Here is a 71,889-nt window from a genome sequence, read left to right as displayed (position 1 = left end):
TCAGGATAGTTTTATAAGTTACATGTTAATTAACAAAAGAGATTAAACGGATCAATTGTGAATTGACATCAGGCAAGAATGCACTCACTTTTTATAGAAGATTTTTTTTTAGTTATTCTACAACTCATATTTATACTAGGCTTGGCAGTTCCTCTTATAAGTGACACTTAAGGATACCATTTGAAAGACAAGATTAAAAATCTTTAATCATTGATTTAAGGAATTTGAGTAATACTGTTTGGCTTTCTACCAGGCATCTTAAATATTTAAGGGAGAATGTGTCAATATTTGGATTAAACAGAAGAAAGATGCAAGAAGACAGGTGCCCGGTTGGTTACTGACACAGCCCTCATTTCAGTAAAGAGATGAAGTCTGTTGCCAGCATAAAACTGTCCTGGTATCAAGCAGGAAGAAATTCAAGCAGCAAACAATTCAAGTTCATGTATGTTTATCCTCCTAAGGCTTCTTTGAATCTGCTAATATAAGTTACATAAAGTAAACTGATTATTGGAAGGAATGGGTTGCTTACAAGTTTAGGTTGTATCATATGATTCCAATACGTAAAGGAGATAGTGTAAGTGAAAATTTTTAAACAATAAAGCTACATATACCAAGGCATCACTCATGTTGATCTTTGATCCATGCGTGCCGAATTTCAGAATAGTTGAAATTTACAAGAAACCCGAGAAGGTATAAATGACTTGTGAAATATTTTCAGTTATTCCATTTCTGTTTTGCCATCACCTACTTTACGGAAGGTCACATCATTCAGTCACAGGTGTGGCCATTGGCGCCTGCCTAACAGACGGTGCGCCAGGCTGTTAAAGTTACCTGCAGGGGGCGCTCTGCTAGTCTCTCCCGCCACCTTTCTCAACATTTGCGTGAACTGGAATTTGTTGCCGTGGACTTCCTTTAAGAAAAGCAGTGCGGCAGGTGGATTCTCCTGTTCCCAGATCAGGTTCTCGTGTGACAGGGAAAAATAAGTAAAAAAAAGATAGATAAGGTTTTGACCTCCCCCACCCCCGACTCCCAAGAACAGAAGAATCAGTCCAGTAGGGTTAGCAGGGAAAGAATGCTAACAAGGGGAAACTTTTGCTTCCTTGACAAGTGGGGTGCCTGGCCAAGTAGCTGGGACTACACGCTAGTTCGTGGGGTGCCTGTAGTCCCAGCTACTTGGGAGGCTGAGGCAGAAGGATTGCTTGAGCCCAGGCATTCAAAGCCAGCCTGGGAAACATAGGGAGACCCCATCTCAAAACAAAATAAAACATACTTCTGTGTTATTTCTTTTGGCAAATCAAGTTAACCAGGATGGACTGGGGGTTTTTGTCTCCTTTGGATACTTCTGAATTCTCAGCGCATAGAACAGCACTTAGAAGACATGCAAATTTCATTGATTTTGGCAGAACGGAACTAAGACACGCCATGTGACTATTTTAAAAATAGAATTTTATCTTGGTCTGTGAAGTTGACTTATTGGTCCCAAGCTCACTCACTATAGATTCATCAGATGTCACAGCTATAAAGAAAAACTCCTAGGAAAAACAGATGCTGATACCATGTGCTGGTTAGGACCGTGGGCTTAGAGTGAATTGGGAATTTACCCTGATGGTGTGGCCCGAATGTTTCCCAACATGTTTCTCACCTGTAAAATGAAGGTAACGATAGTTCCTACTGCAGAGTATTGTTGTCAGAAGTGAATGAGAGAAAATGTGTGATTCCACTGTTGATGTACAGCCCAGATGAGAAAGTTGATCTTCTGTATAAAGATAGATTGTACAGCTGTGTGTGGTGGCACATGCCTGTAGTCCCAGAGGCACTGGAGGCTGAAGCAGGAGAATCACAGGTTCAAAGCCAGCTTCAGCAAAAGTGAGGTGCTAAGCAACTCAGTGAGACCCTGTCTCTAAATAAAATACAAAATAGGGCTGGGGATGTGGCTCAGTGGTAAAACACACGCTTACCATGAGAGAGACACGGGGCTGAATTCCTAGCATGAATTTTAAAAAAGAAGAAGAAGGAAGGAAGAAAGGAAGGAAGGAAATAACCCTTACAAGTAAATTCAGGTGAATATTCTCCAAAATCCAAGAGAGAAATAAAAACTAGCTTCAGCAACCACCCAGTGAGTGGCAGCCCCTGCAGCATAGGGCAGAAACCATGCTGGTTCCAGAACTACATGGCAAACAAAGTATTCAGAAGCCCCCACAGCCTTCTCCAAAATCATAGAACAGAAGAGCACTGGATCTACTCAGGCAAGACCTGCTGGCTTAGAACTTAGAAAATGTCTTTTCACGTCTGCGTAAATCCTGCTCAGAAGCCACACACCTCCTCTTGAGCCCTAGATGCACCAAAGGACTGGACATTTGTGATGTGAGGAAACGTAGGATATACCGATTAGGCTGTCTTGCAACACTTTAGAGCTCTTCTGTGGTAACACAGAGCAGTGTCTCAGTGTTTAGGTAAGATCACCCTATATGGGTGATCAAGCTACAAATTTCCACTCTAAAAACTAAGTCCTCTCTTGAGCTTCATTCTGTGCCTAGAATCCCCTACTCTCATCTAGAACATCTTCCCTGATGCCACTCCCAGTTCCCTGGAGTGCTTCCCTGAGGCATCCTTGATTCCCCAGAGGACAGGGAAAGTTTGATGCAGCTTCTCTGAGAATGAACTTCACAGAATTCCCCATCACTCAACAGCCCACAGACTACATTGACCGTAATGGGAATACTTTATTTAACATAGGTATTTGTAAATGTCCAAAATAGCTGTATCTGTATCTTTTTTTATTTGTCCTAATTAGTTATATGTGACAGCAGAATGCATTTTGACACATCATACAGAAATAGAGTATAACCTCTCATTCTTCTGGTTGTACATGATGTAGAATCACATCAGTCATGTAGTCATATATGCACAGAGGGTAATAATGTCCAATTCATTCTACTATTATCCCTCCTCCCTCCCTTCACGTCCCTCTGTGTAGTCCAAAATGCCACTATTCTCCCCTGCCCATTATGAATTAGCATCCGCATATCAGAGAAAACATTCTGCCTTTGGTTCTTTGGGATTGATTTATTTCACTTAGCATAATATTCTCCAGTTCCATTCATTTATAGGCAAATGTCATGATTTCATTCTTCTTGAAGGCTGAGTAATATTCCATTGTGTATATATACCACAATTTCTTCATCCATTCATCTGTCGAAGGGTACCTAGGTTGGTTCCATTGTTTAGCTATTGTGATGTATCTATATCTTTATTATACCATTGATCATTAGTTTCTAAAGGGCAAGTATCTAGTCAGAGTCATTCAAATTGAACAATAGGGAAACCCCAAGGAGCAAATCAGAGGGTTGTGGTTCCTTCTTTATTTTGGCATTCTACTTTGCCAGCATCTAGGGCCACAGAATGCCGCTGGCCTCTGGTCATTTGCTTCCCCTCCCTTCTTCCCTATTTCAAAACACACCTGTCATTTGTCCTAGAACCTCAAAGTTCTGCTCTCTGCTACATTTTTTAATAAGTTACATGATGATTAATATGTCTTACTAAGTTTTCCCATCCAGTTGATATGACAGCAGGACAATGACAGAAATTCTAGGTAACAGACCAAGGAAAGGCACTTTGGCTCTAGGAGCTTGCAGAGTTCCATGGTGTGGGCATCTGCCTACATTGCTTAAGTGTTAAAGGCAGACTTAGAAAGGAACCCACTATGAGCCAAGCACAGTGGCGCACGCCTGCAATCCCAGCCGCTCAGGAGGCTGAGGCAGGAGGATCATGAGTTCAAAGCCAGCCTCAGCAAAAGCGAGGCACAACACAACTCAGTGAGACTCTGTCTCTAAATAAAATACAAGATAGGACTGGGGATATGGCTCAGTGGTTAAGTGCCTCTGAGTTCAATCCCCAGTACCCCCCCAAAAAACGAACCCACCATGATACCCCCCAAAAAACAGAATCTTAATAGAAAATAACAGGGCAACAGCAATAATACTCATTTTCATACACACACTTCCTTTACTGTTCACAAAGCACTTTCACATGTATGACCTCATTTTGATAATGATGATACATACGCATGTTTGGAAACAGAACCTTGAAATCCAAGTGGCTTTAAACATGCTGCTCAGCAAGTTCTCATGTGAGACCTTTGAGGCAGTTGTATTTTTAAGGAAACTTTTGCATATTATGGGAAACTACTGTTTGTGGATTCATCATTCTACATCCTCTGGAGAAGCAGAAAGGGCCTGAAGCCAGTTCTTCACCTCTCTTTTCTGTAGCTCCATACCAGGGGCATCTCCACATCTCTGAGTGCCTGTGGGAGGGAAGAAGCAGCCACTTCTTCCTGCTAAGAAATCTGAGAGCAAGGCCAGCAGCATGTCAGGAAGCAGTGCTCCTCTGCAGAGGAGACCTTAAGGCTCTTTGACCCTCAAGGAACACATAAAGGGACACATCCTCCCTAGTTTCCTCCCCCACAACTTATTAGCCCATATAGGATGAGATGACAGAAGCGATTTGGGGAAGGAGTTGAGAATCCAGGAATAAAGGGGATTGATTTCACCAGGTATTGCCAACATCTTAAACCCAACCCAAGTGACAAAGTTCCAGCCAGGACCTGGACACCCTCACACAAACATAAACACCACAGGGGTGTGCCGCACCTCCAGGTGGCAGGGTGATTCCTGCCTTCTCCCTAGACATTTGCAACCACTGGATGCCAGTTGGCAGTGGGAGGCAGAGAGTGGAAAGGCAGGTCCATCAGATACCTAGACCTGGCCTGAGACGGAACACCCCAGGTGTGAGGCCAGAGGCCAGGTGGCTCTGCATGAAAGAAAAGTGGCAGTTTTTGTTTGTCTAGATCGTGCAGAGGGGAGGGTTGGCATATTCAGGATGCTGTGTCCCTAATCTTTTCATCAAAACTAAAACTCAACTCCTCAGTCTTTGAAGAAAGGTTGAGCTTTCAAACATCTTGTAGATATAACACATTCCAGCCACTGTTTATCAAAGAAATTTTACGCTTCCCAGAATCCCAGGAAATATAAAGGCTAATGAGATAAGGGGTCATAAAGGAATTGCAAGAGTATTGCTTGAAAAATCTTGGTTAGTGTTTCTAAGTCTCTTCCACACAATATGTGCAGTTCCATAGTCAGACTGGACTGGGAGATGTCTCAGATGGTTCCCCCTCGTAAAAATTCCCAGTGCCTGTGAGCATAGTCAAAGACTATTGCATGAATAGATGGGTGGATGGATATGATCAGGGGTGAGTGGTTGGATGGATGGATGGATGGATGGATGGATGGATGGATTGATGAAGGGCAGATGGGTGAATGGTAGGTAGAAGGATGACTGGATGGATAGATGGATGGATGGATGGATGGATGGATGGATGGATAGAAGGATGTACATATGTATGTATGGATGGATAGATGGATGGATGGATGAACGGATGGATGGATAGATGGATGGATGGATAAATGGATGGATGGGTGGATGGATGGATAAATGGTTGGATGGATGGTTGGATGGATGAATGGATGGATGGATAGATGGATGTATGGATGTATGGATGGACAGATGGATGGATGGATAAATGGTTGGATGGATGGATGGATAAATAGTTGGATGGATGAATGGCTGGATAAATGGATGGAAGGATGGATGGATGGATGGATGGATGGATGGATGGATGGATGGATAGATGGGTGGGTGAATGGGTAGATGGACAGGTGGGTGGGTGAATGTGTGAGTGGCTAAGTTAAATCGCTGGTCCACCTGAAATGTGGTGTGCATGTAGGTGTGCCCACCTGAAACCTCTAAGTTTACTTTATGAACTGTAAGCAATTTACAGATGCAGCCACCTTAGTTTAATGGCCAGCCTCAGATCATTTGTGGATTTATTTATTTTCCATATTTTTCTTGGTGCATTCTAATTGTACACCATTGTGGAATTCGTTGTTACATATCCATAAGTGCTTTTGGATATTTGTAAGAGCTTGTGTCTGTTTGAGTCCTGCAAGCTAACAAGATCAGAAGAGTTAAATTAAAAATTCAGAATCAGGGATACAGATATTTTTGGAAAAGTTACACGTTAGAAACTTCTTACAATAACCTTCGCTGGGGGATGATAACATCCTCCACCAACCTATATAGTTTCTGGCACATACTCAATATTAAATGTTTGTTGAAAGAATGAATTAGTGAATAAGTGAATTTCAAACCATCTCTCTGAGGTTGAATTTGCAGACACATGTACCAAGCTTTGGGTTAATCACTCTTTAATATTCTAATGCTTACTAGTTTCATGGCAAAGGTGTCATTAATGACAATTGCCCCTAACAGTTTGAAGAAACAGTCTCAGAAAGCCTGGAGTGTCGACTTTTCATTTTTATTAAATTCTATTTGTTCCCATCTCCATATGACTTTCAGAATCTGACTTATAAAACTTCTGACCTTATCTATTTCAAGGAATGCAGTAAAGTCACTGACTTCAGTCCCCACATTTAATCTAGATGTCTTAGAAGACCTGCAATATGAACCTCTGAACATGGTACCTAGGACTTCTGGATGGTTCCCTCAGGCACTAATCTGCTGATATCACAAAAGACATCAACAAAATGCATGAGCACCCAGGCCTTTCCTTTCCAGGGACAAGAACTGATGGAGATAAAAGTCAATGAAGTGAATAAAAATCAAAGCAGAGACAGGTGTGTTGGTGCACACCTGTAATCCCAGCAATTTGAGAGGCTGAGGCAGGAGGATCAGAATTCAAAGCCAGCCTCAGCAGATTGGTGAGGCATTTAGCAACTCAGCAAGACCTGTCTCTAAATAAAATACTAAAAAGGATTGGGATGTGGATCAGTAGTTAAGCACCCCTGGGTTCAATCCCCAGTAACAAAAAATAAAATCAAAGCAGAGAGGTGATGCTAAATGCATGAGTGTGTACTTCTTAGTTTCTCACAGAATGACCAATACCAGTTGTGTGGCTCTCCTCGGGATCGTCACTCACCCCTCACCCCTGCACTGTGCCAGGTCAGACACAGTCCGACACAGGGCCAAGATTCAACCTCTGAACATGCATACACAGCCCACACTCCCATCCTTTTCTGGATTTGCTCCCCAACTTGAGAACGTATTCCACACAATAATGTGAATGTCCCCAATGCCACTGAATTATACATATGAAAAAAGGCTAAAATGGTCAATTTTTTGTTATGTGTATTTTATCACAATAAAAAACGAAAAAAAAAATGTATTCATTACCAGTTGAAGAGCAAACCTAGCATCTATGACTTGTTAGAGGACAAGTTAACCTTTAGAATAATAATAATGACAATAATAGTTAACACTTACGGACCTCTCAGTAGAGTTCTCATTTACACATTCAATCCATTCAATCCATGTAATTACCTTATGGGTAATTATCCCCATTAAATAAATGAGGAAGCTGAGGCCTAGAGAGATGAATTCATTTGCCCAAGGTCACATAGTAGTAACAGTAGGTGTAGCCCCCAAACCCTAAAGATGTAGAGAAGTAAAAATGTGTGTAATTCAATTAAAATGAAGTTTAGAGCACAGTGGCGCATAACTGTAATCCCAGCAGCTCGGGAGGCTGAGGCAGGAGGATTGTGAGTTCAAAGCCAGCCTCATCAGCAACATCAAGGTGCCAAGCAACTCAGTGAGACCCTGTCTCTAAATAAAATACAAAATAGGTCTGGGGATGTGGCTCAGTGGTCAAGCACCCCTGAGTTCAATCCCCAGTACCAAAAACAAAACAAAACCAAAAAAAAAAAAAGGAAGTTTAAGGGCTGGAGATATAGCTTAGTGGTAAGGCACTTGCCTACCATGCACAAGGCCCTGGGTTTAATGTCCAGTACCACAAAAAAATAAAAATAAAAAATTGAAATACTTACACACTGTCAGTCTACAAAAGGTTCAGTGTCTCCCCTTGATATCAAGGAGTGCCTAAATCTACTGGAAACTCGCATCAATATTATGACCACAGCTTCTCAGCATTTCTGGAGCAATTACAGCAATTCAAAAACAGTTTATAAGAGACCGCTCCCTTCCAACCACACTGCAGAACATTTCCGCATAAACGCCTCGTGGGTTTCACATGGTGTCTAATGGGTGTTTTTAGCTGACTGGGCCCTTTTTCCCTCCCCTCTTCCCTCTCTGTGTTCCATGAAAATACCTGAGGCTGCCATTTCTGGGCCTCATTTATTGACTATTTCAAAGTCCAGTCGTTTCTCTGGAATTTTAACGACACAAGAATGATGTCCACCAGACAAACAGAGAAATAATAAGAAGCGCCCCGTGCGAGCAAATAAAAGCAAAGCTGAAATGGCCATCATTTCCCATCTCAGAGAGACAGTTATGACACTGGACAAACACTAATGCTGAGTCTGAATTCTGGCTCAATAACGTACAGCCTGCAGGGTTTACTTTCTTTTGCCTCCTCTGCAAAGCAGAAGCAGACGTCTTGCCACTGTACAAGTTGTTATGAGAATAAAAAGAAAAGCAGATATATGTTAAAGCTCTTCTTCAACGATAGAACAGTGCGTGAAGGGTTATAGGGATCCCTCCTTTGCAATTTGTATAAAAATAGCAAGTCGTGAATAAGCATCATCATATTTCAAATATAAAAACAGAAACTAGGTATGTTAGAAAGCACCCATTTAGCCAGGTACAGTGGCGCACACCTGTAAGCCCAGCGACTTGGGAGGTTAAGGCAGGAGGATCATGAGTTCAAAGCCAGCCTCAGCAATTTAGCAAGGCCCTAAGCAACTTAGCAAGACCCTGTCTCAAAATAAAACATAAAAGAGGTCGGGAATATGGTTCAGGGGTGAAGTACTCCAGTGTTCAATCCCTAGTACATAAAAAGAAATAAGAAAGAAGAAAGAAAGAAAGGAAGGGAGGGAGGGAGGGAGGGAGGAAGAATCCATCTGGGAAAAGGAAAACAAAGTTGGGGTTGGATTTCCTAAAAATCAAAGGGAGATCAGTAGAAAGGGACAAAAGTGTGGTGGCAGGGAGGAGAGGAGGAAGTGCTGGGGAGTGATGTTGGTCAAATTCTATTGCTATCTTGTGCGCATGTACGAATACATAACAACAAATCCCATCAGTATGTACAACTACAACGTGCCAATTAAAAAAAATGTGGAAAAAGAAAGAAAGAACCCATTTATAGAAGCATCTTACTCCACTAAATTAGTTTAGCAGCTCATGTGAAAGGCCCTTACAGACAGGATTTTGACTTCTCTCCGACTGGATGTGATGATTTGTCACTAAGGAAAGACCTCAGTTGGAGTTGCTAAGGGAGGTTAGGTATGCATCAGCAATATGCTAGGAGAAAGTCAAAAAAGGACAAATTCTGTACCTTTACTGATCCAAAGAGAATAGATAGTCCATCCCGCTGGCTGGGCCCAATACTTGGATTTTTCTAGTTCACCATCCATTTCCAAGCTACCAATATGAAAATGCTGATACTGTCAGGGTATTCCAGTCCCATCACCCAATGTCACTGAAGGATCATCCCAGGGGCGTTTGCACGTCACCTGATCCATGGCCCTGAATTTAACTTGGCAGGACCCAAGTGCTCCGTGAGGTTCTGTTCCAGGGTTCAGCACCTAATTCGAGCACTCACATCAGCATCAATATCTCCTGGACACTTTTCTGGAAACAAGGGTGAAAATTCAGCATCACCCTCTCCTTGTGAAGACCCACTTGTTAATGGTCTTCCCAGGAAGCCTCTCTCTTCCAGCACTGGCTTTACCTCCCCAGAACATCTATTCACATCTTCCTATTATTCACACCCTACAACAACATGACACGCTTGCCAAGTACCAACAGCAAATGTGTTCTCCGTGGCACATGTAAAGGCATGGCCTGTGCCTTGAGGGCTTGTGATGTAAGTAGCGCAAGAAATAATATTTAGACAAGTCATCAGATCAAGAGGCTGATAAGATTCAAATGCGTGCTGTCCTTCTCCTCCCCCCTCCTTTCAAAAGCAGATCTTTTGAAAGGAGTCAGAAGTGAAAAGAGGGGTCATTCATGAGACCCAGACAGGGGTGGGGAGAGAGTGAAGTTCAGGAGGAGTCCAGGGAGCAGCTCTGGGCTAAGGGAAGACCTGAGATGGAAAGCAGGAGAAACTGAGGACAGAAGCATAGAAGGAACGGAGGAGGACACTTCAAAGGGACTGAGAAGGCATTTCACAGAGCAGCCCCCAGGGAATGGCCTGGAAGCACTGTGCCTCTCCCTTGAAAGGGACAGAGGCAGAAGAGTGGCATTATGTCCCCCAAGTTCCTTTTTCAATGGCCACTGCTAAGAGCTCCATAAGGACACAATTTCAAAATATCTGCACACATGCAGGAATGTTCCTGGCCATATCGACAACAGAATGTCTAGAAACAACCAAAATGCCATCAAAGGCATGGGTTAGAACTACCTCTTCCCATTCCCACCTGCCTGAAACCCTGGCCTCAACCCTGGTAACCACCATTTTGCTCTTCATTTCTGAGTATTTAATTATTTTTTAAGATTCCACCTGTGTGATCATGCTCTATTTTTCTTTTTGCGTCCAGTTTATTTCACTTAGTGTCCTGTCTTCCAGGCTTATCCTTAATTTTTGCTTTCTTTCTTTCCTTCCTTCCTTTCTTCCTTCCTTCCTTCCTTCCTTCCTGTCTTTCAGCACTGGTGATTAAACCTAGGAGCATTCAACCTCTGACCTACATCTTCAGGCTGGCCTCAACTTTGTGATCCTCTTTTGCCATGGCCTCCCAAGATTACACAGTGCACACCATGCCTGACCTTTGTGCTTTTTTAAATAACAGAATCTCCTTCTTTTTTAACACTGAATAATATCCATTGTGAGGGTATGTGGGTATGTATAGTGCAACCTCTTTATGCATTCCTCTGTTGATGCACTCTTTGTTTCATTCCATATCTCAGCTATTGTAAATAATGCTGTGATGAACAGGGAGGGCAGATGTCTTTGAGAAATGGTGCTTTCATTTGTCTTGTCAAAGAGTACCAAGGAGCTGGGGTTGTGGCTCAGTGGTACAGTGCTCACCTAGCATGCGTGAGGTCCTGGGTTCTAAGGCCCTGGGTTCCATCCTCAGCACCACATAAAAATAAAATAAAGGTATTGTATCCACCTGCAACTAAAAAAAAACAAAATACTTTTTTTTTTTTAAAGTACCAAGTAGCAGTTATGTAGGATGAATAAGTCTAAGTGATTTGATGTACAAGCATGAAGATGATGGTACTGGTATTATATACTGGTAATTTTCCAATAGATAGATTTTAGGTGCTCTTACCACAAGAAAGAAAGAAAGAAAGAAAGAAAGAGAGAGAGAGAGAAAACAAGAGAAGGAAAGAGGGAGGGAGGGAAAGAAAGGTGACTGTGTGGGATGTTGGGTGTGCTAATTTGCTTGACTCTATTAATCACTTCAATATGTATGTATATCAAGATCAAAACATCATGTGATACACCTTAAGCATATACAAATAAAAAAGAGGAAAAGTTTGAAAAAGAAAAAGAACACATAATACCTTTCTCTAACTTTATATTTAATTTTGCCTACTTTCTCATCTCTACCAACATGTATCATATCCTAGCCAGTATTTACAATAAATATCATATTTTAATAGTATAAAGGCAGAAATTGATCAGTATGTTCAAGATGTCAACATGGTAAATATTATGCAGACACAGAAAAGGAGCAACATGAAGACAATGTATAAACATAAAGACACGATATCATAAGGTGAAAAAATCATAATATTAAATAGTATGTTACAACAAGTTTGCCCACAATGCCAAATAAATGGACATTTTTTAAGATACAAAAATATAAAAATTCTGCCATCACATTTGGATGGTAGTGTTATGGGTTGTTGTTGTTGTTGTTTTTAACTTTTTAGCATGATTTCTATATCCATGTTCTCCATTTAGAATGTCTTTAGCGCTCTGCCGGATTCATTAATAGAGACAGCCTTCCCGTGTTACTTAAGTGTCTCCACAGAGAAGAGGATGGGAGGAGAAGCTGTTTTCCTTTTTAAACGCCCACCAATAAGCCAGACTGCTTTAACACGGTCAGTCGAAGGGTGCTAATTAGTAACTTCTCACATCACCGATGAATAAGCCACCTGGGGGTGGGGGGAATGGATGGAGGGGGAACACAAGTCAGTTGGGGGGACCAGGAGTGAGTTATTGGCTTACAATAGGAACTGTGAAAACCCAAGACACTCAACAGCTCCTGAGACCATTTGCCTCAAATTCTGATAATCCATCTTGTCAGCAAAGGCCAAGGCACTGTGGCTTTACCAGATTTTCTCTTTATTTACATGAGACCTGAGCTTGGCTTTGTGAAGCCAAGCCTCACCACTCTGCTCTGTTATTTTCTTGGGTCGTTTGTTCCTTCAAACTCAGCACCATGGAAAAAAATAAGAAAGGCTTATTTAGGTACTTGGCAACAGCAGCACAACCCAATAAGAAAAATGACCTTTTAAAGAATGGCTTGGCAGGGCTGGGGACATAGCCCATTTGGTAGAGTGGCGCAAGGCCCTGGGTTCAATCCCCAATAGGGAGGAAAAAAAATGGCTTTGCAAAAAAAAAAAAAAAAAAAAAAAAAAAAAAAAAAAAAAAAGGAATGGCTTTGCCCTGTTAGTTTCTATCCCTGATCCTAAAATCCCCCATGTAAATGCCAACTGTGGAAGAGTCTCATAATTGCAAACACACAGTTAACGTGGTCCCTCTATTGAGAACAAGTAAAACATTATATATTCTGCTGACCTAGTTATTTACTATTTAAGCAGTGCAAGTGAGACCCTGGGGCTCAGAAGACCTTAAGATTTGGGAGGATGAATTCCCTCAGCCTTTGCCACAAAGCCGTGTGACCTTAGGCAAGTCACTTCACTTACGCAGTCTCCGTTTCTGTGTTATGCAGAGGATGAGGAACACCCAGCCTTGTCTCCCTATGCTATCAGCTGTGCATTTACCAGACACTGACTTGAGAATCAAAGGAGATAACAGAAATAACAAGTTAAAAAGAAAAAGAATAATAGATTTATTATCATATATTATCTGCATGGACATTAGATAGTATTATTTAAAAAAGGAAAAAGCAGATGCACAAGAGGGAGCGGAGGGTGCTACTGCCCAGGAACTGCCAGTGAGCACCCCACATTGCTATAAACCGAGGCCCAGGGCTGCCTGGTATTAGCAGAGCCCTTGAAAAAGCCATCGCAGGTCATGACCATCTGTTTAAAAACAAAGAGAGAAATGCAGCCCAGAGAGAAGCAAAGGAATAAAAAGAGCAGCGGGCGCTTCCAGGGCAGGCGGGCGGAGTGTGGCCTTGGCCTCCCGGCTCCTTGGACTGAGCAGGCACCAGAAAGGGCTCCACGCTTGCCCCGCCCTGCCGCCCATTCCAACCGGGCGGCCGCTGCCACAAATCCAGCACCTGAGTCACCCACCTGTCAGCACCCTGGGCTTCCCTTGGACTCCTCTCCCACAGGTGCTGCCAGATGATGAGCTCATGGCACTTAACAAACCCTTTCTTTCAAAAGCACCTTTTTTCCAAATGATTCAAAAAAGAGATCCTAACGGGAATTACCTTACCGGCTGCCCCATGCTTGGCAATGCCTGTGTGGTTCCCAATTCAGTTTTGAACAGACTTCATTTTTTGGAGCCATTTAGTTTCATAGCATATCTGAGCAGAAAGTCCAGAGTCCCCTTAGTCCCTGTCACCACACACGCAGCCTCCCCTGCTATCAATATCCCTACATCCCACACCAGAGCAGTGCTTTTGTGACATCCGATGAACCTACATTGACCCATCTTTCTGCTCAAACGCCACAGACTGCGTTAGAGTTCACTCTCACTTTTGTGTGTTCTTTGAAATTCAGTTTTCAAGGAAGGAAACAGGCAAGAGGGATCAGAAATTCACAAACATTAGGAGAGCAAGAATCCTATCCTCCCCAACCAGAACATTCTTTTCTCCATCTTTACTAAGATGCCCTTCTTAAACCATAAAGCTGGGGAGCATGATATACTAAGATGTGGGACAAGTTAAAAAAAAAAATCATCTAACTCAGTGCTTCTCAAACTTCCTCATGAATATAAGTCCCTAGAGAGTCCTGTTAAGTCCAGATTTGACTTTAATACGTCTGGACTAGGGACCGAGATGCTCCAGCAAGCTCTGAGGCAGTGCCTATACTGCTGGTCATACAAGCACACTTTGAGGAGGAGGATCTGCTTCCCAGGAGCAGCCCCAGGACAGGCAGCTTCCCAAGCAAGTGGATTTAGCCAAACTGTAGCTCAGCCACAACTGGATCCATGAAATGCAATGACCAAACCTACCTTGTCAGCTTCAGCAGGATAATGAATGCAAAGTTCAGGTCAGAACTGGCACTCAATGAGCTAAACAGTAACTATTATTGTTGTCTTCTTTGTTGCTATTATTGGCGTGATTGTTATATTTGATTATGGTCAGTTTCTCCCTCACCCATCTTTGTATAAAGAGCATATTACCGCCTGTAATCCCAGCTATTTGGGAGGCTGAGGTAGAAGGATTGCCAATTCCAGGCCAGCCTCAGCAAATTAGCAAGACCTCCATCTCAAAATAAAAAATTTAAAGGATGGGGATGTGATGTGGCTCAATGGTAAAGTGCCTCTGGGTTCGATCTCCAGTAACCTCCCCAACAAACACACACACACACACACACACACACACACACAAAAAAAATAGCATTTACCTACTTTTGACAAAAGTCTTACATTGTAAAAATTTCACATTTAGTCTCACCAAGAACACTTCATAAAACAAAGATAGCATATGAGTTCATAGAATCATCCAGAATTTTAAGTGCTATATATTCCAAAAACATTTCTTCCACTCTGGTTTTTGAAAGCAGTCAAGAGATAGGGTTCTCCCTCTGCCCTTGACTTTCTCCCTTGAGTCTCTGATGTGTACTTCAGCTTTCCTACCCAACCTCTCATGTGTTCACTTTACACAATTCTTGATTTGGACGGAGCCATAAGAGGTCCCAGTTCAAATCTCTCATTTTAATAAGAAGATTAAGACCCAGGAAGATTAGGTGATTTGCCCATGATGACAATATGTGTTCTTAAGTTTATATCACTTTTTTTTTTTTTTAAGAGATTTGCACATAACAAACTCACATCCAGGATAGAGTGGGGGAAATAATTCACAGTAGTGCATTGCTAAGTAATGTGCAAATATAAAGGTAACCTTCTGAACTAGTGGTTCTCAGAGTTTGGGGTTTCACACGTCAGGAAAAGAAAAAAAGTAGAGGGAGAAATTATAATTGGACCTGTACCCATCCTTTGACCTTTTCTAGAGAAATCCTTAGCCAGGGGCAATGGCACCCACCTGTAATTGCAGCTACTCAGGAGACTGAAGCAGGAGGATCACAAGTTCAAGGCCAGCCATGGCAACTTAGTGAGACTTTGTCTCAAAAATAAATAGATAAAATAAAATAAAAAAGGGCTGGGAATGTAGCTCAGTGGTAGGTAGAGCAACCTATGTTCAATCTTCAGTATGGCCGAAAAAAAAGAGAGAGAAAGAAAGAGAGAGAGGAGGGGAGACAACCTTTTTAAAATTACTATTTATTAGCATCATTATCTCATAAAAGGAAAGAATATTTTAATACCAAAAAAGGAGATAAACCCAGAATTCAGGACATTCTTATAATTTTAGGTTTGTTTCTTAAAAAAAAAAAAAAAAACTGTGTATCTGTATTTTTCTCATTTTATTACAAACTAGCAATCAGAAGTACTTACTGGTTCTAACCTATTTTGGGTTACAAGTGGCTTTGAGAATCTGATGTAATCAATGGAGTTCTCCCCAGAAAAATGCATATACCTATACACAAAAAATTCCACCAGTAAGTCTAACCAATTGCAGGTCCCAGGTTAAGGTCACCAGCTGTTACCTGATGACTTCACCTCCACCAGACTGACCAGTGACTTCAGTCTCTGGGCATTGTTAATGGTTCTGAGATCCTCTAACAGCTGTAGGGGACTTAGAACCAGGTCCTTCACTCAGGCCCTAGAGTTCGCAGGTCCCATGGCCCTAAAGTGACCTGCATGTCCATAAAGAGAAACAGGAAGAAGCTGCTTCTCTTCTTCCCAGATGCTGACCATCAAAAATACTGAAAGACAAAAAGGTTAGATAAAAGAAGAAGAGGAGGAGGAGAAGCGGGAGGAGGAAGAGGAGGAATCGGCCCCAAGTCCACAATTTCATCTGAATCCAGGAACAAAAAAAAAGTTCCACCCAGTGGTGTGGGATCATGGGAATGCTGGGCAATAAGGGGACAGGCCACTCTGACCCCAGAGCAAGGAAGACATTTCCTCTTGATCTCACACCATTACACCCAAGGCCCAGCTAAAGAGTCAGGGAAAAACAGGAGAGCTGAAAGTTGGCCCAAGTTCAGCCTAGCAGGTTACTTATAAGAATGTGGTGGAAGGTACCTAAAGACCCTGGCAGTGGTGCCCTGTGGGTTGGCTGGTACCTGCACTATGACATACATGGGTTGCCACCATCACAGCCTGGATTTCCACCATGGGCGAGGGTAAGATGGCATCCTGATCTTTAGCTGCAGGCATCCTGATCTTCAGCTCAGTTCTGCTCAGAAAGGTGGCTCAGTCCCATGTCTTAAGACAGTCCCAATCTACTCCTACCTGCACCCTCCAGCCACCCCAGCCGTGGGTGGGGTCGCCCACACAAAACACATGACATCATCTCACAATATCCTTCTGGAAAAGGCCAGATGAGGAAGAAGAACGAACTTTGTTGCAAGTTTCAACGCCTGCATATTAAAGGAAGGAAAAACCTCAGATAGAGCGCTAATTTCCAGAATCTATAAAGAACTCAAAAAACTCTACACGAAGAATACAAATAATCCAATCAACAAATGGGCTAAGGAAATGAACAGACACTTCACAGAAGAAGATGTACAAGTAATCAACAGATATATGAAAAAATGTTCAACATCCCTAGTAATAAGGGAAATGCAAATCAAAACTACCCTAAGATTTCATCTCACCCCAATTAGAATGGCGATTATCAAGAACACAAGCAACAATAGGTGTTGGCGAGGATGTGGTGAAAAAGGAACACTCATACATTGCTGGTGGGGTTGCAAATTAGTGCAGCCACTCTGGAAAGCAGTGTGGAGATTCCTCAGAAAGCTTGGAATGGAAACACCATTTGACCCAGCTATCCCACTCCTTGGTCTATACCCAAAGGACTTAAAATCAGCATACTACAGAGATACAGCCACATCAATGTTCATTGCTGCTCAATTCACCATAGCCAGATTGTGGAACCAACCTAGATGCCCTTCAGTTGATGAATGGATAAAGAAACTGTGGCATATTTAAACAATGGAATATTACTCCGCAATGAAGAATGATAAAATTATGGCATTTGTAGGCAAATGGTCGAAATTGGAGAATATCATGCTAAGTGAGATAAGCCAATCTCAAAAAACTAAAGGACGAATGATCTCGCTGATAAGCGGATGAGGACATATAATGGGGGTGGGAGGGGTTAGCATTAGGTTTAGGGTTAGGTTTAGAGTTAGGCTAAGGAGAGCAGTAAGAATGAAGGAAAGAAGGACTGTATAAAGGGAAAAGAGTGGGAGGGGTGGGGGGGAAGGGAAAAAAAAGAAACATCATTACCCTATGTAAACGTAAAAAAATTTAAAAAAAAATAAAAAAAAAAATAAAGGAAGGAAAAATCATTTTTGGCAACTGACCTATCCCTTCCCCGCCCCCACCCCTAAACTAGACACCTTATCTGTGCTGCAGAAGGGAGTCAGTTGCTCTGCCTTAAGCCTATAAAGATTCCTGGCCCTAATATCCACAGAAATTAAGAATAATGGGGTAGCCAAACATGTTATTAACAGGAAGAGGTCTCCCTGTGTGGATTTTCAATCCTTTTTTGTAGACGAAAGTGTGGGAAAGTCCTCCTGAGTGACCAGGTGGGTGGGAGGCTGATGGGAAGGCTTTGGAGAGGAAGGGAATCCCTCAAATCACCAAGACCAGTTGTTATCTGGAGGATGCCAAAGAGGTGATAATTAGACATATTTAAATGTAAATGTGTGGTGGATTCAGACATTTGGCAGTGCATTAAATAGCCACAGGTACCTGAAAACTGTCCCCCAGCCCCAGGAGGGGTCCAAAGACTTTGGTACTACTCTGTTGCTGAAACTGCACAGCTGGTATTTGTATTGTTATTATCTTTAAACTGTGTGTACGGGAGATACATATTGTTTTGTTTACATATTTCATTAAAATAAAAATATTCAGTTAAAAAACTCCTCCATTCCCATTGCCTCCTCTACTCAGGTCAGCAGGATGAGCCTTCCAGATCTGATTTGAAAGTACCTTGCTCTTTTGGTCTCTTCCTCTGTGCTTCTGTCCTTTGTTTGGCTTCCTGTTTCCTGACCCTGATGGAATGTGAGCAGAACCTCCAAGAAGAGAACCTGTGAGCGGCTCTTGTCTGCCAAAGACTCAACCTTCGTGTGTTCAGGAGCGATGCTGGCCACAGACTCTTTCCCTGCACTGCCCAAAGGAGAGAGCGTTCAAACGAGCAGAAGAGAGCAGTCCCTCCCTAGGGCCCACCCCAGAGGCCAGAGACAAAAAGTGGCTTTGCTCAGTGTAAAGAAACCATGGACAGGCAGCTAGCTACAGTCCCTTCTAGACCCTCCCGCACTAAAGGGTGACCAGGGAGCAGACTGAGAAATGAGTTCTCTTTCCTGTTTTCTCTCTCTCCCCCTCTCATCTCCTTCCCTTACCATATAAATGTCAGTCAGTCTTCAATAAGTTGCTTAGGCCTCAGGAGTGGGAAAGCATCCAGTGCAGGGAGAGACCCAGAGGGAGGTGAAGAAGGAGCCGGCCTTCCTGCTCTGGCAACAAGAGCGCGGTGCCCAAGCCCACTGGCCCTTGGATGAAATCAGCCCTGCTGAAACAGCTTTGCTGACTCCACAGGGAAGGGGAGTTGAGCCCAGTAGCCATGTTAGCTTGCAGCAGTAACCAATCCAGAAAAGAGGAACCAAGGGCACCTTACTCCCAACTGCAGGCACTTGGAGAGAGCCAATTCAAGTAACTTACAGAGGCTGAGTGTGGGGCACACACCTGTAATCCCAGTGGCTCCAAAGGCTAAAATGGGAGGATTGCAAATTCAAAACCAGCTTCAGCAACTTAGCGAGGCCCCAAGCAATTCAGCAAGACCTCATCTCAAAATAAAAAATAGAAAAAGGACTGGGGATGTGGCCCAGTGGGTAAGTGTCTCTGGGTTCAATCCCTGGTACCAAAAAAATAAAATAACATGTGGAGAACTGGGGGTGTGGCCCAGTGGTGGGGTGCTGGGCTAGCACACATGAGGTTCTGAGCTTGAAGCACAACACTGCAATGAATAAACAAACAGCGCGAAGACTACAGTGAAGCAACCTCCAACTGTCTCAAAGGAAAGAAAAAGATAGTGCCTATCTCTTTAAAGAATAAATAATTGAAAGAAAATGACCAATGGTAATTTATGGTCATTTGAGGAAACTTGTTAATGGTAATTAACAGCCATTTGGGGTTGGAAAGAAATGGGTGGAGAGAAGGGGTAAGAACATTCTGGCCCAACATAAATGATGCTGGAAAAAGGAGGACCAAACCCTCAAGCTCAGCCCTGCAAGGAGCAGTATGACCCAGCCTCAGCCTCCCAAGAAGCCCAGCCAATTCCCATGCTGTCATCTTTTTTTGTTTAAATACATAATTGACAAAGATTGAATATATTCAAGGTGTATAACATGATGATTTGATATACCTGTGCACTATGTAATGATGTAATGATTAATACAAATAAATCAACACATCCATTACCACTTGTACCATGCTGTCTTTGGAAACTAGAAGGGTTTTTCTTCCATGCTTTGTGTGTGTGCGTGTGTGTGTGTGTGTGTGTATGTGTGTGTGTGTGTACTGGGGATTGAACTCAGGGCACTCGACCACTGAGCCACATCCCCAGCCTTAATTTGCATTTTATTTAGAGACAGGGTCTCACTGAGTTGCTTACGGCCTCACTGTTGCTGAGACTGGCTTTAAACTCTCCGTCCTCCTGCTTCAGCCTCCCAAACTGCTGGGATTACAGACATAAGCCACTGCACCTGGCTCTTCTCCTTTTAGTTAGTTATGGAGAAAATTAAGTACCATTATCCAAACACACACACACACACACATATAATGCTATTTCAAGTCTTAAAGTTTTATGGGGAGTAGTATTTTGTTTGGATTACTTTTCTGTTTTTGTGGTGTTGGAATTAAACCCAGGGCCTGGCATATGCTATAAACTTGCATTTTAATTAAGTCTTTTCAATATACTGTTCAAGTCATTTGAGGCCTTAGAGAGATTGTGACAGGGACCAAAGCCTAGAATTGACACCCACCACTGGGCATGGTGGTACATGCTTATAATCCCACTGGCTCAGGAGGCTGAGGCAGGAGAATCGCAAGTTCAAAGCCAGCCTCAGCAAAAGTGAGGAGCTAAGCAACTCGGTGAGACCCTGTCTCTAAATATAATACAAAATAGGGCTGGGGATGTGGCTCGGTGATGAAGTGCCCCTGAGTTCAATCCCCGTACAAAAAAAAAAAAAAAACTGGTGATGTCAACCCTAGTAAACCCACCTCCACTCCGGCTCCTCCCAAAATTGTTCTCAACTTAAGGTCCTATTTTTAATGACCTGCATTGGTAACATACTTGAGAAAAAAAACAATATTTCCTGTTATGATTCATCATTTCTTCCTAGAAGGGAAGAACTGCTGATTTCCTAGAGTACAGACTGTCTGTTTTAAAAGTTAAGCACTTCAGGGCCTGACCTCCCCTTTCAGATGTGACATGCTCCATTGGTGACCACACCCGGTGTGGTTTATAAAAAAAAAAAAAAAAGGCAGATAAGTTCCTTGACACCTGGGCACCTGGGAAAGTGAGCCTCTTTAATATTTATTTTTAGTTGTAGATGGACACAGTACCTTTATTTTTTATTTATTTATATGTGGTGCTGAGGATCGAACCCAGTGCCTCACACGTGGTAGGCAAGCGCTCTACCACAGAGCTACAGCCCCAACCCAAGCCTCTTTTCTTGAACTTCATACTGGCACCACAGGGCTCCAGAAAACTATCCAAGGGGAGAGAAAGGAAACTCATTTTTATTTTGAATCAACTCTGTGTTAAGCATTACTCTTGGTAGTTTACAGACAGCATTTCATTTAACTTCATGGCCACTCCGTGAGATATCCTATGACTTCCATTCACAGAGGAGTTAACTGAGACTCAGGGAAATTAAAAGTTTTGGCCAAATTCACAGAGCTGTTAAATAGAAAAGCCAGGGTGGAAGTCCAGATCTATCTCATTGAAAAGCCTTGGTTCTTTCCAAATGCTATAGTTTGGATCTTCAATGTTCCTGCAAGGCCTTGTGTTGAAGGCTTGGCCTCCAGTCTGTGGCACTACTGGGAGATGGTGGAATCTTTAGGAGGAAGAAAGTGTTGGAAGGAAATTACATCATTTGGAGCAAGACCTGGAAGGAGATATGGGCACTCCAACCCCTTCCTGTCTCTCTCTTTCTGCTTCTTGGCCACTGTAAGGTAAATAAGCCTCCTGTATCACACGTTCCTACCATGATGTACTGTGCTGCCACAGGCCCAAAGCAACAGGACCAAGTGACCAGGGATTGAAATCTCTGAACCAGGAGCCAAAATAAGCCCTTTCCCCTATTAATTTGATTGTCTCAGGTATTTTGTAACAGGAATACAAAGTTAACACACCAATATACTCAGGAGTTCCCTAAACCACAAAACAGCTAAAGCAGAGATAGGGTCTAGCTACCATTGACCAGGAGCTTCTGCTATGAATAGAAATAATGAGACATACATTTAAAATTTTTAATTCAAAAAACATGTATTGAGCCCTACTAGATGAATGATATCATCACATCAGTGATAAAAAGGTATCACTTTTCTGGTCAATAAACATGTGATGTCAATTCTTAATGTTGCTTAAAAATATGGAACTATTTCCAAAAAAAGTGAAGCAATCACAAGCCAGAAATTCCTAACAAGTCTCTGCAAATCTAGTACTAAAAAAGGGGAGCAGAGAAAAGCATTGTCAAAAAGTGAAAAGAGAAAATGCATCAAGTCCTAAATGTTCCCCTTTATAGATGGATCAGCTGAGGCCCAGAAGAACCCAGTGACTTGCCCAGGGCCTCACAAGGCAGAACTAAGCCCAGACCTGAGCCAAAGAGATCTCTTGGGCTTCAGGATGGCACCCCTCTGCCTAACTTCCCCCGAGTAAGAACCCTAAGAGAGGCCTCAAGAAACAGCACTGAACTCTGATCTGGAGTGAATTCTAACAGAGACCCCCAAGGTCCCTCCATGTTCAGTCATCTCAGCATCCTCATGAGTGAAGTCCTTTAGCTTTGAACTGGGGCCCAGTTGCTAAGGATCGGTGATCCAGCTTATGGAGTGTGATAGTTAATTTTGGGTGTCAATTTGGCGAGGCTATGGTTTCCAGTTGTTTAGTCCAACACCACCAATCTAAATGTTTCAGTTAAGGTGTTTTTGAGAAGAGATTAATATTTCCATCAGTAGACTTATAGCAAAGAAGATGACCCTCCATAGTGTGGGTGAGCCTCATGCAATCAGTGGAAAGTCATAAGAGCAGAGACAGGTTTCCCAAAGTAGAAATTCTCAAGACTGCAACATGGAAATTCTCCCTGAGCCTCCAGACTATTGCCCTGAAGAATTCGGACTTAAGACTCCAACATCAGCTCTTAGTTGAGTCACCAGATTCATGCAGGCCTGAACGACAGGTTTCAGACTTCCTCCACAATCACATGAGCCAATTTCTCAAAATAAATATCTATGTCTATCTACATATCTGTTTATAAATATGTATGTGTGTGTGTGTGTGTGTGTGTGTGTGTGTGTGTGTGTGTGTCCCCTAGGTTCTATCTCTCTAGAGAACACTCATACTTGGTACAAGAATAAATGATTTCATGGCAGGTGGCACATGGGAAGCAGAAATCAGCAAGTGTCTGCCTGGTAGAAGGCAATGTCCTAGCCTCATGCCCAGGATTTGAAACCCTGCTCCAACACTCACAAAACTGAAGTTGAACAGGGCTTTAAGGCTGATGACTGACTGCAATGTGAGAGGGCCAATGTTGTTCTCCTTTTTGAGGCGAGAACCCCACAAGCCAGGTGCAGTGGAGTACACCGCAATCCCAGAGACTGGGAAGGCTGAGGCAGGAGGATTGCATAAAGAAAGGGAGGGAGGTAAGGAGAGAGGGATGGAACCCTGCAACCTGGGGAGATTAAGTACCTTGTTCAAGCCCAAGGGTTGAACAAGCTTCAAACCCACATTATCATGACCGCAAAGTCATGGTCTTTCCACATCACCATACTCCTGAGAGATACATCTCCTGACAGATATATCAGGAGATTCATCAGCTATATCATCCTTTGAAAGTCAAAGGGGGAAAGGGCTTCAGGAAAGATGGAGTTGGCCACAGTATCTAATGCCCCCCAAAGAGGTCAAGGAAAAAAAGGTTGAACGGTGTGGGGGGGGGGGATATCCATCAGAAGCCCCCATTTGAGATATAAACACCAGTCAAAGGTTTCCCATAGTCACTTCCAAGACCCAAATGGAAATGTACCATTGACTTGAGTAGTATTAAAAAGTCAGAAGTTTTTGTTGGAGACTTAAATGATCAATAAAATTTAAATGGAAGAATAGATCAAACAAAGCCACAAAAAGGAAGTCGTGGTATAAATACAAAGGATAGTAAGAGAGTAGGAAAAAGAGGATTGGGGTGTGGCTCAGTGGTAGAGCCCTTACCTAGCATGCACCAGACCCTGGGTTCAATCATAGCACCACCAAATAAAACAAATAAAATAAAAAGAGTACAAAAAAGCATAAATGAAATAATGAATTATGAGAAGTGTTAAATACATAGTAATCTATACCAATATATTCCACACAGACCACAGGTAACGTGAAGGTGCTCCCACAAGATTTTCCATGAATAAGATCCCTTGGGTATAAACCAAGGAGTGGGATAGCTGGATCAAATGATGGTTTCATTCCAAGTTTTCTGAGGAATTTCCATACTGCTTTCCAAAGTGGCTGCACCAATTTGCAACCTCACCAGCAATGTGTGAATGTACCTTTTTCCCCACATCCTCTCCAACACTTATTATTGCTTGTATTCTTAAAAATTTTCATTCTGACTGGAGTGAGAGAAAATCTTATAGTAGTTTTGATTTGCATTTTTTAATTGCTAGAGATGTTGTACATTTTTTCATATATTTGTTGATAGATTGTAATCTTCTGTGAAGTGTCTGTTCAGTTCCTTAGCCTATTTATTGATTAGGTTATTTGTTGTTTTGGTGTTAAGTTCTTTGAGTTCTTTATATCCTGGAGATTAGTGCATGTGACAAAGATTTTCTCCCACTCTGTAGGCTCTCTCTTCACATTATTGATTGTTTCCTTTGCTGAGAAGAAGCTTTTTAGTTTGAATCCATCCCAGTTATCCCACTTCTCAGTCTATACCCAAAGGACTTAAAATCAGCATACTACAGTGATGCAGCCACATCAAGGTTTATAGCAGCTCAATTCACAATAGCTAAACTATGGAACTAACCTACATGCCCTTCAACAGATGAATGGATAAAGAAAATGTGGTACATATACACAAAGGAATATTACTCAGCCTTAAAGGAGAATGAAATTTTGGCATTTGCTGGTAAATGGATGGAGTTGGAGAATATCATGCTAAGTGAAATAAGCCAATCCCAAAAAACCAAAGGCTGAAAGTTATCTCTGATATACAGAGGCTGATCCATAATGGGGGTGCTGCTAGGGAAGAATGGAGGAACTTTGAATAGGGCAGAGGGGAGTGAGGGGAGGAGAGGGGATGTGGGGTAGGAAGAATGGTGGAATGAGACCAGATATTACTACCCGAACACACGTATGATTGCCTGAACGGTGTGACTCTGCAGTGTGTACGACCAGAGAAATGAGAAGTTGTGTTCCATTTGTGCACAGTGAGTTGAAATGCGTTCTGCTGTCACGTATAACTAATTAAACATTTTTTTTAAAAAGATGTCTTGTGTTCTCAATATCTTGGGTTCTCTGAATAAAGTATAGTGGGGCTGACCAAGTGTATTCCAATGGAGTCACCACTCTCTCCCAGCCAGCTCAGCTGCTGGTCATCACCCAGCTGATTGGAGCCAGAGGTCCTCCCTCTGCCAGCCCCAAACAAAAGGGGAGCGGGAGGAATGCACCCTCCTAATTACAAGCTGTGAAGCCTGGAAGAACTTTGCAGGGCATTTCTGTCCATTTGGTGATAAATGATCTCCAGAGACTCGGAAAGGGAAGCTGTGATTTAGCAAGTGTAGGTGTTTGTCCTGGTTTCCTGCTCTCACAGTGGGCTCGTTCATTCCAGCAAATGCTGCCTGATGATTCACTGGAGGCCAGTGATCATCTGTGCTACTCCCTGGAGGGAGCTAGTGTTTGGAGATACTGCAACCTCTGAAAATCTCCTCTGGCCCAAGTTTCAGGATCGTGTCCATTCCTAAACCGATTAATGAAGAAGCAGTACACAGCATAGTAAGAAGTTGCCAGCCTCTGCCCAAATCGAAGATGTTGCTCACAGTGTTTGGTTCTTGAGTTTCATCCGCTGACTGCTTAGCCTAGCCCAGAGCCAAGGCTACTGAGCCACAAAGTCTAGAAACCCGGATTCTACACTGACCAGCCAGGACTTAATCTCTCTGGTGCTCAATTTCCTCATGTGGACCTCAGCAAGGGTGGAAGGGTCAATCTCTAAAGTAATATAAATCCATGATTTAAACAAATAATTGCACAATGACGTATATATATTTCCTTAATCAAACATCAAGAGCACAGTTTCCACCAACACCTGAACCACCGGCCACACAAATAAACTGCCATTCCCTCAGAAAACACAAGAGAATTGGCCGAAGAAAGATATAGGAAATTGAGACTTTCTGAGGAAGAAGTTTAATATACTCTTAATGGACACAACAATGAATTAAAAGTTATGCCGACATCAAACAGTATTGAACACCTAGAAAAAAACTTAACCAGAAAAAAACTTAAGCAGAAGACATATATGAAGAAATATTTAAAATATTAGTGAACACAGGAAAAGATTTAAATAAATGAAAGACATACTTTATCTTGGACAGGAAGATTTAACAAAATAAAGATACTAATTCTCCATGAGCTAATCTAAACTTTAATATTATTCCAATGAAAATACCAACAGAAATTTTTTAACTGAACAAGCAGATTCTGAAGTTCATGTGCAGGGCTGGGATTGTAGCTTAGTGGTAGAGCCCACGTCTAGCATGCACAAGGTCCCAGGTTCAATGCCCACCACTGCAAAATGAAAACAAAAGAAAATTTATATGAAAAAATAAATAAGAACGATGATCAAAAAACTTTAAGTAAGATTACTGAGAAATGATGAACAGTCTATTAAAATTCATTTAAAAATATAATAAAGCAATATGGTATTGAAGCATTAAATAAATGGATCATTGGCACAGAACAGAAAATCAAAAAGTAGAATCAATATAGTTGTAGTAAATATATGTCCCACATAAGAAATTATATAAGAATACATATTCATATGAAATTTTACATATTTTTAATCAATAGGAAGGAAAAGCATTACTCAGGAAATAATGCGGGGATAATTAGGTTGCCATTTGCAAAAATATAAGATTGAATATATAGTCTACATTTTATAACAACAACAAAAATTCCAAGTGGAAAAAATGCAAACCTCAAAAATAAACTATAAAATACTAAAAGAAAATGGATCTTTAAAAGTAATCTGAACAATGGGGAAGGACTTCATAAATATTTCACAAAACTTTGAAGCCATAAATGACTGATCAACTGAATTACTTTAAGAAAAGAGGTCAGGCACTGTGGTGCACGCCTGTAATCCCAGCAGCTCAGGAGGCTGAGGCAGGAGGATCGTGAGTTCAAAGCCAGCCTCAGCAACAGTGAGGCACCAAGCAACTCAGTGAGACCCTGTCTCTAAATAAAATACAAAATAGGGCTGGGGATGTGGCTCAGTGGTTGAGTGACCTTGAATTCAATCCCCGGTAACTCCCCCCTCCAAAAAAAGAAAAGACCATCATAATTTTTTAAAAAGCACAAAGTCAAAAGGAAAACCAGGAATAAACATATCTTTAAAATATATTTCAAACAAAAAAGCCTACTTTCCTTAGCATACAAAGAACTTCTCAAGTCACTAAGACCAATAACCCAATCCAAAAAAAAAAAAAAAAAATAGGCAGAAGTTATACACAGAGACAGGCAAAGAGTTCACAAACAAGAACTACCCAGGGCTCTTAATCACAAGAAAAGTGATTTGATCTCAATCACAATAAGATAAATGCAAAAGAAAAATCAGAGACACAAGATTGACAAAGATCTGTTAGATAACAGATTCATTTGACGAATAGTGTCACATGATCAGTGGAAGTGCAAATGAGACAACCTCTACAGAGCCATTTAGCAATAACTATTCAAATAGAAAAGCGATACCCTTGACCCAGTAGTGAATGCCACTTCTAAAAATTCATCTTCTAGGTACATTTGCATGTATGCAAAATGACACAGGCACCGCATATTAATTATAGCATTACTTGAACAGATCAGCACAAGACACTGATTTAAATAATGAACACCGGTGAACTGAGAGGAAGTAAAGCAAACTTCAAGCAATGTTTATAGCATGCTATCACACATGTAAAAATAAAGTGAAATACGGATACTTTTATGCACTTATGCGTGCACTGCCAGTTAACTAATCTATGCAAGAAGTTGAAGTTACATCTAGGAGAGGAACTGAATGCCTACCGAACAGGGGTGGAAAAGACAATTAGTTTCCACTGCATTCTAGTTTTTAACTTTTGAATTTTGTACTAGCCAAGAAATTTGATGAGCATAAGGCCAAATGCGCAGCTTCATCAGTATGATGCTGGGCCTACAAAACCAGATTCTCCAGGGAAGGACTGAAGGACTGTGCAATTTTAATAAGCACTGTGTGAGTCTCGTGCACACAGGAGTTGGTGAACCCCTGGTGCACAGCATCACTGGTAATGCACACTTATCAAAGTAATAATAGCAACAATGATGTAAGCAGTAATGAACACTCACCAAAGAAGATAAAGCCCAAGACACCACTGCCAAAATCTTACGCAAGTTTTCCTGAAAAAAAAAAAAAAGAAGAATTCTTTGGCACAGTTGAGCACAGAAAGATTTTACACCACGATGAGGTATTCCTCGTGCTCTCTGGTGCTCTGTTTTAACCACTATTAATAATTCCTCCAAGTTTCTATGTTTCGCAAAATGCTCTCCCCTAATTTTTCAAGTTAGATAAGAACATCACAAGCCTTCCTTGAAGTTACATGAAAAAGAGAAGGGAATTTCTCCAGAGCTAGAGGAAACCTCCAGTAACCAGCTAACAACCAGGCACTCGGAAAGCAAATATCTAAGCCAGGCATGGGAACATACATCTACAGTCCCAGCTACTCAGGAGAGGCAGGACAATGGACTGAGCCCAGGGATTTGAGGCCAGCCTGGGCAACATAACAAAACCTTGTCTCAAAAACAAACAAAAAAAAAAGAGTTAAACATACAGCTAACTGGAAGAAATGTACATATGTCCTAATTTTCTTCAATCTAGACATACCTGTGTTAACAAATCACAGCTGTGCATTTCTGAGATTAGGAGAGAGAAGGTGCAGCCTCAAATCCCAAGCAGTGCTGGCTTTCTCTGTGTTCTTCCATTTTATCATCTTTCAATAAAGATGAAAAGACAATATGCTGTAGTGAATAAGAGCAGCTCAGGAGCCAGACTTCAGGGCTCCAATCCCAGCTCTGCCACTGTAGAACCTTGGACAAGTTACTTAACTTCGCTGTGCTCAGTAGATACATCTGTAAAATGGGGAGAGTGCTGCCTTATTTGCTCAGTGTAAGTAGATAAGTTGGTATGTGTGAAGTACTTGGTATAGAAACCAGCACATTGAAAGAACTATATCAATATTTGCTACTATTATCTCAGACCAGTCTTTGGAGCATTAAAGGAATAGAATTCACACATACACACACACACAAAATTGTTAAAACCCATGGAAGGGGGTGGAGTCCCTTGTATAGAAACTGTCACATCAAAAGTGCTATCTAAATATTTACCATTATTATCTCTGTCTTGGAGTGTTAAAGGACAAGAACTCACAAAAAATGTGGGTAAAGTTCACGGAAGCGGGTGTAGAGACAGAGGAAAACTCTGGAATAGCTAACGAGAAGGCACCGAAAGCAAACAACGAAAAGCTGGTGTTTCCAAGAAATAAAAAACCCACTACAAGATATTGAAGTAAGGGGCCAAGCAAAGCAAAGCTGTTTTTTCCTTTTTCTGCGAACTGTGGCGCTAGCAGACTTTTCCATTTTCCGGTCTGGGTTTGTATCGCTGTATGTTTTATATCAGGAGCCTCAGACCAAATAGGTTGGGTGTTCCCTACCACCCAGTGGCACTTCTTACCATCCCCTGTGCTCATGAATATGACCAGGACTCTCATCCTCTGAGGCCTTGGCCTCTATAGACCATCCCATGAGGAGGTGAGGCAGCAAGAAGAGAAATAGGAGACTCCAATTCCCTGGCTCCTCACGAGGCACCTCAAACTCTGGGAACCCAGATCACGTCACACGCCCACCCTCACTACACACAGAGTCTGCCTCTGGACTGTGGGATGCAAAGGAAGATGGAAGGAACCTTTGAGACGACACTGCTGGATGTCTGGTAGTCCAGAGAAAGGAAACACTTTGTCCCAAAGTCACCAGATGTCTAGATAATTATCTTAACAAAGCGGATCACTGATAACTGAAATGTAAGCGCTGCTACAAAGCAAACATCATTTCATCTTTAATTGCTATAGTTTAACCATTTTCAAAATGTTTATTCTTGAAAAAAAAAGAAAAAAAGGGCCAGGCATGGTGATGGATGTCTATAATCCTAGCGACTAGGGAAGATGAGGCAGGAGGATTGCAAGTTTGAGGCCAGCCTCAACAACTCAGCAAGATTCTGTCTCAAAATAAAAAGGATTGTGCATGTGGCAGCAAAGGAACCCAGGTTTCATTCTCCAGTGCAAAAAAAAAAAAAAAAATCAAGCCACCAAGCCAAATAAATCTAACTTAAATAGCAGACACCAGCTATGGAACAGTCCACTTCCCCATTACAGCTGTGGGGAACAGTGCAGTACCAGCGGTCATCTGGCTTCTGTGGGGGAAGCTGTAGGATTCTTGGGGAAGCATGGATGCTCACTCAGATGTGAGTTCAACATGCACCTGCAACGTGCTAACAACTAACTGTCCTTTAGGATCTGTTTGACATGACTAGAAATGATTTATAGTAGGTCCCTATGAACTTACTTAGGCCTTTAGCCTACCTATATCTTGCAGCTAAACCAACTAAAACACCACCTTTTCTCTCTTCTGTGTGTCCTACAATGTCAGCTTCTTGCCCCTCATTACCCCACTCAGAGGTCATAGACAAAGCAGCCTGCTCAGAGTCCAGCTGCTGAACGTTCAGCCACACAGAATCCAGGGCAAGGTTCTCAGGTAGCCAGAGTCACAGGTACCAGATTTGGACCCACAGACCCTATTTAGAAAGACTTTGTCTAGCAAATTATTCTGTATTTGTTTCCCACTTAAAATAAACTCTGCTGGACATGGTGGCACACTCCTGTGATCTTAGCAACTAGGGAGGCTGAGGCAGAAGGATCAAAAGTTTGAGGTCAGCCTTGGCAACCTAGTGAGACCTTTTCTCAAAATAAAAAATAAAAAAAAGGATTGGAGATGTTGCTCAGGGGTAAAGGACCCTGGTTTCAATAACCAGTACCAAAAATATAAAATAATCAAATTCCTAACTGACTGCTAATTAGAACCTTCAAGCAACAGGAGATAACTAGTATTGCCAGACTGATTTATTATTTCAATCCAGAAACAAAAATTAGTCAGAGCTGCCTGATTGTGAGTCTGCTCTCTTGCTTCTCCCTTCCCTTACACTCAACCCCTCATATTCACTTCTCAGAATCACTGGCATGCAAGAACCCAGGGACAATGTGGGCCCATAGAACTTAATACACACTGCCCCAAACTGGAATCTAGCAGAGCTACTACTGAGTTGCCCTCCCAGAGCTAATTTATCTATGATCTGAAATAACACCAAATTTCCAAGGCCCTGGGAAAATATTTCCCATGAGCAAGAAGTTAATTTATTTGCAGGGGGAAATGAATGGCTCCCTTTGCTTTCCTGACCCTCCCATAGGTACCAGGAAGCAACGTTAAGTGACCCTGAAGAAAGACTCCAAACAGAGCCTTCACTTATATAAGATGACCTAACGTCAACCAAGGGTGACAGAGGACATAAATTCTGTAACCCACGCTAATGGGTCTAAGAATCTTTTAAGCTAAGGAGCACTCATGAGAGAGCATTGGTTTTGTTTCTGTATGACATACTTTAAGGGAGGAGTGTAGAGATTGTATATTTGGGGGCTGGGGATATAGCTCAGTTGGTAGAGTGCCTGCCTCGCATGCACAGGGCCCTGAGTTCAATCCCCAGCAGCACAAAGAGAGAGAGGGAGGGAGAGAGAGAGAAAAGAGATTGAGTATTTGGAACCAGTTGTGGAACTTCTACTTCATGCAATCACAGGTAAGAAAGACATCATTTAAAAGACTCAGATCAGGGGAGTTTGTTGTATTAGGACAGTCGAAAAAAGTCCCTTCCCTTTCTTCTGCCTCTTGTAATTTCTTTCCTGATAACTAGAATTCTTTCCTCTTTGTATTCTAAAAGAAGGGAGGGGAACTTTGGCAATTTAATGACATCTTAGGATTGGAAAGAGCAATATTTGAGACCACCTCCCCCCCCCCAAAAAAAAAGAATCATTTGGAAGTCACAATAAGAAAAATTCATTTTTCAGTCAAAGCATAGTAATTTTATCAAAGCATATTAACTTTAACAACTCCCAACCCACCAGAAAGCACTCAAAGTAATAAGAACCGTAAGAGAAGAGAAAAAAAGAATGAGCTCATGAGGGTAATAATTTTCTCTTGCTGTCAGAGCAGCCCTGTTCTATAAAACCATCAGCCCCAGGCAGACTGGAATCTCTCACGCATCTTCCCTCCAACTCCGCCAACCCCCTGGGTTGAGGGAATCGTCATTTCTCTCTCCTCAGCCTTATTCAAGAAGTGCAGGTGACCTAGGGGACATCAGACTCTTAGAGACCATAAACTTCGGATACTCCACAGGAAGTGAGACATTATTCAAAGCGCCCGTGTTGGAAGAGCTCTCGCCACTGTCTTTCAAAGTCAAGTTAAGGTTTAATGCTTACTACGTACCAAGTACTGCACTGCGCTCTCTATGTGGACTATATCAGGTGAACCTGAGTTATACTTCATTCACCTTATTTTGCAAAATTAAGAAAAATTAAAGCTGGATAACTGGCCCAAGTTCACAGGGCTGGTTCATTGCCATGGAGAGACTGATTTGCAGGCTAGGTCTGATTCCATTCTCAGGACCATGAACCACTATTCTAGTCCTTGGGGTTAGAGCAGGGTGTTTGTGGGCTTCTGTGAAATCCCCAGATCCACACATAAGCACACACACCAGCTCCAAGTCTGGCAACCAGCACCACCTACCATTTCCTAACATAGAGAGGCACCTGCCACTCAGGAAGATTCCCTGCTCTTAAAGATTCAGACTGAATCCCTCAGAGTGGCTGTAATAAAGATACCAAAAAAAGGTTCAAAATGCCTCATATTCAAGGAGCCCGAGTTAAATACCACCATTTCGTATTATGGAACAGACTCCCGATTTCCTGAAATCCACCCAACAATGAAAAACCAAAGGGGCCATTCGGCTCATCTAAGTATCTGTGAGCTTAGAGGAGCTTTGAGACTTCGTGGCTCTCTACAAAACAGAGGAACCAGAAAGGAACCCATTCTGTTCTTGGGTCACTGCACATATTTCATTCACAAGGAAAGAAATCCCGGACTTGGGAATATGTTTTTCAAGCATTGATCCTAAACAAAATGCTTCTATTTCTCAGACAATGTCATTCAATACTGGGTCCTTTACACCTATAAGAATTGTTCCTGATGCAACTGAAAAATGACAACTAAGTCCACGTGCCAACTGCAAGTAAACCAAGGTACACGACAGCTCCAAAAGGACTATTTTTGAAAAGAAGGCTATAAGACAGTTTGCAAACACCATGTGCTTTTGTTTTACACGAAGATTTATAACCATATGCAGCACTGAAATGAAGTTAAAGGGAAGGTACTCGCTATACAGAAGACAAAACAATACCCTTTTTTTATTTTTAAAACTCTGGTGAAATAGTTTTCCATATGACATCCCATTTTTAAAAAATTAATGTAAACCAACCTGTGGGTTAGTCACACTATACAGACTTCAGAGTGTTTACAGATGCCTAGAATATTTACAAATGCTATTCGTTAGGTAGTAAAGTTTTGTTGCAATTTTTCCAGCACATATTCCACAGAAAAGGGAGGGTGTATATTGGTGTTCTTGTATAAAAATTCTTAACAAATGGAGAAAGGCAATTTTCCTGAGAGAAGATTTGTTCTTGAAATAGTTTTTTTAAAACAATTGGGAATATAGAAATGGGATGTAGATGTAAAAGAAGCATAAGAATGTCTAAGTTAACATTTTTCTTTTAAATTATTTTAAGTACCATTAAGTTAAAATGTTTACATTCATTATAAAAATGCTGTTAAATCTTATGCAAATGATTTAACACTGATTGCTGCAACGCAAATTGCACTTTTTAAAAAAATTATTGTATACATGGAAGAAAAATATCTTGTTTGCTACCCTGTTTACAAATTCTGACTGACCTCGGATCAGTCACACAAGATGAACTTTGAGAAATGTCAGTCACAGTGTAAATTAGTTACTATGCAGTCTTGCAAACTGAGTAATATTTTGAAAAGAGATCCAGGAACAGCCTCCAGGATCAGCCTCCAGGATGTGTACCAAATGGCCTCCATGATCTTCTCCATGAACACTTGTGAAATCTGCATGTGGAACAGGTATGAAGAAATTCTGGAATAACCAAAATCGATCAGAAGAAGCACATGATTTGGGGCAATACACGTAAAACCTTGTTTTAAAGAATCTCTCTCCATCTTCTTTAGCAGGCAAGGCCCTGGTCCTAGTCCCAGTTTTTGCAAGCCATGCAGGCGCTGACCCAAAGGTAGGCTGGCTGGAGGTGGACCTGGCCAGATGGAGCAGGTCACATTCCTGCTACACTGGCCCTTCCCCGGAGGAGCCTCATCTTCTTCTCTTCTTTAGCAAGCCTCGTGGGGAAATACACCTCTTTCAAAACAAAGGCACAGAAATCACACATCAGAGGAATGTTCTGTCTGCATCATCGCCAGTCTGGGCTGCTGGAAAAAAAAATCAGACATAGCAGGTTCAAGGACTTAGGTGGAGCCCTCCCTGCCTCCTGGGAGCAGGGGCTCAGGCCAGGGCCAGAGCGCACCAGGAATCCTGTCGCACTGAGGATGTGACTTCGGCCGGTGAGGCCAGACTGACGCCTATGTAGAGCCCGTCTTGACCTGAATACTTGAGCTCGCTGTTCTCAGGGTTGGTGCCCTCTCCTGCACCAGACATCACTGGGGCACCCGCCTGGCAGAACAGAGGGACAGAGAGAAGGAGAAATGGTTATACATCACTTTGTCAGCTGGCCCAATCATGCTAGTTCAACACATGAGGAAACAAATTAGCTGGGCACAGTGGCCCATGCCTGTAATCCCAGGGAGGCTGAGGCAGGAGGATCCAGTCCAGCCTCAGCAACTTCATGAGGCCCTGTTTCAAAAATCAAAAATTAAAAGGGGTAGGGATATGACTCGGTGGTTAAGTACCCTGAATTCAATCCCAACTTCCCTCCCACAAAAAAAAAAAAATAAAGAAAACAAATGAGAGGTCAGGACAGCCAGGATGAGGGCTTTCCCAGGAGCATCCTAGGACAAAGAAAGAAAGTCTGCCTTGCCCTTCCCTGCCCGCAGCAAGCAGGAGCTTTCCACCATGTGGTACGATGCTCCCCAGTGCCACTGACCTGATGCAGGCAACTTAAGCTCTTAGGAACTTTACCCTGTTCCCTTTAGAACTCAGTAACCACTCAACACGAGGCAGAACTGGACAAAGAAAAGCAGAACTGAGGGGATCCTATTTATAAACGTGCCAAACTCAAAGATCTCCGACAGTGAAACAAACCAAAGCACACAGGTAAACACAGGCAGGGTCTAAATGATGCTCACACAATCTGATCATCTGAAAGACAGAAGGCAGAGCACTGCAGATGCGCCCACATGGAGCCTGTGTCAGAATCTAAAGAGGAAAGCTGCACAGCTCAACATTCCCGGACACACGAAATTTTTGTGCACTGACTTCATGGAAATCAACCCGTGCATAGACAGATTTTAATATCTACCTCATTTACCTTAAGTCTTTACAAGAACAGGCCATGTTTGCAGCAGACCACATCGTAAAGAAAACGCTGACATCCTCTATCTGTCAGGAGTATGGCCATTATTTCTTGAGGCAAAAGTTCACCCTTCCCATTTCATTCATTCCTCCCATCCAATAGAGAAAGGCCAAATATTAAACATTACATAATTGAGTAGAATCAAACCAAAATAACTGGAATCTATTTAGACTATAGTTTGAGGAACAGTTGCATTTGAAAGACTTTCTCCAAAATCTAGCCATAACCAAGTACTTTTTAATCACATATCTTTCCTTCTAAATGCTCAGAAGCCCCTAATTTCTTCCACGCTTTTAGGGTTCCATTTCATACCTTATGGAATATTTACTAGACAAACAGTACATTTTTCTCACTTTTCAAATTTTTACTTTTTTTTTTTTTTTTTTTGGAATACCTAATCCAACTAAAACCTGCAAACAGATTTATCTGGTTACCTGGCTGTTACAGCCACTTCAGAGAAACCCAAGGTACCAGACATGAGCACTAACCCAAATGGACCCATAATGAGCCTTTGTGTCAGGAAGCAAACGTAGTCCCACCAGACTCCTTTTTCCAAGCAGGATCTGGTTGGCTTTATGCCTCTCAGAACACCCCATGAAGCCAGAGGCACAGCCCTAGGAGAGAAGCCCAGCAGTTCTAGTCCCCCGACTTGTTCTGTGCCCACCCAAACTTTCTCCACACCTACTGATCCTCCCCTTTCCTAGCAACACTAGGATTTATGAAAACTAACAACAATGGTACCCCACATCCAAACTTTTGTTTAAATAACACAAGTGTAGAAACTAAAACTGAGTGAGGGCTTTGGATGCAGGAAAAAAGGCAATGTTCACAAAGTCATTTGAGATGTTTGAAATGTAAAATAGATTCTTTCGAAAACCTTGAAATAACTGCAAAATCCTGTCACACAAACTGAACACTCAGGATTTGGTGAGATTTATAAACATGGTGATTAATGTTAGCTCCTAATTTCAGAATCTCCCATTATAAGCAAATTCAATGCAGGACCAGATTTAACCCCCAAAGAAATAAACCAAAGGATGATATTCAATTACAAAAGAATTATCTGTTTTAGAAAGAAACTATCAAGCCAGGCACAGTGGTGCACGTCTATAATCCCAGTAATTTAGGAGGCTGAAGCAAGAGAATAGCAAGTTTGAGGTCATCCTGGGCAACTCAGAGAGACCCTGTCTCAAAATAGAAAAAAAGAAACAAAGAAAAAGAAAGAGCTAGGGATATAGCTTGGCCAGAGAGCACTTGCCTGGGTTGGTACCACTTTAAAAAAAAAAAAAAAAAAAAAAAAAAAAAAAAAGAATTGTTGATTAGAAGAAAGCAAATGCCCTTATAATATAATTGATGTCACACCCAGCTTTGCATAGATCTACCTGTCCCATAAAAGGCACATCTGCAGGTCTCTGACTAAATGACTTCACCACTGCAAGTGCTATTTTGGAAGCAGCCCCCCTGGAACAGCCAGGAAGTGCTAAGACAGTCTCCACCTGTCTGATCTGTCTTCACCACCACAGCCAGGAACCAGGAACACAGTTATGTTAGCAAAGCCCTCACTGACAGCCTTGCACTTGGACGAGGAGATCCCGGCTACATGGAGAGCCAGGAGACTTACACACTGGTCAATAAGACCACTCCGCGGCCTATCGTGACCAGTGAGTTGCTGAGACAGGGAGGTGGTAGCCCAAGAGTCAGAAGAGGAACTGCACAGGCTCCCTCAGCAATGGGCCAAGGCAGCCCGCTCAGTGGCAATGAGCTTGGGCTCCAAAGTCATGCCCTGGATCGGCCACCTACTGAGTGCATCGCCTCCTGCAGCCTCCTCCTCTACACGCGGGTCCTGGCATTACCTGCCACAGGTATGACTGCAGATATTAACTGAGGTCGTGTTTATGACATGTCGGTGCATCGGTGGAACCATTTGTTCCTCTAAGAGGGCATGCAGGATGTGGAGCAGCAGGCACCCGGCCGGTTCAGAAGCGAGCGAAGCCAGCTGAAACGGAAGGGTTCAGTATGGGCATGGAAAGTGATCAGGTGGGAGAGGTCAACAGGTAGGACTGGCATCAAGCATTCTGGGCCTCAGTGTCCTCACTTACTAAGTGGAACAAGAGGCACCTACACTATAAGGTTGTTTTAAGAATTAGCTAAATACCTGCTTGAAAAGCCCTTATTAACAGGAATGCTATTCTTCCACCTTAGCAACTATCCCAAAAGCTACCTGTTGAAATAACTATGCTTTTCTTTCTTCAGATTAATAGTTAAGCTGTATGGCAGACCCAGAGTCATATCGTCATGGGCTCACAAACCCCAAATGATGTGAGTGATCTCTGGGGCTGTCCATCAGTGGTCAGAGTTTTCCTAGCATGCTCAAAGCCCTGAAGAAAAAAAAAAAAAATGGAACAGGAATTTGTGTCCATGGATTGATAACCTAAAAATGAGGACATAAAAACATTTAAACATGAAATACTACAACAAAAATTTTTTTTACAATACTACAGATGGCCAGTGTTAGGTGACTACCTCGGTCCCCTCGTCTGTGACTGATGGAGCTATAGAGTCTGGTACAAGCCTTACAGAGGGTGGCAGTTAGCGGTAGTGCCCAGGGCCATCTAGAAGTTTAAACATTGCTTAACCATGTAATTTCACTTATGGAAATGCATTATAAGGAAATCATTCAAAAGAAAGGCGAGGCTGCAAAGAGAAAGCCATCCACTGCCAGGTATTTCTGGTAGTAGAAACCATAGACACAAACTAATGTCTAGTAATATGGGAACAATTTGGAAAAGCAGGGTATACTCTCTCAATGAACTATTATGCAATTATTAAAAATAAGATCATGGAGCAAGATGGAAAAAATTCAATCATAGAACGTTAAGTGAAAAACAGCAGGATTTGAATTCTTTGTCTCATGCACAAGCATGAAGTATTACGAGGGAATACAAAAGCAGCAGGGGACAGGATAACTGGAGGGCCAAGTCTACTGGCCATACATACCTTATCTTGAAGGGTTTTGTTTTTTTGTACCAGGGATTGTACCCTTCACATGCTTAACCACTGAGCCACATCCCCAGTTCTTTTTATTTTCTTTATTCTTAGACAGGGTCTCACTAAATCACTTGGGGCTTTGCTAAATTGCTGAGGCTGGCCTCAAGTTGGCAATCCTCCTACCTCAGCCTCCCAACTTACTGGGATTATAGGCATGTGCCACCACACACAGCTAACACATGGAATTTCAAGGAAGATGAGATGTTATTAGTACCAGAAATATGCACAAGCACTTAAGAGTCAAGCCAGCCTGGGCAGGGTCATAAACTATTTGAAAAACTAGGGAGGAATCAGAGTGAGGGCACTAACAGAGGGAGGGGGGCCGGAAGCTGCCCTAGGAGCCCTGACATCGTCCTGGCATAGGCTGGGAAATGGGTAGGCATGCACACAGGAAACACAGCACCCACGTCAAAACACTGAAAGCCTACCTCCGTGCTTCAGAGGAACATGGGGTGAGAACTGGTCTACCTAACTGCAGCTACTCTCCTGAAGAAACCCGGCTCTCGTCATATCCTGGAGCCAGTACACACACACACACACGAACACACACACACACAAACACACACACAAACACACACACACACACACGAGTAAAAAAGAAAGGATGAATTTCAGTTGGTCAGTGTTTTCCCACATCTAATTAAACCCTTCAAAGGACTTCAGATCACAGACATCTCAACATAGCAAAAGCAGACACTTTACAAGCCTAATCCAACCTAAACAAACGTTCCTGAACCAAAGTAGAGAAGAGCTCTTCGGAATGCCCAGCAGCTGAACCATCCTTCCTCCCATGGTTGTGCAGGCAGCTCGGGCCGGGCAGAGGTCCTTGCTCCCTCCCCGATCAAAGTGCAATATGAGGGTGGAGCAGAAATCTGTTCTGTGTTTCCATTCACAGCTTATCTGCCCTCCACCCTCCCACAGACAACTGAAAATGGAGGCACTTCCTGTTGAAAGAATGTGTTATCAGCACCAGACCCAGCCGGGGCTCAGCACTGCACGCAGGCCAGGGTAGGTGGGAGACAGGCAGCACCACTGGGCTGGAAAACACACTCCCAAAGGAAGAAATGGCTCCAGGGAGAACCTGGGCTGCTGTAGATTGGGAAAATATGCACTAGCCTGTGGGGCAGGCACAGTTATCTGAGATCACCCAGATTTCTCTCCTGCAAGACTAAGCCTTGACTGATTGTGGACACTTCTCTGAAAAGCAGACTTCTGATTTGATACATGTTGTCAAATGTCTAGCAAAACTTGCTGGTTCCTAGCAGGCTACCCAGGAATATTATGCCCTGTCTTTTACTTGACATCACATCTCCCTGAAAGGTAGACTCGAGTCAGCCTTGATGGGGATCCATAGAGACAGCGTTGGAAAGGAAACCCATCAGAGAAAAAGGAACCTGTAGGCCCACTTTTCTTTTTTATGGGCATATCCTTTCCAGAAGGATAAAGTGGGTTCTCCAGCTTGTGTGCAGGTGAGTGTGTGGTCATTCCCAGAGCTAAAACCTGCCTCCAGAGCTCCAAGCAGGCTGTCTGCTGCTATGGCCTCCCATCAGCCCTTCTTACACGCTATCTAAGTGAGTTTGGGTTCTAGCTCTTTTCCGTTTTCCCTTCCTGGTGCTGGCGATCAAGCCCAGGGCCTTGTGCATGCTGGGTGAAGCACTCTTCCACTGAGCTACACCCACAGCCCACAGCTCTTTCTTGGGGGAGGGGAAGTCAGTTGTCCCTGACTGCCAAACAAAGCTCCTCTGCTTTTGTAACCTCTAGGTTAGCCTCCCGTGGAGCTGCCTTCCTCAAAATAAAAGCTTCATGTGAATTCCAGACACTTTCATGGAAATCTTCACTTCCACTACCAAAAATGGGCTCCTTTCAGTGTACACGGGGACGGGGGAAGACAGGTCCAGACACAGAAGTGACCAGATAATAGTTTAGGACACGTGAACGATATGGGGACATGGATCCTGTCTCCAGGAGGACATGTGAAAATCTTCAATCACAACAAAATCCTCGAATCCTCCCATTACAGTTTAATAAAGCAAGAGAACTTGAGCACCTTCTCAAGCAAAAGAATCTGTCACCTTCAGCTGATGACCTAACTCAGTTGCATTATGTTTGTGTAATTTAGCAGATTCCTTACTGGGGATTTCTCTGGCTGCCCCTCTACCCATGTTTTATCCACACCACAGGATGGATGGTGCCTCTTTTCAAGGAGGAAGGCACAATGCTTTGCCCACTAGCCGTTCTGAGCAAAGGAGCAGAGTGTTTTACGCACGTGTGCACACTCAAACAGCAAGCGTGGTGAGGCAGTGTCACATGCCTGTAATCCCAGGGGCCTGGGAGGCTGAGACAGGAGGATCACAAGCTCCAAGTCAGGCTCAGCAACTTAGAGAGGCCCTAAGCAATTAGTGAGACTATGACTCTAAATGAAATATTTTTAAAAAGGGCTAAGGAAGCCAGGCACGGTGACGCACGCCCGTGATCCCAGCAGCTCAGGAGGCGAGGCAGGAGGATCACGAGTTCAGCACCAGCCTCAGCAATGGCAAGGTGCTAAGCAACTCGATGAGACTCTGTCTCTAAATAAAATACAAAATAGGGCCGGGGGATGTGGCTCAGTGGTCGAGTGCCCCTGAGTTCAATCCCCAGTACCAAAAAAAAAAAAAAAAAAAAAGGACTGGAGATGCTAGATTCCTTCGGCACTTTATAGCTACCATCCTCAAGATAAAAAGCTACATATGAATTCCAGCAAAGGGGCAACATTTTCATGGTAATCTTCCACTATAAAATGAGGCTCATTTCAGATTGGATGGGGGAAATTAGGTCCAGTGGTTAAGTACCCCTGGGGTCAATCCCCAGTACCAAAATAAACCCAGCAAGCATGAGGGGCGAAGGCGGCACTCCAAGTTTACCAGTACGCTGCAATTATCAGCAAAATGCTGATGTGCAAATACAGACGGCCAGGGGGAGGGTTTGTCCCATGACGCCAGTCAATGGGTGCACTAAAGGAAAGGCTTGTCTTCTGAAATGACCAGAAGGGAGTACTGTATTTTAGTCCTCCGATAAAGTGGTCCAGAATCCTGAGGCAACCTGGTGAATTATGAGCTTAACTTTTATAACAAAGCTGGCTTTTCATCTTTCCACCACAATGACAGAAAGCACACCACGGTCAGAGGACCAAGGAGCGCTCACAATGCACTTTCACCACGGAAAGCAGAGGAAGAGTACCAAGTATCAGAAGGAGTGAAGAACTGCTGCCATCCAAGAAATAAAGAGCTTTAAAATATGGTTCCTTCTTAACACAGTAACTCTACATCTCTAAATTTCCCCTTTCGGCTTCACAAAACCTTGGCAGTCTGCTATCATGACACAGATAGAGCTGGCGCTAACTCCTGGCTGCCTGAATCTGTTTCATTTCAGCTGCTAATCCACAAACCCCCAGAATGAACTTAGACCACAGACAGGCCTCACTACAAATCAAGCAACTAAATTTACCGAGAGCTTTAAACATAAAGTCTTTGTGTTTAACAATAAAAGAAAAATAAGATTCTGGAGCATGTGCCTCAGCTCTGGTAAAACCCTGCCAGGCCAACAACCCAGCAGACAGCATAACCCAAGCCACTCATGATCAGGGAAACATCAGCAGTCACTCACCTGTGGTTCCGTTTACTCAACAGGACACGGATATCAATGCCTTGTTGTCTATCTGCTCAAATGGTTCTTAAAATCTGAGGTTAACAAAATAAACTTCTGGTGCCCGTTCTCCAAAATTCTGAGTACTAGACCTCTATAAAGTCCAATATGGTAAGTAGCTGAACTACCGTGCTGTCTATTGACAACACCTGTCCTTGGAGGTGCCTTTCTAAATTACTGACATTTCAGAGAAAATTAACAGGTAGCTCTAAACGTGAAGAGAGCTACCAGATTGTGTTTAATTCATATCCATTAGATCTTCATATTGCTAGTAACTCTTTTGGCAGACACCCATGAAATGCATAATAAATTACTTTGGTTCCAGTAAGGGAATTCATTTTCTTCGAAGATTCATTTAGCAATAACATTTCAGAGCATCCTAAGCCAGATTTCTTAAATTTGGTCATGTTTTCCCGTAACATTATTTCATGTTTTGTGACAATTTTGTATATTTTTACAGAGGCAAGAAAAAAGTACCAAAAAAAAAAAAAAATCTGTAATTTGCAAAGAAAAGCATATCAGAGATGAGGCCAAGTGAAAAGGCAAATAACTTCCGCCTGCGCTTACTCCTTACCTAGTATTCTGACTTCCAGAGTGTAATAATGAGTCACTTATTAAATAAACCATAGCTCTGTGTTACATCTGGGGAGCATACACATTATATTACAAACTAAAGAGCAATATCGTTTCACTGTTCCTAACATATGTACCAAGCCATTAGATAGTAATGTGGTACAATGTATTTTCTTACTATTTCTTACCATTCCCATCTTTACATGTGCAGGCACGTGTGCACACACACATGCATGTGCATGCACACACACACACACACACACACACAACAGGGAAATCCAAAAAAAGCCTCAAGATCAAAATGAAAGTATGCCCGCTATGCGCACCGAAGCATTCCTTGCTGGGGTGACGTGTGACTTTCACGTGAAGGCCAATGTGTTCAAACAGGAATGTGAGTTATTAGAAGGGGCTGTGAATGGAAAGAGAAAGGGAGCCTGGCACATGGGGAGCATGGAGATAAAATGCCAACAAAATATTTATGTTCATGGTTTGTAGCATGTGGCAAGTGGGATATTAATAACTGTGATGACTGGTCAACTCCCTGGGAGGGGTAACAGCCCTGGACCGGGACTGGGAGGCAGGAGACGTCCGTTCCAGTCCCGGCTTCAACACGGGCTTGTTCTGTGACCTGTGGAGTCACTCGGGATCCTGGTTTATAAATGAGGCAATCATAATACCTAACCGCAACTCTCTCAGACCCTTGTCAGAGATTAATGATTTTTTAACTCTTTTTTTATTCATCTAGAAAAGAGTGTTTTGGACTATAAAATTCTGGGGGGGAAAAAATGGGCACTTGACTATTAAGGAATGTTTGTTTCATGATTTCACAAAAACTAAATGCAGGCCATTTGAACATTCTGAAAAGTTTCAAAACTTCACACTCACTAGGTCTGAATTTAAATCACATCACTAGGAGGATGTTATTATTGCAATCTGAATTTTAAAAGAACCTTGTTATAACCACATGAGGTACATTGACAACAGAATTTTTACTGTTTAATGATGCTAAATTTCACTAATAATAAACAGTATTTTCCACCTATTATCTACCTGCCATATTCTTAGTTTTACAAGATATTTTATTTCTAAGTATAATATTGATAAGAAAATTTGACATACTTGGTCATGTTTTCTCACCAACTTTTGTGGGAGGATATTTGATCCTGAAGTTAGCAATCAAAATTAGTCAAATTTCTTTAGGAAAACATTATATCTTCTCTCTAAAGATTTCAAAGAGATGCACCAATATCACATTAATCTATATGTTCTAATGGTAACAGCACTAACTCTGTATCAGCCCGATCTGGGTTCAAATGGAAGCCCTGCCTCTTAATTTGACTATAAGTCCTCAGGCCTGATCGGTCCCTTCTGTGTCTCACTCAGAAGTAAGGTTAAAAGAGAGAAAATGCACCTAAGACACCTAACACATAAAAGGCACTTGATAGAAACTAGGTTCCCATCTCTCTAGGCCCACTATCTCATAAGTAAGAAAGTCAGTGATAAAATACAAGACTAATCCATGAGTGCTCCAAAGACTCTTGCAGAATATAAGGATAAAGCTGGCCTGTCCTGTGGTGGTGGCACGTGCCTGTAATCCCAGTGGCTTGGAAGGCTGAGGCAGGAGGATGGAGAGTTCAAAGCCAGGCCCAGCAACTTAGTGAGGCCCTAAGCAACTTAATGAGACCCTGTCTCTAAATAAAATGTAAAAAAAGGGGTGGGGATGTGGCTCAGTGGTTAAGAACCTCTGAATTCAATTCCCTGCAGGGCTGGGAAAGTATTTCATTGGTAAAGCCTAGCATGTGTAAGTCCCCAGATTCAATTCCCTAGCACTGCAAAAAAACAAAAAGTGAAGCAGTCATTTTCTGCCCTAGCCCAGGCAAGGCAACTCACACTGTCAGAACAACCTAAGTCCTTCATGAACTACCTTTCAGGTCTTAGGAAATATTATCTTGTGACCAACCATAATGCCATGGTAAAGCCAGAATGATCCCAATACTTGAGAAAGAAAGTGGAATAGAAATCTGCTAAGAAAAAAAATTCTCCCCTAACTGAAAGAACTTTGATTACTAATTGAATTTTTCAAGAAGAAATGAATAGTAAGCTATAGGACCCAAGTGGATATTTTCCAATTTCTGCCACAGGATGCAAATGTTCATACAGAAAATAAAATCTATTAAGAAATTTTCATAATTAGCCCACAAAGTGCCTAAGCTTTCTTCCGAAGACCTTACAAAGCACCTGTAATCCCAAGAAGAAGCACAAAAGTGAGGAAACCTACTTCCTCGCACCAACACACCAGGCCTCGGGTTTCCATTAGGAGCAGTAACCCAGGCAATCTGCCCATGGACAGAAACACTGTGTGAGGTCAGTGCACATAATCAGCTCTGGGGAAGTATATTTCTCCACTGACGTGAGAAGGAAAACCTGCTTGTGAAAGAGACAAGCAAGAGCTTACTAGCACTGTTTAGGTCATTATCAAAATACTCCCCATTAAACCGGACACAGAGGCACACACCTTTGTAATCCCAGTAACTCAGGAGGCTGAGGCAGGAGGATGGCAAATTAAAGATTAGCTCTAGCAACTTAGTGAGACCTTATCTCAAAATAAAAAATAAAAAGGGGGCTGTAGCTCAGTGGCAGAGCACCCCTGGGCACAATTAAGAATATTTTCATTGTTGGATTCCAACAGGCAGAAAAAGCATTTATCACCAAAGCAGGGGTTAGATAAGCCCATCAACTTGAAATGAACACTTTGGGTTCTGCTTTCAGGAGACCTAAATGGATTTGAAATATTTTCATATGTCTCCTTTCCACCAGTTTCACTGAGCAGCCTCATGTCCTGCATTTGACTTCTTACACCCCACATTCCAGCCACGCTGAACCCACATCCTTTAGTACCATGGATTCCTACACAGTTCTGTGCTGCATACTCTATCCCCACTTTTCCCTACACAAATCCACCCAGCAATTCAAACACCCTCTACTCCTGTTAAGGCACTTCAACCTCTGAAATCAAGGGCCAGGGATGTGGCTCAGAGATAGAGCACTTGCCTAACATACGTGAGGCTCTAGGTTCAATCCCCGGCACTGGTGGGGGAAACACTCCACAATCAGAATTCACGGCCAGTCTCTGCCAGTACTTCAGCATATCCAAATCTGACCAGCAGTAAGATCTGTCTATATCTGCCCCCGCCCATGAACAACCCCAGGACAACCCCAGGCATGGGACCCTGTTTCCTCAATTGTGAACAGTGCCTCCCAGTCAGACTCACACCTGTAATCGGGCCATTCGGGAGCCTGAGGAAGGAGGATGGAAAGTTCAAGGCCAGTCTCAGCAATGTGGTGAGGTCCTAAACGAGTCAGTGAGATCCTGTCTCACAATAAAATATTTAAAGTACTAGGGATGTGGCTCAGTGTCTGAGTGTCCCTGGGTTCAATTCTTGGTACCCTTCCCCTCAAAAAGTGCCTCCCATAGAGCAATGCTTAGTAACTACAAGCAAAGGCTAGTCACATAGTTTGCATCTCCAAACTTAATTCAGCATCACACATTATGATGACTTCAATTATATTTGCAGTTTTAACACAAACCGGAGTAGGGTTTATTTTAAGTATTTATAGAAACAATTTTTAGGCAAAGTATGTTCAATTACTTCTTATTCTGATATTAAGTCTTAGTGATACTATTATCCCCAAATTAATCCCTCCTGTCCCAAAGGAAATGAACAAAGATATTTTTATCTAGAAAATTTGGGAGTACCAGGTGCAATAGTATACTCTTATAAATCCTAGCTATTTGGGAGGCTGATGCAGAAGGAACACAAGTTCAAGGCCAGCCTTAGTAACTTAGAGACACCCTGTCTCAAAATAAAAAAATTAAGAGGGTTGGGGAGGTTGCTCAGTGGTATAATGCCTCAGGATTCAATCCCCAGTACCTAAAAAAAGGGGGTGGGTAGGGAAGACTGAGCTATAAAGTTTGCATAAAATATCCTCCAGTTTTAGAGTTTTAAGTCATAGAGGGATGAGAAAACTTATGGGATGCTTATTAAATCTCATTTGAGAATAGCTAAAATAGAACATGTTATCAAGTTTTTCTCCTAAATAACAATAACAAAAAAAACCTATAAAATATAACTCAGCCAACAAAGGAATTCAAAAAACTTTAATATTCTTACACTCCGTAGTGAACCAATGCCACAGAAAAGCTGATGTCTATATATATCAATTAAATGGTTTTCAGTAAACCCAGATGAATAAGAAAATTTTTAGCCTGAAGATTTTTTTTCACAAAAATCATCCCACCAACCATTTATCAAAAAATTAAGTTTAACACATTTAAGGAACAAAAACGGCAATATTTTAATGCCAAGCTACATAGCAGTGAGTCTTCCTGATCTCAAACAGAAAATAAGCTGCTCTCTCTCTCTCTCTACCTCCAACCCATACACGCCACACATGCACAGCCTACAACAAAGAGAAACTGAGTCAATGTGACCAGGTCACCGATCAGGTGACTCATCTGAAGGAATGTCTCCTTTTCTCCCAAGCAGAGGGCTTACTGAAGCACGAATCGGCAACAAGTACATAAAGCCAAGACACGAAAATCAGTGGAAGAAATAGAGTCAAAGACAAGCAAAAATGATTTGGCACTTCAATGTTTTCCTGAAAGAACGTCATGTGCCAGGAATCCTGCCTACACCTCCTGCCCTGCTCCTCCCACGGCCCGCGGCACACTGCAGCAGACGATCAGAACAGCTTCCCTCCAGGACACTCAGCTTCTGGGGCCCCTTTCACCTGGGCCAATGGAACCCAGGTACCTGTGCCCACACGTTAAGTGGACCACAGGCAAGAAGCCTACTGGGAAGGCCAACTAGGGATCTCCTGCAACTGGTTTCTCAAAGTGGGGGTTTACATGAACACAGGGTTTGATGTGGGCCTCTGGAATCCTTCCTTCAACTTCCTTACGGTAACTCAGTCATTTAGGAAAGGCCATCCTGTTGCCATGTACTTTCTTCAGTGCAGAGATGCGTGGCCCCTGATCCCCCTCTTCTATGGACAGTGTGCCTGAGATTGTCTTTGTTTGCAGCTCCGTAGACCCATAAAACTGAGGCATCCGCGCTACTATTTCTACCACGTCAGGCACACAGAGCACAGGAAGTCGGTGGGAAGGATCCATTATCTTGGAGGCTTAACCCTTGAGCCAATGAAGGCGCTATGTAATACGCTCACTTTCTAAACACCACATGCGACCTTGCTGTAGGGATCTGTGATTTTCCTTACCTATAGCTCGTTACAAAATTTTATAGGTGACCAGTCAAACCCAGCTGCCCTTCAACATCAGAGACTGTGACTGTGACACACCTTTGTCATCATGGTCCTTAAAAAAAAATGTTGCTGTCAACAGCTCACAGGTGACTCTTCCAACACATTCTTCCTTCACAGCTACTGAGCTGCCATGCCGGCCACACCACAAAGGCCCAGCCCATGAGGAGAAGGCACTGGAAAGTGCTAAGGGGGCCACCAACAGGCACACTCAGGCATTCTGGCAAAACCACTCCACCCACCATAATTATTCATAGAGGAGGACAGTTTCCAAATGAAGCCAGCAGATGGGCATCTGCCAAATAGATGCCCAGTCAAGTCAGGTAGTGACCTGGAGACATTCACGATGAGGTGGCCATCAGAGGAGAACCTGCAAGCCCAGGTGCCAGCCCTGTGCCCTCTGAATGAAGAGAGGAGACCAGGGGCATGGGCGGGTGGGAGGGCAACCCACCCCTGCCCTGGGAAATACTGCCACGAATTTCTGCAGCCCAGCTTCATCTTCAGGACCTGCCCCCTGCCTGCAGCCTACACCAACCACCGCTGGCTTCCAGGGTCCCATGGAGGCTGCCTGGGCTGTGGGAGGAATGGAGAGAGCAGTAAAAGACCCTATGTGAAACTACTCTCCAACTCCCCCAACCTTAAAAACCCAACTGCTTTGCTTCTAGGAGGTCTCTAGCAGGGAGCTAATCTTTCATCTGAAGGGCACCGACCCTCAAGCCACCTCTAGGAGTTCATTCAGTCCCAGATCAGAGTCCTGGACACCAACAGGACTGGGCTCCTTTTGGTGCCTTTCACCCTCCTTTCCCTGCCTTCTCAGTCTCCTTTCCCTGAGGGCAACTGATTGAACTTGCTCAAAGCCAGTTTTGAAATTCTGCATCACAAAACCACAAGAGCAAACCTGACTCCACCTACAAAGTCATCCTGAACCCAAAGACCATTTGGTCAAATATCTCTATTTCTTTGCCACTTATCATTCAAATTAGGCTCTTTCTATACTTAAAGGGGATTTGGAGCTGGCAGACAGGACACAGACACTGAGGCCAAAAACCCAGCCTCCCTCAATGCCCTAGAAACACCATTTTGCCTCATTTAGTTGTTCAGTTATCTCTAAGGATTAAATAAGTTTGACCTTTTAGTTGCCAACAAGTAACATTCTATTTACCACTTTAGATCCTCAAAGTGAACTCTAACCCTCCTGCTAAAAAAACTACATAAGGGTCCACCTTTATAAAGTCTAGAGAGGTTCTTTTAACATGTCTATGACAAAAAGTATTTTTCCCCTTGTGAAACTAATTAGACATTTGATTTCATTAAAGAAAAAGCTCAAAAGAATTTGTGTTGGTGGACAAAAAGAAATAGCGAATATAATTTTAAGCCTAGTTTTAATATTTCATTTTAAATATTTAATTTTGGTTGTTCAAGTCAGCTAAAAAGAGTGGATGAGGGAAGAGGTCCGTGAGTAAATGCCCCGGGGGGGTGGGGGGCAGCACTTTCAATTTCACCTGGGGCGTCCAAGCCCCACCCCTAGAGACTTAAGTTTCAAAAAATCCAGGGCAGGGCCCAGGAATCTGTAGCATTTTAAAGTACCCAAACAATTCTGGGGAAAAACTAAAGGTAGAAAACAATTACTAAGTAAATAAAGGATTAAAACAGCAGTAGTTAGTCCTAAACTAATCTTAGCATAAACCTAGGGCACATTTTAAAGTCCTGCCAAGGGCTGGGAATGTAGCTCCGAGCGAGAGCACTTCCCTAGTAAGCACAGGGCCCTGGGTTCATTCCTGAGATCACAAAAAGTAAAAGAAATAAAGTTCTGCTTGTCTGGGTTCTTAGCCTGGACTTCACTGAGGTCGCGGGTGAAGCCAGGTGTTTTTGTTTTTGTTGTTGTTGTTGTTGTTTTGTTTTCAGGTGAATCTGGGAAACAATAAGGTAGGACAATGCTCTTTACGTATAGGTAACAGTTTTGATCATAGCTCCACAGAAACTAACTCTAGGATCTTCACCAAAGACCCCCACGGTCTCCGAGCCTGGGGAAAACCTCATCATTCCCAGGTTTGTCTGTGACTGAAATAAGCCTGGGTGCAACGAAGGCAGCAAGGTCTCCCAGCAAGAAGGTTGAGTGAGGTAACCAGTGAATGTAGCAGCCCAGAACACACTAGAAAGTTTCACTTTGGATAGATAAGAAAGAAAAGGAAAGCCGGAGTTGACATAGTAAGCAAAAGCAACTTCAACGTCACGGGGCCGGGGCTGGGATCTGTGGAACTAGAGACCTGGCAGTTTTCCTGATCTGTATTAGAAATACACCTACGTAGCAATTCTGACTTACAAAAAGAAAAAAACCTGGAAATAAACACAATTTAAAGCTCTTCAAAACTTCTTGCTTTTCTTTGGGTTAATTTAACCATAAAAAAATGATAGAGATCTTAATTAAGAGGTTTGTAAAGTACTTAAGTTTGCCATTTTGTTGACATTTAAATGTAACTTCCTCTAAAAACTATTCTTAGGTATCAACTAACTAAACTGTTGGTTTAGGTTATTGTACTGCCAGATAAGATAAAGTTTGAGATAATTTACTAGAGAGCAACCCACAAAGTTGAAGGAGTCTATTCTGTTTTAACACTTACCCCTGAGGCTGTTGGTTGTGTTGGAGGGGAAGTATTTTTGCTGCAATCGTCTGAGTTAGAAGAGGTTGAAGTCGGAGTCATAGGAACAGAATTATTGCTATTACCTAGAAGAGTCAAAATGAACTTTATAAATATACATATATCTACTGTTACAGTGGGCAAATACTTTACAATCAAATGGCATTTTATTATATTTACCAGAGCAAGTCTTTGACTTATTTATGTTTTTAGGTTTTCGTTTCCTGGTTTGAATTCCCTCTTTTTTCATAGCAAGTGGTCGAGGCACCTAAAAAATTTTCACATAGGCCTTAATAAGTATTATATCAAAGGAAAACCAAACTAAACACCCGACATTGTTACTACGAGCCTTCATTTAAAAGAACTTGGCATAAACTTCAATCCACTTTTGTATATACTCCATATATTCCAAGTACACAAAGACTACACTTTCCCCATCAAATGCAGAGATTCCTTCAGAGAAAAGGGGGTTAGAGGACTAAAGGATGAACCTCACTGAGGTGGCTCAGTGGCAGAGTGCTTGCCTACATCCTGGTACAAGTTTAATCCCTAGGGGTGGGGGTGGGGGATATACCAAGGAGAAATTATTTCAACTTAATGATTACTGTTTGAAGTAACTTTAATTATACAGTAAATATTTATTGGGTAAGTGTTTTTATTTAAAAGAGATCATGTACTCTTCCTCCTACAATGTAAGTTATTTTTGTTTATAAGATTGAGGTGTCCGTAATATTTTGTGTAGTCCTTTAAAATAAAGTATAGTCTTTCTAACCAAAACCATCAAGTGTACCCTTCCTTTGTACAAATGTCTCTGAATGCATTCAAAAAATAAAAAAGATACAAACTAAATACCATGCACTTCTCATTAGTTTCCTTGCTTGTGTTATCAACTCTTAAAATCCATGTTTCCCATTTTCTTTTTCTGTTTGTTTGGTGTTTACTGCAGTGCTGAGGATCGAGCCCAGTGCCTCATACATGCTAGGCAAGCTCTCTATCACTGAGCTACAACCCAGTCCCCCATGTTTCACATTTTCATATTTCTAAAATTGGAATGTCTTACAAAGAGTGTTTATGATTGTTTAATTGGCAGCAATTTGTTTCTTTCTGGTACATAAGATAACAGTTCATATTATAATTGAAAGCATCTTAGATTCAGTAAGGTACATCTATCTACATATTTGTACCTTTCATTTGCTGATTAGGTTTTGTAATGGAAACTGTACAAAGCAGACTAAATGTGTATATACTCGTGAGTAGAATAAAGGGCGCACCCCATGGAGTTTCATGTAGAGTCCACAAGCGTTACACACAGGTTCACCCTCAGCGTTTCTGCGCCATAAGGTGGTGGTTGTGGTGTGACAGTTGGCACAGGACAGTCCAAGCCGCCGTGACGAAGGCTAAAAAAGAACATAAGAACGTAAGTGGAAATCCATACATGATGCTGAGGAATTTTAAGTGTAATGTGTGTCCCATATATATACACCAAGGTACCCCATCCACCTTCAATAGGCATGTTCCTAATTTATTAATGAATAGCCACAATGACATTTATAAATGAAATATCCCTTGAGAAAAAAAATTTGAAGTGTAATTAGGTTGAGTTCCCTGGACCAAGAAACTAAGTTTGTACAGTGTGCTGGATTCCATACCCTCGATTCCATACCGGTCTATCGTGGTAGATTCTAGAACAACTGGAAAGCAGTCACACTAGGGAACCAATTACTCTGTGCAAAGCTCTCATCAGCATCACAGAGAGTTTCAACAGTAGTTGCTTCACCAAGAATTATTTTCCACTTACTGCTGTTATTTTTAAAGGGAAATTAGAAGATTTTCTAAAAGTTGGCAAATAAGAGTTATATTCCGAAATGTGCCAAAAGTAACAATACCACTGGACATTAAGGTGAGAGTCGTCCCAACCCCTATCCATGAAGTCATGCTCTATTGTCACAGGTCTGAGACATCAGTCATGAAAGACAATCATAAAGCATCTAAATGTACTAATGGCTTTGGGTAGTGTTCTTCTGAAAAACAGAGACAACCAAATCAATTTTTCAGTCATGTGTAGGGGAATCAACTAGAAACTTTAGAAAGGCCTATATATACATGAACCGAAGCAGATCTTAGCAAAAAGTCTAAAATGTTTGGAAAGAAATATGTTCCATTTCCTCAAAATTACTATGAATGAATTATAAAGAAGAATTTAAACTAGTATAATCTCCTCCCCAGAATGGCAAAACATAAGATTTGTTTTTAAAATTACCAAATTTAAATTGCCTTCAAAACTTGTTTTAAATTACTATTAAAGCTTAACAAGATTGGGGAGTTAATGATACTGATTAAAAGAAGAAATTACAAAGAATGGACAACAAAAATATTAACTGAACATGTATCAAATATTCCCAGATTAGAGGACAGAGATTTCCAAGCTCTTTGCTGGAAAATTTAAATGATGAAATTCAATTTAGCATTTACATTTTTATATCCTGTTGTATTACTTTAGTAACATTCTTCACAGTGTTAACAATTAGCACTGATAGCACTGACTTCTTAAAATATGGTTGAAATGATCGTGTTTGGCTGATAGGAAAACTATTTGGGGAACTGCTTTGCTTAAACGTTGAGAACATTAACTAAACCCTACACATCAAAGCTTCTTTATGGCTAAAAGAAAACCATTTTCTAGGCAAGCACTATTTTTTTTTCTCCATAAATGTGAATCAGTAAACGAGGAATGGCAAGATTCATTTTACAAACAGGCCATTTATGATAGTTTCCAGTGGAATTTGGAGCCACTGTGAAGCAAACTTGTTATCAGAATTTGCCATTATAACAAAGAACTTTATGACTGTCAACTGCAGATCATAAGTGAAGCCAGTCCTCATAAACATGTGAAATGAAGGTGAATGGGTTATAAAAGTTCCTTGTAACAAGTGATCTCAGTTATATTCCTCACTGACAAGGAATTCAAGTTACACCATAAATCTCTTATTTTGCAATGTATTGCAAGTTCAAATTCACAGTGATTGGTTCTGTACTGCTGGCTAAACAAACTTGGGTTCAACATTCTGTTTCTGAGAATGAAGTCAGATCCATCAAAACTATATATAAGAAGCCCATAAGGAGAACTAATTGATAATGACACACCCTACAATTGGTATCATTTATAACTCATTTACAAAGTATACAGGCTGACCTTGGTTACCATCAAGACACCTGCCACAAAGAAAGAAAACTAATTGATTCAGAAATGTTAAAAATGGTCTTCTTGCTGGGAACAGGTATTTTTACTGGTAAGTGTGCAAAAATAAATAGCAATATCCTAAATAGGAATGTCACTAGATCAAATTTATACTTCAACTAGAACTTAAATGGCTAATGTTAACACAAGGTTTTTGCTCAAACTTGAGAAAACGTTACCTTTCAGAGCTCAATTTGTACTTAGCTCAATGTGGTTTTACAGAATTAATAATAGTTTCACTGTTAATGCACTGTCTAATATATGAAAACAAGGAACTTCCTTGGAATATTTTCCAGGGACTACTTTTTAAGTAGGATGTATACAAGAAAAATAACCTTAGAGAGTCGCACACTGAAAAGGACCCCTTAAGATTATAAGCTGTGGGAGGTTGTAACAAGTTTAAGGTACATACACTCATTAAATTAATGTGGGCCACTTTATTTTAAATGCATTAAAAACAAACAACCATAAAACTAATTACTTCTCTTTAAGGTGTCAGACTTACATTGTGATGCAATTTCACTCTAATCTATTTAACACAAACAACATGTGTAGCATTTGTTCTGCTAATTAGAGTATAACAATTAAATAAATTACTGGGATACTTAAGATGTCTGACATCTAACTGTAAAATATTTTACTTTTGAAAGGCATTTAAACTATTCAGTATTTGGACTAAACAAATGTTAGCCTTACAGTGGGGTTCGTGGAAGATTTATTTTCTCTAATTACTACAGTGATACCCTTTCCTAATAAGCACACCTAACGACAATGCAGATTAATGCCTGAAGAAAATCAGAATCGTCATACTTTAAAAGATGCTAAAATGTGGTCGAAGTGGTGAAAATCCTTAATTTGAGAAGAACATATACATTCCACATTTTCTCAAGTACTATGTGGTTTTCTGAACAGCTACATTTCAAAATAACCAAGGATAGGGTAAATCAATTTTTACTAGACTCCAGAGCAATCCAAAAGACATCAAGCACCTAGAAGGATAAACTTTTCTCCCGGGATGAGCCGCAGAAGGGTCCAGAGTAGAAAGAACAAAGTAAAGGGGGCTCAGAGCGCGTCGTGAGGAGGAGAGGGATGCGGGTGTGTTTCTGTCACATTTTATTGGCGGAGCGAAATGTTATAAGAGGGCCTGATTTCCCAAGAATAAAATCCAAACCAGACCAAAGAATATACAGCGAAAGCAAGCCTCTTTCGCCTGGCCTGGGTAGGTCTCCCCCGTTTTCCTCCCGCTAAGTTCTACCATTCCCAATGTCTTGTATACCCTTCGGGAATTAATTTGGTGCCTTGGCAACTCGGTCTAGAGATAAGTAAATATATTTTGCATTTTAAAAAACCTGCAGCACCTTCCTTTTTTGCCATTTAGGAATGTCATTCCCGATGGGCAAACTAGGAAAGGCTGTCCTGTCTTCCCTGGCGCAGCTTCGGGGTGACCTCCGCGGGGGCGCCGGCTGGCGAGCGCTGGAGGCCCGGGAGTGAATACGGTGCGGCCGGGACCCTGCGCTTGGCTCTGACCGCGGCGGCCGCACCTGTCCCAGCGGGGAGCGCCCGGGGGTCACACTCACCACGCGCTTCTGTGGCTTGATGAGGGGCCGGCTGAGGCCGTTCATCTTGCTGTAGAGGCCGCAGGCGTTGCACAGATAGTGGCCGGTGCCGTCCCGCCGCCACAGCGGCGTCTGGATGGAGCCGCAGTTCACGCACTCGCGGCTTTCGGGCAGGTCCTCCAGCAGGTCTGCGTCAAGAGCCGGACAAGAAGCAGGGTGAGGCCGCGCGGAGCCCGCGCCTCCCCGCCAGCACCCGAAGGACCCCCAGGACCCCACGTCTAGCGCTGGAGGCGCGCTGCCGCGATCCCCGCCCGCGCCCTTGGGGATCCCGCTTTTCCCCTTGGCTGCGAAGCCGAGAACTTGATTTGTCGCTATTGATCTGCTGACCCTTTGTCCCATACTTGTGTACACTCTGGGTGCCCCCCCAAAACACCCCCGGAACGTCACTGGCAGTGCCAGAGTCTGAGATGACCTGTGGGGAGGTCAGCCTGACCCCTACTCACAGTCTGTCCCCAAGCTTTTTAAAACTGAAATTCATCATAATTACAATATCCCGCTTGCCAAACCAAGCAAGCCGCACAAGGTTAGCACTGACTACTGACCCTGCTTCAACCCATAAATGCCCCAGGACACGCTGCCTTGCTTATATTTATCAATTAATTTTTATTTCAAAGTATTTTCTAAATCTACCACCTCTTCTTCCTCATGCCTTTTCCCCCAATAAAAAATAGACAAGTTAAATTAGAATTACTGTTCTGAAAACATTTACCTCAATAAGAAAATTAATCAGGTCTTCCCCAAGGGGGAAAAATCCCTAACATAAAATTTCATTTACTTGCCACAAAGATCAAACGCTAAAATATTTTGATTTCCATCTGAAAATTTTTTTACAAAAGGTTGATACTTGACTGGCTGGGAAATTAAGAACTTCTCAGCGACAAATAAAACCCCTCCTTTTTTTCTACGCTAAAATTTTAATTTTGCAATCTATCTTAAGTGTGGTTATTTTACATTATTTAATCATTTGGTTAATTTTTGGAATTCACAACTACCCTAAATCTGCTGATTAAAAACAAATCTGAATTACGGGTAAATGGTTGTAACATTTATTACTTCCCTTTGAGAAGGTTAAATATGAAATAATAAATATCCTCTAAAATGAGATAAGGATTTACTAAATATACTTTTTAAAAAATGTTTCCTACTGTTTAGGGCTCTTTATGTTATAGACGGTATAAATGTTCTAATTTCGCATTCTCGAAGGAGTATTTCTGAATCACTCTTTAAAGTAAATAAACATTACACTTGAGGTTTTATTTGAAGATGAAGTGTGCTAGCAAACCTTTCTCTTCCTTCTCATTCCCCTGAAGCTGATAGTTTCTTTCTACCACTGATTGTGTGGTAAAGACATTTGAGTATAACTTTAGCATTAAAATGCTTTAATCCATTAGTAATATTTGCCCTACAAAACAAGTGTCCTTCCTCGTTAAGTTATTTCTTAGCTTTAAACTAGCATCCTACACCAGCCGAGTTCAAAGTTGTCGTGGGGATACTGCAACTTACAACACACATCACAAAGATTTATTCTTCTCCGCCCTAAAAGCCACTATTGACTACGGTAATCAGTAAAATGCTCAGGACTTCAAGGACGCTGAAGTTAAACAAGGTATTTGTCTTTGTTGTTGACTTTAAAATGTTACCTATCAGAGTCCTTCTCCATAGAAGAGTGGGGCATTCCCTGGAAAACCCAGCTAGGTGCCTGGCCTCCCTCCCCTCTGCTGGGAACAATAAAGACAGACTCCATGGAAAAGAGCGTATGAACTCCCCAGGTAGAACTCTTTAGTCATCTTAAACCCCAAGACAAAATTTAAAGTCCATTTTGGATAAATAAAATCTAGGAAATTTGCTTTTTAAAAATTAAATGAAATTTCTCTCTTTCCTTCCCTTTCTACCTCTCTCACACACCAACCAGGCAGCTGGACTTTTCTAACTCTAAAATGGGTGGGGGGCACTGCTAAAATTTTTCTGGAAACTTGTGTCCACTCTCCTGAGATGGCTGTTTGGGATGCTCTTGGGAAGTGACAGACTCCATCACCCAGCAAATGGAGCACAGTTAGAACCAGGAAATGAGGGACTGTGAACACTCTGAACTCATCCCAGAATGAGACCAACCCATCCACCACCAATCAGGGAGAGGTGCAGGGAGTGTAGGTTTCCAAAAGCCTCTAAACTGTACAGGTTGATAAAGCTCAGGTTTTAGCCCCAATGTTTGCTCAAATCAATTAAAAATAGTCTACCTCCAAAAATAGTTTGTTTTAAAAAAAAATCAAAGAGAAGAAACAGGAAATCTGGATAGAAGCTGGCATTAGAACACCTGTGAGGACAAGCAAATTAGGGTCACGCACCCTGTCACCCCGATACTGACTTGGTCCCCATTGCTTCCTACTTTCTTAGAAGACTGCAAACTGGGTGTTTCCAAATCCCTGCAACCTTTTTTTTTTTTTTTTTTACATTCTGTCTGCAGATTTTTTTATAGTATCAAGCCCAGAAGGAGTAAAAATTAGGAAAATAGAATAAGTTTAAAACAAAAGAAACCTCTAACTTGCCTGCAACCACATCATATTCTAAAATGATTTTTCAAACAGAACCAAGTTATTGTCAACATCTGAAGAATGGGGTTCTCTCTCTCTCTCTCTCTCTCTCTCTCTCTCTCTGACATACTGGAAGCCTGGGGGGGAAAGGAATCTGAAGAACAAGGTAAGATAGATTTTCAGGATCCAGCTCAAACTACAGCTACCCCTTCCCCAGCACACTGTTTCAGAATCTCCGCAGGACCCCAGATTGAAAAAAGCTTCACACCCTAACCACCAGTTCCTTCCCATTCTTTGAAGATCCCTTACACCCAGTCTCTCTGTTCCTGGGAGCCAAACATGGGTTCCTATTTGGAAAGAAGGGTGACAGTCCTGGGCTCTCTCAAGTCCTAACGCAACAGGGCAAACCTCAACAGAGTCCTCTGGCCCTGCTCGTCATACTGTTGGTAAAGGCGGTTTCTAGGGCCATCTTTGCAGGATTGGAAAGAAGTTAGAGATCAGTCCTTGGAAGAAGTGAAAAAGGGTGGGCTGGAGGTGTAATTCAGTGGTACAGCACTTGCCTAGCACGTGCCAGGCTCTGGGTTAACCCCAGTATCCCACAAATTAATTAACATGAAAAGTCTTTTTTTTTTTTTTTTTTTTTTTTTTTTTTAAGGCTGGGGTGTGCTTTAGAGATAGAGTGCTTTGTGAGGCCATGGGTTCAAACTCCAGCACCACAAAAGAGAGAAGCACTTATTAAAGTCTTGCCCTGTCCCTAATGTTATATTGGGGAGCTGGTCTAATCTCTTCTTTCACTTTACGGCCGCTAGCATTTCCAGTATGTTTTCTGATCACAAGATGGGCAATACCCCCTTTTACCTAATTAGAGTCCCTAAAAGTCCTCCATGCCCCTAAATGGAACATGGAGGCTCCTAGGAGAAGTCCAAACTTGGGGCACAAAAGAAAACCCAGATAGGACAGTTTGGACTGATAGGCCTCAGGATTGCCACTTCTGTGCCCGAGTTCTCCCCACAACTCCCCCTCAAACAAACAGTACAAGTTCTGCTATTCCTTAGAAACAACAGGCGAAATACAAAAGACCTGTGAAAGCACCAAGAATGCAGAATGCTCAGGCTGAGAAAAGCAATCGAACAATCTGACTCCCACCTTCCCCTGCTAGAGTAGAACCACTTTCCACAATGAGATATTTCGCAGTATTTGACAATTTTGTTTTCCCACTTCACCCTAAAATGGTCCCCAGACACGGGAATGAGAGTATGAATGGGACTGGAAACTGCAGAATGGTGGGTTAAACTCTAAAGGAAGAATGAGGTAGGTGGCCCTGCTCCTGGATCCCTGGAAACCAGCCTGGCCACATGGAAGCCCCACACCCCCACCCAACCAAACACCTATCCACCAGCTGTCTCTCAGGATAAAGTCACAAGGCTGACCAGTCTAGGTGTCCTCTCATCTTTTTCCTCTATCACTTGAGGAGGTAGGAATGACCACTGAATCCCCAGGTCCTAGGTCCTTAACTCTCCTGAAACTTATTTAAATACCATCTCACAGCCTAGTCCCATAGTGCAGGCCTGTAATCCCAGCCACTCAGGAGGCTTAGGCAGCAGGGTGGCCAAGTTTGAGGCCAGCCTCAGCAACTCAGCAATGTTATTTTAAAATATTTTTAAGAGGGTTAGGGTTGTAGCTTAGTGGTAAAGAACCCCTGGATTCAATCCCCACTCCCAATAGGAAAACTTTCCACGTGAATGCGTGTACATAAGTATGTGTGTATTTGGGAAGAGAATAAATTCCCCCAAACTTACTCCAGAATGGAATTTTACTATTCCATTTATCCACACTGGGGTATGTGGTAGAGCTCAAGGCAAGGCTCTGTCAGTTCCCTCCCAACCTCATCTTTTCCCAATTGCCCACCAAGTCAGTCAATATCCATCAAGGCTCCCCAACTTCTCCAAGGCCCTGTGGTAGATGTGCAATTTGGCCTCTTTCCTGAAAAGAAACCGGGACAGTCCGCACAATAAAACCACCAGTCTCTGGTCATTCTGCCACAGGTCTGCAAATCCATTCTGGGGCCTGTCAAGTAGCTGCTCCAGACCCCCTTGTGCCTCGGACACGCACCCCCACACTGCGGCGCGACCCTTACCTGCGCTGGGGCCCCGAGGCACCGGGAGCGGAGCTCCGGCGCGGCTCTGTAGGCTGTGCAGCACCGGAGTCTCGAAGGGTCCAGCCGGCCAGGCAGGCGTCAGTGGCGCGCCCATGTAAGGCGAGTAAGGACTCGGGTGGTGGTGGTGGTGATGGTGGTACGTCCCGTTCAGTGGCCGCGCCGCCGACAGCGAGCTGTACTGGTGCTCCCGGCCGCCCATGGCCGCCAGGCTGCCCCCGCCGCCGCCGCTCACGCTGCCCGGGCCCCCGCTGCCCGCCGCAGTGTAGCCCCCAGGCTCCCGCGCTGCGCCGTTGGCCATGGGAGGGCTCGGCGAGTAGGGGAAGCGCGCCGAGGCGTGTGCCGAGGTGGAGCCGGCGCTGCCAGGCCCCGCGGCCCCACCGCCAGCCCCGCCGCCTCCGCTGCCGTACGGGGGACTGTCGGCTGAGGCCTGGGGCCAGCCAGGGTGCGCCCCCGCGCCGCCCGCGTGGTTGGAAGGCCCGCTGCCCGCCCCTTGCAGGTATGGCAAGCCAGGCAGCATGGAACCCACGCGGGTGGTGGGCACGTAGACCGGGGAACTGGCCGCCGCCGCAGCTGCAGCTGCTGCGGCTGCAGAATGTACGAAGCCCCCGGGCGCGCCGTCATAAGCGGCCGGTCCCTGGCTGGAGAGGGCGGCGAGGGTCTGGTACATCTCCTCGGGCTGCTCTGGTGCAAAGGGGCTCAGCTTGGCGCCCCGGCTGGACCACAGCAACTTGCTGGCGGTCGCGGCCTGGTCGAGGTCAGTGAAGAGCAACAGGTCCTCCCAGCTCGATAAGGCACTCCCGGGGCCAGTGACCCCGGGCGCCGAAGGTCCGTGGGGAGCCCCGAAGGGATGCGAGGCGTAGGGGCTGAGCAGCAACGAGCGGGCCGGGGGTCCCGCCACCGCCTGCGTGTCTAGTTGTGGAGTCCTGCAGTTGCTGGCGCCGCCGGGGCCACGATCCCCGCCCCGGGAGCAGGAGGACGAGGACGAGGAAGAGATGGGGGAAGGCGGCGTGGAAAGCTCCCGCGATGGAAAGGCCCCGGAGTCGCCCGCGTCCGCAGCAGCTGCCCCAAAGCGCTTCGGCAGACACCAGCCGCCGTCAGTCAAGGCCATCCACGGTCCGGCGCTGCTCCAAGCTAGATTTTAGCTCCTGAGGCGGGGTTGGGAGGGCAGGGACGGGAACAGAGATAAAAAAGGGCTTACTAAATGTTCAGGCTGTGCCCCACCTTACCTCCACTCCCTCTTCTAGCTCACGAGACTCTTCAAAGGTCTCCTTTCTACCCAGTGCCCTGGCGTCGAGTAGGGAGCGGAGAATGGAGCCTGCGCAGCAACCACGGGTCCTCCAAGGACCAAAATACCCTCCTTCTTTCACCCGCACGGCTTTGGTCCCCTCGCCCTCCCCGCCCACCCTCTCTGCAGCATCCTTCCTCCGCACGCGCGCCAGATCCTAGGAGTGACGACCAAACTGGCCGAGGTTTTCCTTCCGCCCCAGAGCGGCTCCCTCCAGGCTGATGACACACAAAAGAACAGTAGCCCTGCGTGTCGGCGTTGTCTCATCCCGCCTCCCTGGGGGTGCCCTTGTCCGAGAATGCCTCACTGTGCGGGTTCTCCATGTGGAAATCGCTAGCGCAAGGAAGGCAACCTGCTCCCGAAAACGAAACCGCCGCTTTTCCCCAGAGCTTCCCGAACCGTGCCGACCAGACCCAACACAAGCCCCAGAGAAATGCTACTCAGCCTAGGGAAACTGGGGTGCCAGGGCAGGGATGGCAGTCCAGGATCTTCCCCGCAGGAGTAGTAAGGAAAGCGTGAGGGGCAGGAATCTCACGCTCCCAGGCGTCCCCACGGACCGCACACCTTAGCCACAGCCCGCGTCTGCAGCCACCAGCGCTCGCTCTCACGCCGGTCGGGCCACCCCGGCCCACCCCGTTGGTTATCCCCAACCGGGGAAAGGCCAGACCGTTCCGGAATCGGACGTAGCGGGGTGGAGCAGAAAGCAGAGAAAAGGAGGGGGAAACGCAAGGGAGGGGGCGGGAGACCGCCCCAGAGCCGAGGCCACCCCAAAGGGGAGAGCAGGAAGAATGACAGGGAGACATGGAGGGGGTGGGGAAGGAAGCAAAAAGCAGCCGGACGGCCTCCTCGAGGCTGCTTTTCCAAATCGCTTCGGTTCATCAGAGATAACCACACTAAAATTATAATGCCCACACACAGACCCGGGCAAGATAGCAAGAAAGAAGTTTCTCTACCAGCCTGACTACCGGCTCCCGCCCCTTTGCACTGAGATAAGTCGGAGATAAGGCTGCGCGCAGATAAGCACTTAGGGGAGAGGAAAAGACACCAGAAGTTGGTCCGTGGTGTCCCGGGAACCTGGGAGCCGCTGCAGCCCTTCCAGAAAGGAGGAGGGAGACACCCTCGGAGCCGACCGCGGGCAGGAGAGGGCCAGAGGCCAAGGGGCCCGCGACTGGTAGGGGAGGAAGGGAGGAAAGTAGGGAGACAAGCGAAGGAGGAAGCAGCCGAACCTCGGGCGAGCGCTGAGCATGGAGAACGGCCGCGGCGGAGGGTGCTCCCGGGCGCTGAGAGAGGCCGAGGGCGCCGGCGGGAGAGCGCGAGTCCGGGGTCTGCGCGGCGCTGCTGGTGAATAAAAAGGAGAGAGGAGGCGCCTCTTACTGCTCTGCCGGAAAACTGCAGCCTGCGCTCCTGATTGGACTCACCGAGCCCTAAACAAACAGCGCTCGCCGAAGGGTGCCAGGCTGTGGGTCGGAACTGCGCTCTGGGAGCAGCTGGGCGCGGAGGTGAAGAGGAGGAGGAGGAGGAGGAGGGATCGAGGGGAGGAGAGAAAAGAGGGTGGGGAGGGGAGGGGGAGGGGAGCGCGCCGCCCCGGCAGACAATAAGCGCCGCGCAGCCTGCGGGCGTGGGCTGAGTGGCTAGCACAGTCCCGGGAGTCGGGGAGATTCCACCCAGGGGGCGCCGAGCCTAGGGAGCCGGGGGAGGGGCGGAGGCGACAGAACGCCAGACCTGGCTGGCGACCCACACCCATCCAGCCACAGAGCACCCTCTCGCGCCCCCAGTTACACACACACACACACACACACACACACACACACACGCACACACCGGGGTAGGGGAGGGAACCTTGGCGCGGAGCTCTTGGCAGCGCACTGTCTCCAGCCGCCACCGCTGCGGGAGGGGCGCGCCAGCTCCTGGGTCAGCGCGCCCCCAAAATGAGCCGGGAAAGTGCTATGCTCCTCCGCTAGCCCTCCCACTCCTCCCTCTACGTTAAATAAGTTTTTGCTACGCAATTTGTGTGGAACTGACCTTAAACTTTCCCCGACCCTATTTCGGGATGCTAGGGCTCAGGTCGTGGTGGCCGTCGGGAATCCGGGCTCCTACGACATGGGAAAGAAGGGGCCCGGGTATCCACTCCCTACCTTTCCCCAGTTCTTAAAATATATACTAAATTCTTGGGAAGTCTCGGGAAGTTCAGGACGACATTCCCCAGTCAACCTTAGGGAACTTTTAACTCGATAAAGTACAGAAAGGTTAGCCTCTGCCGTGCGCAGGATGGAAAAGGGGTTCCCTTCCCGTCATATCCGAGGACGCTCTCTCCGTTTTGTTGTTGTGTTTACTCTGAGCTTTCTTTCCCTGGGCTTCAGGTAGGTCGCAATCAAGTCCTTGGAAAGGGGTGGGGGTGGTACCTTCCCTGGACACAGCACGAAATATTGGTTCCCCACCCATCCCCCCAACACACACCCCTTCTTCGCTCCCTCCAAAAGATTATCACAACTGTGTACAAACTGATACGGTCCTTAGCGGGCCAAGGGACTGGAAATGAACATCGCGGGGTTATCAGCACCGATCTGTCAGCAGTGAGTCGCGCGGCCGCAGGCTCGTCCGCGGCAGGAGCCGTGATATATGTCTCGCTCCCTTTCGCTCACAAAACGGATTTCTTCCGACAGGCGTGACCCCAGAAGGCTGCGGAGAGAGCATTTAACTAGGCAGAAGGAGTTGTCTTGTGTGATAGGATTTTTACACACACACCCCCGAGGTAAATCAAAGTAAATGATTTTCCAAAGGTCAGTCTCCCTGAAAGTGTTTGGTCTGTGTTTTTTTTGTTTTGTTTTGTTTTTTCATTTGGGGAAGGAAGAGGTACCTAATCAGAACTGAACAGGGGTAGATAGGTGCATTGTAAAATATGGTTTCGATTGATCGTGAGACCTGGTCGCGAAAGGTATGTTTCCTTGCAACATAACCGTGAGTGGTGAACCTGTGGATCCCTCGGGGGCGGGGGAGGGGAAAAGGGTTTGGTGGTGACGCGGGGCGGAGGCGGATTCTAGGAAGTTGGGGAGAATTCTCCTTTTTTTCATTCTTCGTTGTAAATTGTTGCTAAACACTTCTGAATTTTAAATTGCTACTGAGAAGGTCCATAAACCGTTCTCGTTCAATTTAGTCACTTTTATTACATTCCTCTTCGCCTCCCCCAATCACTGCGGTGGCTCCCAGTTTCAGCGTGGCCGCATTTCGGAGAGGCTGAAGGTAGAAAACTCTGGAATGGAGAGACGGGTGACTGGAGCAGGATCCAGGGGCTTTAAAGTTTAACCTGAGTTCGATCGAATGCAACTACCAGAGTAACGTTAGCCCGCGTTGCCCGGTCGCTCAATTCCCACCATGGCTTCAAATGTCTTGCATTTGGTTCTTTGCTGAGTTCCGACCAAATGTTGAAGTGGACTGTGTTTTGCAAAGTTCTCTTGCGAGCGGTTACATTAATGTTCTGGACATTTCTTTTTCTTTGTGTCCAACTGTTTTTGAAATGTTTCTCAGATTTACTATTAAAAGTATTTTTTTTAAGTCCATGCTTGCTAAAAATAAATGTTTTGGTTAGGTTTGCGTCCAGGCTGTGAATGGCCTCCAGGCCTGAGTCCCCGAGGAGATCAAGCCCTCGAGCCCTACCTATTCTATGTGTTCCTTTATATTTGCAAGTATGAGGGTATCGGTGTGGATTTCCTGGGAGATAGCTAACCCCCACTGTCCTGCCTTTCTCGCAGCTCCCCCCGCAGCTTTAGGAGGGCACGCTGTCCCTGGCGCCAAAGCGACAGAGGTGAGCTGCTGTATGGATATTGACCAATTTGACAATGTTTGGGCTGCTGTAAGGGTTCGGGAAGGGACCCAGCATTTTACTCTTCATATTCCCAATCATTTAAAAGTGCCCAAACCAAAGGGGAAAAGTAAGTTATTGTGCCTTTTCAGGGCCACAAATTGTACCTCTTTTTAAAGATTGGTTTTCCAACCAAACGAGGGAATAGGCAGAGAAATGCTTTCCATATTAGTTAATTTTAAAATAAAACAAAACCTTTAAACCTGTACAGTTGATTAAGACAGAAAACCAGGTTGCCTGACTGCCCCAATTTGCCTTTTTCCGATGCATAGGCTTTGGTTCTGGGGACAAACACCCACCAACAGAGGCAGGTTTTCAAAACCAGCCCCCATAGGGTCCAGGCCCTATGCACAGAGCTTCCTCCACTATGATCTGAAAGACCAGCAGAATCCGGGGTGCGGGGGTAAGAGTCCCACCCCAAACTGAAAAGGAACCCAAGAGCACCACATAAACAGATCATTCTTTTAGAATTTCTTTTTTTTCTTGTTTTTTCTCTTTTCTTTTTTAACCTCCCCCCTTCTTCTTTTTTAAAACTTTTTCTTTTCTTTTAGCCTCTCCTGTCTCCTCTCTCGGAACTTGCTAATCTTGAACGAAACCGTTTATCTCAAGACTATTTAGACCCCAAAAGCGACCATTCCAAAGCGAGTCGTCCTCCTCACCTTCGGAGAGGGCTGGCTCTGGGGCGCGGCCTGTCCCTAAGGCTGATTTATTTGGGCCGCGCCACGCCACTATTCGCGATTCGAATCCAACCAGAACAGAAGAACCAATTGGGCGGGGGGCGGGGGCTCTGCTGCCAAAACGGAAGGGGTGTTTGGGGACTCGGTGGTGCGCCGCTTCCGGAGGAGCGGCGAGACCCAGGCAAGGACGGGCGTCACCTTTACCCCCGCAAAAATCAAGCGCATTGTATTGTCATTTCACGTCGCTCCAGCAAAGTTTCAGAAAAAAAAAAAATACAATTTCTGGCTTAAAACATGGTTTTAACTTCAGATTTTTTAAAAAACGGTTTTATGGGGCCTTTCACTTATACCATATTCCATTTTGTCCCGGGAACGCTTTCTTCCAAAGACACAGAGTCACCTTGGCGCGCCCCCATCTCCCTAGCGTCCGGCGCCGGTCGCCGGGTCCCAGCGGCGTGTCCCCTGCTCTCAGCGGCCGTCAGTCAGCGCAGGCCAGAGTCCCCACTGGGGACTTTCTTTTCCTTCCTTGCTTCCTTCTCACCTACCTTTCTTCCTTCTTTTCTTGCTCTTCTCTCTCCCTCTTCCTCCCTTTTCTTACTTTCCTCTTTTATTCCCTCCTTCCCTCCTGTCTTTTATTTTTATTCTCAAAAAACCAACATATTCTAGAAATGTCAGGTGGCGGCGGAAGCGCGAAGGTCGCCCCGACTCCCTACGCCGGCTCCCCGCCCCCCTCGCCGACGGTGGCTGGGGTACTGATCGCGCAGAGCCGACGCCGAGTTCCCCAGGGCGACGGAGTCGAGTCCCAGGGCGCGCGGGACCCGGCGGCCCCTCTCCCGGCGCTGCCCCGGGCCGACCCCGCGCGCCGCCGGCGGCCGCCAGCACGGCGCGGAGGTGGGCTCGCTGCAGCGGCGCACGAAAGGTCACCGCGGTGGCATTCCTCTCCGCGCGCTGTTTACGTGACTTAATGTACTTCATAGGCCGCGGGTAAGTTAGGGCCGCGATAAGGGGGCGGCCGGGGGACGGTCGCTATAAAAGCCCCACGCTGGGCGCCGCTAGCCCGCCCCTCATCCATTAACCTTTTTACTTTCTTCTTCCCCTCTCTCTTAAAGCCTGTTATCTAGGCCACCCAATGACCGACGAAAGATTTTCCCTCCCTGCTTCTCCCATGGCCGCTTTAAACCAAATAAATTTAGCTATTAAGGGCCAAGATGTCTGACAAAAGATCGAAAGGTGTCTTTCTGTGATCGCTTAAAGGAGCGAAGGAGAAGCTTGCAGCTCTCAAATCCCGATAAAGACATTCCACACCGGCGCCGGCCTCCCTCCCCGCGGCCTGCTGGAGTCCAGAGACCCTCAGATCCCGACTTCGGCGACCGCAGATCTCGGGTAGGCCCAGCGGGACCGCTGGGGGAGGGAGAGTGGAGATGCCCGGGACCGACACTGGGGTTCCGCGGGAGCTGTGGACCCCAAGTCCAAGCTGGGGGTGTTGGAACAAACGCCTCCCCCACCCTGCACTTCACTGAAAAACCAAAGCGAGATCATGGGGCCTAAATTACTGTCCTGTTTGGATTCTTTTCCAATATTAAGTAAAGACAAAGCCAGAGCACCCCTACTTCCCCATCCCTGCGTAGGGGCACGATGGTGCCCCGCATCTCCTGGGGTGGTGGTGGTGAACAGACCGTCCTTTGAACCCCAGGCAGGACCTTATGGGTGGAACTGGGCAGTTGGATTCGACCGAGGCTAACTGAGGGTGTGGACGCGCAGACTAACAGCGTGCAGGTGGGAGGCAGAGGTCCAGTGATTCAGTCATGCTCAGGTTGGGTTTGGTTATGAAGTGTGGTATTTATTATCATTATTAATTACTACTGGCATGGCTACATGAAGCCCAGCGCTGCCAGCTGGGCGGAGGCCCTGCTCCTGGAGCCTCGACTTTCCTCTCACCAAGGGGAGGGAATATTCAATTAGTTTCCTGATTCAGGACTCTGAAGTGGGCTTGGGGAGTCAGACTCCAGTATTTTTGATGTTTTTCTTCCCTTTCTGCAGATGGAGTATTCCCCCATAATCCAGACCAGCAAAAGCCTTTTCTGCCTCCTGGAAATAGGACAAACAATAAGTTAGGCGAGTGTGGAGATGCAGCTGAGACCCCTTGGGGCCCCTGCCCTTGGTGCTTCTTCCCACTCCTCTGCTTTCCCAAACTGTTCTAGGGCAGATGTTGGAAACAGGACTCTTAATTTCAAAAGGTAGCCCCAGGATCGTCTGTCACCTCATGCTGAGACAGGAAGTTAAAGATGCCCCTCTTCTCTCCTGGTCCCCTCAAAATAAGGTGAACTCCACGATTATCCCCTTCATCTAATCCTTACCCCTAACCCAGCTTCTAGAGATGGAGGCAAATCAGGGCATCAGAAGAAAATATCATTTCTACTCTTAAGAAGGTGAAAGAAACACAGAAATTCCCAACACCCTGGACAGGTAGGAACCAGGCAGTCATGCCAAGCCTAAGGTCAGGGTTCAGATATCACTGCCTTGGCTCAGAGATATTCCTTGCCATTGGGTAGTGTTTGTTTTTGTTTTTGTTTTTGTTTTTTCAAAGAAGCATTGGTACTTGCTAAAGAAAAGCAGGAAAATGGAGGAAATGGGCAATTTAGCAAATCTCCCCCCACCTTTGAGTTGATTTTAGGGGGAAAAAGTACCCAAGAAATTTTCTAAAGTCACCACATTGGACACTCAGAAATATGACCTCTCTGTTCAGCTATGTTGCAAATATGCAGAGAATTAGGACGGAAGATTTGTCTACCATTATAAAGTCCCCCAGCTTCCTGCCACTTGCCTGACATGCACTGAGTATGCACTGCATGAAGAAGAAGTAAGAGGTAGCTCCTAGTTTTGAAGTGTTTACAGTCTAGAAGTTTGGCACCTCTATAAAGCCTGTTAGGCAGAGTTCCACAGACAGCTTCCAAGATGGAAGGCCACAAGTCCCCTTTCTTTCTCTAGAAAAGTACTTGAGTACTGATTTTTTTTTCTAGGCTTCATGGTGGTTTTGAAAAGATGCAGTTACTCTAGCTCACATACTGTTGGAATTTCTCAGTGCCACTGACCAGCACAGGGGACTCTGGGCCAGCCTGCTTGGTTTGAATCTTACCACTTACTTGCTAAATGATCGGTCCAAGTTGCCTAACTTCTTTGTACCGCAGTTTCCTCATCTGAAAAATGGGGATAATTAAAGTACCTCCTTCTCAGGGTTGTTGAGAAGATTAAAAGATGTCCTAGATGGAAGATGCTCATAGTACCTTGCACATAGTAAACACTGTATTCATGGGATCTGTTATTATTAATAGATTTGCATACTGTGCCAAATTCAGTTTCATGTACAACCTAACTATTCCCCCAGCTAAATTGGTTCCCAGGAAGGAACTTCTTTGAGTGCCTATTTAACTTTGGAACCTGCCATCCATGAGGCTTTAAGCCTCCTCTGAGTGCCAGCAGTGAAGGCTTCATTTATTGCATTATGGTAGGAAAGCAGGGGGGTGGGGGCATAGGTCCTTTACTTGGTTTTGGTTCCTTTGAAGAGGAAACATTCCTTGCTGTTACTCTGGTAAATGCCAGCAGCAGACTTCAGTGTCTTCCACAGGACAAAGATAATCATCTTGAGGCTTCTTCTTGCTCCAACAGAAGAATCCCAGTCTCTGTAGCACCCTTACTGGGAGTAGATAGGAGGGAATTAACTGGAAGCTATTAAAGAGAGCAACCTTGATGACTAGCATTCAATATTAGGGAGAAAGAAACTAAACTGATCTGATCCTAACTTATTTTATTTTTTGGTGCTGGGGATTGAACCCAGGGTCTTTTCCATGCTAGGCAAATGCTAGGCTACCACGAAGCTACACCCCTGTGTCAGAACACATTATTATTATTATTATCGTCATCATTATTATTATTATTATTTTGTAGCACTGGGTATTGAACCCAGGGCCTTGTGCATGCAGGGCAAGCACTCTACCAACTGAGCTATACCCCCAGCCCCAGAATACATTATCAATAGGGAAACATCTAGGCCACTCCAGATAGTTTCCATCTTATTTTCTTTCTAGTTTCTTCTTCATCTCTTTCTACTTTGTCTTCTAAACCTCAACAGTGAATACTTTAAAAAAGAAATCTGTGGAAGCTAACAAAGAATACTGTTCTCTAGATAAAACGACAGGGAGAGAGATTTGTTTTCCAGAAAGCAAAGTCTGGAGGGAACATAAAAGTCTTCCCCTCCCTGTAGATTTCCAGCCGGGTTTGTGCCCAGAGCCTGTTTTCCTCTCGTCTTTGACAGTCTTGATCTTCTCTACGTTTGATTTACGGAGTGCTGTCATTTCTCTGCTCTTTACTTTCACAATCACACATTCAAACCTGATAAAGTTCAAGACCTTGAATACTTGCAGCTCTCCCAGAGTCACAGTCGTCCTGCCCCCCACCCTGGCCAGCCGGCCTCTGAGGCTGATTGAATCCTCATGGACAGAAGCCACTGGGGATCTGCAAAGAGCCAGTCGGTCCAGGAGGGTCGTGCCCACAGGACAGGAAGCCTGAGCGCCCCTTTCTGCTGTGTTCTCCACATCAAACCTTGGTAGCTTTCTTCCCCTAGGTGGAGACTGACAGCATCCTCTTGTCTTATTTCTAACTTCTAGTCTATGGGCAGGTACAAGAACTGTAACTTGCAACAATTACTAATGATTAAAATCAGATTCAAAATCAGGGCCTCCATGAGGGCTGGATTTTGCTCAATCTACCAAACAGCCTTGTCATCTAGGGCAAAGCACTTAACCTCTTGTGCCTCAGTTGCTCTATCCATAAAATGGCAGAAATATGACTTTCGACAAACAATAATCACAAACTAATGACCCGGGTGCTCCTTCCCACACTCTGTCCTCTGACAGGGTTTCAGGAAGACCATGTGCATATGTCTAGTCTGGCTCTTTGGTTTCTGTCAGGTTAAATACAAACTTAGTCATTACTCTAAATACTACCCCAGCGGGCCAAACAAAAGAAATGATTCATCTCCGAAGGCTGAACCGTTAACTGAGACTCACATTTTCAAACCACTGAAATATCTCCTGATGGAAGATGCTATCTATTAATTTATTCTGTGCTTATAAATGTATAAGTCCACCAAACTACAGAACACTGACCAAAAGCCATTACCAAGGATGGACAACCTTATTCTCAATATGAATACTATATGACAACTTCATGTTTACTAAATAAGTCATTCTTTTGCATGAGTTAATGTTTGCATTTATCCTGAAGTATTAGAATTTTCTGGTCTGGGAGTGTAGCTCAGTGGTAGAATGTATGCTTAGCACGTGCAAGACCTTGGGTTCAATCCCCAGCAACTCTGAAAGAAGAATTTTCTGATTAAGGTAGACATCAATAAGTAGTATTTAAGTAGATCAAATATAATATATATGTACATATACATATATGATATCACTATTTCAAGTCTATAAACTGAAAAAGCTATGACCTCTCCTTAACATGAATATCTTAAAGAAAACTAAATAGCCATAATACCTAAGGGTACGGTTATATTAATCGGGGAAGGAAGCTGTTGTCACCTGCTTCAGAAG

General features: G+C 44.0%; 1 protein-coding gene and 1 long non-coding RNA gene across 5 annotated transcripts; both read right to left on the bottom strand.

Annotated features, from left to right (window-relative positions):
• Positions 1-26,065: 26,065 nt before the first annotated feature.
• Positions 26,066-30,115, bottom strand: LOC124965676 (uncharacterized). The gene is made up of 3 exons (XR_007105220.1): positions 28,786-30,115; positions 28,251-28,301; positions 26,066-26,453 (listed from the first exon to the last, which is right to left on the bottom strand). It is a non-coding gene; the product is annotated as an uncharacterized LOC124965676 (long non-coding RNA).
• Positions 30,116-33,441: 3,326 nt separating this feature from the next.
• On the bottom strand, positions 33,442-63,238 carry Gata6 (GATA binding protein 6). 4 transcript variants are annotated; one of them, XM_047526526.1, is made up of 8 exons: positions 62,977-63,238; positions 60,445-61,610; positions 55,738-55,904; positions 52,194-52,319; positions 51,103-51,190; positions 50,905-51,008; positions 39,139-39,223; positions 34,669-34,803 (listed from the first exon to the last, which is right to left on the bottom strand). In XM_047526526.1, the coding sequence occupies exons 2-7, from the start codon at positions 61,571-61,573 to the stop codon at positions 39,179-39,181; spliced, it is 1,659 nt and encodes a 552-aa protein (XP_047382482.1). In that variant the 5' UTR covers positions 61,574-61,610; positions 62,977-63,238; the 3' UTR covers positions 34,669-34,803; positions 39,139-39,178. The 4 variants fall into 4 exon arrangements, with proteins under 4 accessions (XP_047382478.1, XP_047382479.1, XP_047382482.1 ...); XM_047526522.1 differs by lacking the exon at positions 39,139-39,223 and having other exon boundaries at positions 33,442-34,803; positions 62,977-63,236; XM_047526523.1 differs by lacking the exons at positions 39,139-39,223; positions 62,977-63,238 and adding an exon at positions 62,315-62,595 and having other exon boundaries at positions 33,442-34,803.
• Between the last annotated feature and the right edge of the window lie 8,651 nt (positions 63,239-71,889).

Source organism: Sciurus carolinensis, chromosome 15 (genome assembly GCF_902686445.1).
Source record: "Sciurus carolinensis chromosome 15, mSciCar1.2, whole genome shotgun sequence".
NCBI classification, from domain to species: Eukaryota; Metazoa; Chordata; class Mammalia; order Rodentia; family Sciuridae; genus Sciurus; species Sciurus carolinensis.
Note: the sequence above shows the minus strand (reverse complement) of the source record. Positions and strands in the feature narration are given on the sequence as shown.

What these genes read in the sequence shown, in the direction of transcription:
- Gata6 (XM_047526522.1), bottom strand. Translation starts at nt 61,573, where the DNA reads ATGGCCTTGACTGACGGCGGCTGGTGTCTGCCGAAGCGCTTTGGGGCA. An exon ending in TCAAGCCACAGAAGCGCGTG is followed by an intron (nt 52,320 to 55,737) that starts GTGAGTGTGACC and finishes GTTCTTTTTTAG; the next exon opens with CCTTCGTCACGGCGGCTTGG. An exon ending in TCTACATGAAACTCCATGGG is followed by an intron (nt 51,191 to 52,193) that starts GTGCGCCCTTTA and finishes AAAATTTTTTAG; the next exon opens with GTGCCTCGACCACTTGCTAT.